This window comes from Chelon labrosus (genome assembly GCF_963514085.1).
Source record: "Chelon labrosus genome assembly, chromosome: 16".
NCBI classification, from domain to species: domain Eukaryota; kingdom Metazoa; phylum Chordata; class Actinopteri; order Mugiliformes; family Mugilidae; genus Chelon; species Chelon labrosus.
The window spans coordinates 19,322,625-19,394,713 of NC_140349.1; the positions used below are offsets into that span (position 1 = coordinate 19,322,625).

Below are 72,089 nucleotides of genomic sequence, written 5' to 3' on the forward strand. Positions count from 1 at the left end.
GAATCAACTATAAGATTCATTCCTGTCTCGATCTTGAGTATTTAAGTCAACTACTTTATGCTTTTCTAGTCAAGACTTTTACATTATGATTTTTTTTTTATTTTTTATTTTTTTTTTTTTTGTGGTACCATGTGTAGCTGATAAACATGGTGCAGCCTTTAGCAGCTATATTCTCAGGAGTTGAGACCAAGACAAAGCTAAAAGACAGACAACATGCTAGCCAAACACCAAATGACTGGTATCTGCAGGATGTGTAACAAATGCTGCTTCCTGCGTAGTGAAATTCTGGACATTTAATTCCACTATTCACAGCTGTGGTAAGTAGCTTCTCATCGGAAAAAATAAATTAAAAAAAATTTAAAAAATGTGCACTGAATATCAGCTTATCAAACATAAAGATTTTTTATAGACCAGCTAGCTAAGTAGCTAGACTCTAGCTACTTACCTAGCTGGTCTAGAGCATCACATCAGTATGCAAATATAAGAAAAACATAATAATAATAATGGTATTACAAGAGTCATTAGGCAATATTGTATTGGGCTTTGATGCTGCTTTAGTTAAAAAATGTAAATGACAATATAAAAATCAAGCGCTTTCTGCCACTTTATTAGAAAAAGTTCTTAGTGTCAATCGCTGCAGCTGCGTCAGTTTGTTTTCAGCAATTTGCCTTCAAAATAAAAGCAGGCAGTCTGTCATTCGCGGGAAATGTGTCAGAGCCTCGAGGAGTTACCAACAACATTCATAAACAGAATTACAATTACATAATTGGACTTAAAAATGAAACACGCGGAAAAGTAATAATGAGAAAACACGTTGGTTCGAGGGTTTTATTGCGAAGATCGCAGCAGGAAGTTGTAGTACACGCGGCGGAGTTGACTAGCCACCGGTGAGATGCTGGAGGCTTGAGCGCCTGGTTTCTGAGCCTCTCTACAAGTGGAGGCAGCCGCAGAGGAACACAGCACGGCGGCTCCTGCTCATCCCATTGATGGATTAACCTGGAACTCTCACTTTCATTGTCACTCAGGTACGCGGCTTTGCGCCAGTTTAGATGATGCATGGAAGTAAGTGCAATTGCCAGGCTGATGTGCACAAATGCTCAAAGCCCAATGTTTTAAATAATTTATATTGTAGTTCAATCTTTTTATTTTTTATTTTTTTCATCCCAAGCGCAAAAAAATGTATCTTCAATTACTGTTTTTGACTAATCATATAGTTGTACTTGCATAAATTACTCCAGATTACTGATTTGCAACATTGCACATATGTTTGCCTTATAAACTGCCTTCTAGAGACTGTTGGCAGGTAAATATAAAGTGTCTTAAAGTATATATGCCATCCAATCATGTCAGCATCCTTACATAACAGCAATAATTGTGTCTATCATCAGAAGCAGCAATGAAAGGTGGTAATATTAGCAGTTATTCTCCTAGTGATAGTATTAACAGTAATGTCAGTCTTTCTTGTAGTTGTATCAGAATTAGTAGCAGTGATTGGTAAAAGCAGATCTGTGGTAAGGACCAAAAGCTGCTGGGTTTTAAGCTTTGCCCTCAGTTGTAACAGGTAGCACAAGGCTGAGAATATTATACAATACTTTACCATCATCATGGAAAAAGAATGAAATTCAACAGTTGCATGTGTGAGCAGTTGTCCCAGTCCTGTCTCCCTCTTGTGCTGATGCAAAATCACTGCATCTTTGCTACTCCACTAAGTGTAGATCTCATCAGTGGCTTAGTTTATCAGGACCATCGTAATACTGCTCTAATCTTCTCTGCTTTTTCCCCAGGCTTGGATGTTGCACTCAACGATGACACTGTGGCAGCTCATTAAGGTTTTGATTCTTCTATTGGCGCTGTCAGCCCCAACCAGATGCCACAGTAGGAGGAGGAAGGGTCAGAGAGATGTCACCGCTAACGAGGCAAAACGTAAGTGTTGTAGCTTTTTTTTAACTTGTTCAAAGGTTAAAAAAAAGAAAATGTCAATATCAGTGACCTTAAGGAGAAAAGGCACTGCCATAGTATAGAAACATCACTGAGTTGTATATACCAATCAGGCATAACATTATGACCACCTTCCTGATATTGTTTAGGTCTCCCTTGTGTCTTCAAAACAGTTGTGACTCATCTGTTGTTAGTGGGGGCCTTTGGGTCCTCCAACAGATACTTGATCAGTTTGGGATCTAGTGAATTTGGAGGCCAGGTCAACATCTTGTGCTGACCTGGCCTCTTCTTCATGTTTTTTGAGTTGTTCTTTTTGTTTGTGTGTGTGATTGTGTCAGGCTGCATCCTCCTGGGGATGGCTGCTGCCATGAAGGAGTGTCATTGCTATGGGGTGGGGGTGCCTGGTCTGGTCTAGGTGGGTGGTACATGTCTAAGTAACATCCACATGAATGCCAGGTCCAAAGGTTTCCCAGCAGAACATTGTATTGTCACAAGATGGTCAATGTTATTTACGTCACCTGTCAGCGACGAAGCAAATGTAATGTTATGCCTGGGTGTATGTGCAAGAAATCTTATGTTGTGTCAATGTGCATCTGATATACAGCTGCCAGCTCCAGCGCTGGTCAGTATCCAACATAGATGCCTACTTCATGTACTACTGGGAAGTTTCCTTGTGTGTATTGTTCATGTACGTGCTATGTCTGATCTGATGATAGGGGCAGGATAGAATCTACAAGATAGTAGATATTCAGTTCCAATCCAGTGCTGGATGGTAGACCAGTACAGTTTTTTTATGATCAGTTATTGCAGAAACAATGGAGCCTAATGTTTTCTGCAACCAGATCCTCTGACAGAAGTTACTTATAAGACTTCTGTATATCCATCCACTTCTTGACACCTGTTAGTCTTGATGCTGTAAGCCTTGATGTTCTTCTCCCTGTCTAGCCCTGATCTGTCCTGTGGAGATCATGTTCATCGTGGACAGTTCAGAGAAGGCCAAAGATCTGCTATTTCAACAACAAAAAGAGTTCGTTCTGCGCTTCAGCACCAAGGTCACGCAGCTCCAACCTGACGGCTGGCGCCTGCGTCTCCGCCTGGCCGCTCTGCAGTACAGCAGCACTGTGTTAGTGGAGCACAACTTCAAAGACTGGCAGGACCTGGATGTCTTCCAGAGCCGGGTCGCCTCAATGGATTTCATTGGCCATGGCACCTTTACCGCCTATGCCATCACCAACGCCACCAAGGTGTTCGACCGCGAGACGTCCCCCAGCAGCCTGAGGGTGATGCTGCTGATGACAGATGGGACGGATCACCCACGCAGCCCCAGTGCTGTGACAGCTGCTGCTGAGGCCAAACAGCACAACATCAGGGTGTTCACCATCCTGCTGTCCGGACTGCCCAGGGAGGGTAGTACAAAGCTGCGATCCATCGCCAGTGCCCCCCCACAGCACCATGTCCTAAGCCTCAACGACAACCAGCTGGATAAGAGACTCTTCAGTGAACTGGTCAGTAATGTTAGTCTGCTGTATCACTGGCAAAAGAGAGCTTTCTTGTCACCTAAGAATTACTCTGAGGGTTTCAAGCTTTTGGTTCTGTGAAATAACTTGCAATAGAACTAATATTGAACAGAGATTTTTAAAGCTTTCATGCTAAACTCCACAGGCTACCTTTTAAATCACTTTTGTTTCTTTTCCTCTTTCAGAACACAATTGTTAAAACTGGGGTAAGTGCATTAATGATTTTTATGATTACTGTATGTTGTACTTTAGTGTTGTTTTTATTGGTGTTGGCAGGCACAGTAGAAAAACTGAGTTGGTCTAAAAAATAAATATTATATTACATTTTTCTTCCCCTCCCCCATGTCCTTATTTCAGTGCCCACAGCCAAAGACCTGTCTCTGCGAGCAGGGTGAGAAAGGTCGCGCTGGAAGCCCAGTAAGTCTGATGTAATATAGTTGTTAAGGGTGGTGTCCATACCATGGTATTTGCTAGTGGGTACCAATGTAATGATTCCATGAGTTTCCATACCAAATACAATCTCGAAAATGTATTTCACCACAATTAGTTCTGAACAGTAGCTATGATATGGATGCAAGACACTCAGGAACGAGGCTGCATGACAAAACAAAAGAGGACTTGATGTACTCAAGGCCTGAACAAAAAGCACTGCAGTGTCAAACTTGTGTCCAACACATGGCGTGATTCAACATAGAGGGAAACAGGAGAAATACTACAGGAGAAATACACGGAACAGGAGACACTGGAAGGAACACTTGAAAGGAAACAGCTGGGGAAGTGACAAAACCAAGGCAGAGACAGGATTATATACAGGTATTATATACAGGTAATGGGGTAACAGGATGCAGATGATCCTAATGAGGGAAGGAGCATGAAGACTAAATATAAAAGGCAGGATATGTTGACTAAATACAAATGAGAGTAAGTTCAATCTCAAACTAAATCAGGAAGCACAATAAAAACTAAACTGGATGACAAAAAATCTCTAAAACTATATTCTGACAGAACTTAAAAATTCCAAAACTTCATATCATGATATTGTTATTGATAATAAATATTAATAAATAAATAAAAATACCCCATTGGTTGCAATAGCCTATTGTCTGGACCAAACAGAAGTACAAAAGCGTATTTGTTTGCACATCATTTAGCAGTAAGACAGTCAACATGAAAAAGGTACAAGTAGGCCTGATGTAGACGCGCCTAAAAGATTTATTGCTAACTTCAGTAACACCAGAAACAGGACAAAACAACCCCAACTCAAGGTCAGTCTTCTAGAGTTTTCTTTAGCTTTATAATCATCTATCATCTTGGGTTGGGATTTTTCAGTTAATATAGTTCAAGGTGCTCTTACCCAGCGCTATTATCATCCTCTTGGATCCGAGAATATCTGTATTAAATGTCCCAGATGATCTGGCGAACAGTTGCTTTGCATTAAAGTTTTAGATGAATGGAGACACCAATTGACCGCTCTCACCACCTTTGCACTGAAAGGATTCATGAATTACTAAACTAGGTACATAATACAATTTCTGTACTAGCTTTCTGCCCAGCTGTGGTTGTGTCTGCTGGCTTCAGGTTGACAGCCATTTCCTCAGCCACACAGAGGCTAGTAAGCCTCACACAGTGACTTGTTATCCCTACATAGCCAGGCATTCTCTCAGCTTCAGCACCCGGCCTGGCGGCCTCCACCTGCAGGTGTGTCTGGCCTGTTTCCAAAGCACCACAGGGTAAGACTAGAGGATGTTTCTCACAATGCAAGTGTAGCAGGTGGCGAGAGGGCTGTTTTTACAGGCAGCACTACTGAAGGGAGGCCCTCTGAAAGAAGCAAAGGTCAAGGATAGAGGATTAGACATGAGCAAACACACAGGCCGTGATGATCTGAGAACCTGCTCCACTGAGGTCCAGGTTTGTGTTGGACAAGGGGTTACAGACAGGTCGCACTGAGAATGCCCTACGTCATTGCCCAGTCCAAACTGAAAAGGGGCCCAAATATTCTCATTCTGCACAATTTATCCCTTCACTTTCATCTAGGGGAAGCCAGGCGAGCCGGGGTCTGACGGAGTTCCAGGTCCAAAGGGATCTCGTGTATGTGTCTATTGTTTTCATAATCCAGCTTTGGTGACAAAAAGAATCCCCGACGTGTTGTTTGATATGCTGTTTTGTCTGGGCTCGGTCACTGTAGGGGGAACCTGGCATTAATGGACGTCCAGGACTGGAAGGCCTTGTGGTAATTATCAAATATTTTCCTCCGCCCTCTCTTGTCATGGCTAGACTGTTTTCATGCACCATTTTGATTCGAATACTCTATATATTCCATTTTGACATGCATAAATCATATTGAACTTTTTTATAACACCTTTTTTTACTGTATTTTTTAAGGTTTTTCTTTCAGATTGATCAACTCAGGTTTCAGCTTTTACACTTAAAAGAAATACTGTGTGTTCTGGACCCAAGAAGCGATTAGCGTAGCTTAGCATAATGACTGAAAATTGGGGAACACAGCCACTTAGGTTGACTCCTATCCAAAAAAATACGTATCTAAAGCTTACTAATTAGCAGAATGTAACTCTTCTGTTTGATCTGTGCACAGAGATATGTATGTCAGCATCTGTTGCTGAAAATTCTTGCACGTCTATAAACTGGCAATTGGTACAACAGTGAGGTATTCACGTTTGGTCAGACAATCATCCATCCAACCATCAGATGGTTAACTGGATTCCAGAAGCATGTAGCTTGGCTTAGCAAAACCGAAAGCAGAGGAAATCTTTGTTAGGCTGGCTCACTCGTTCAAAAATACTACTACTGCAGCTACTACAGCTACGGCTAATTAGCACATTTAGAACTCCTCTGTTTAAGCGGTACACAAAGAAATGTAAAAAGTGTTATGTGTTGGCAGCTACATGTATGTCTTATTTGCTCAGTGGTTCTGTGTCTGCAGCCGTAGCACAAGTTGCCCAGTACAACAGGTTAGCACATGCTTTGTTATGTTTTAAGTCTATATGCAGGTGTAATATTCCCGCTTACAGTCTTAATGATTAGTTTGGTTAAACACATCTGCAGTGTTGGGTTCAATGTACCGGAGCGATGTTGATATAGCAGTGTTCAGTGAAGAAGGAATAGTAATAACAAAAATAACAGATGTGTTCTTAAGACTTTGTCTCACCTGTCTCCCTATAAAAACAAATCTCTTGCAGGCAATGGGAAGTATACTGGTTAAACCGTCTTAACAGAATAAACAGATTAAACATAACTTGGATTACAGACTGAAACCTTAATGACATAGACTTTGTCTGTTCACTTTTTTTCTAATCCTCTATATATACCGTATGTATACTAAACGCCTAGAGCATCAAATAGTAATTGGAGCTGTATAGGCGTCTCCAAAGCAAGGGAGTTGTGCACATTCACACATGATTCTTGTTAATAAATCATCACCAATGTGGAGGACTGGATGTAACAACGTATAAGACTGTGGACTTTTCTTCTCACAGTGTATACACCGATCAATCATAGCATTATGACCACTGACAGGTGAGGGAAATAACATAGACCATCTTGTGACAATCCAGTGTAATGCTGGGAAACTTTTGGACCTGGCATTCATGTGGATGTTACTTAGACATGTACCACCCACCTAGACCAGACCAGGCTCCACCACCTCATAGCAATGACACTCCTTGATGGCAGCAGGATGCAGCGTGACACAGGCACACACACAAAAACGGTTTAGGAACAACTAAAAAAACATGAAGAACAGCACAAGGTGTTGACGTGGCCTCCAAATTCACATTCAGTGAAGGCCGCCACTAACAACACTGTGTTGCCAGACACCGCAGGACACCCTCAGAAGGCCCATGTCCATTCTCTGATGAGGTACAACTGTTTTGGAGGCACAAGGGAGACTTACACAATATTAGGAAGGTGGTCATAATGTTATGCCCGAGTTAAATCATGACTTCCATCACAGCTTTGTATTTGTTATTTAGAGATTATTCTGTTTCACAGGCTCACACCTAGATATTTGACTTCATTATTTCCATGGGCACTTCCCATAACTACACAGATGTCATTGTTTAGGAAGCCATATCAAGTCAGAACATGACTCGACTATCAGTCTACCTCATACACATACTGAGTCTATGTTTTGAATTCAACATTTAGTACAAGATTAGTCTGATTTGTCTTGTGCTCCCATCACATACTCTTTTCATATTGGCTGGTTGTAACATGATGTTTGCTGGAGAATCAACTGTCTAATGGGTAATGTACCTTTCTATAGGGACGACCTGGCTTCAAAGGGGAAAAGGTATGTTTTATTATGATGATGATGCCTCAGTAATTTGTGTATATGAAGTCACATGCATGCACACACATTGCCTGTTGACCTAGCTTTAGTACAGGAGAGCCACTGGGCTTCAGTGTCAGACAGTTTCACTTGGCTCAGTGCCCAGATCAGAAACACGTTAATGCCGGGCTTCCCCTACCTGCATGCTCACTGCTTGTATTTTCCAGGGAGAACTGGGTGAATGTGGAGCCGATGGTAAAAAGGGAGAACAAGTAAGCTTCTGTGATTACTTTTTTATTATTATTATTGATTCAGTTCCCATGTTGATGATTTACTGCTGCAAAGTTCCGCATATAAAAATGGTGATATTGTATTATTTCCTTTTCACAGGGTGTGGATGGACTTCCTGGACCTCGAGGCGCCAGAGGAGAGCAGGTGTGGTTTGTAACATTTTACCCCATTAAACCGTCCGCTGATTTGCATCCACGGCAACGGAGTATGAAAATTACCTTCAGGTCAGTAGTTCAAGTTGTTCAGAATTGACAGAGCTTGGCAGAGCTTTACATCTCCAGGACACCAAGAATGGAAAGAAAACCCAAACCCACTTTAATTTTCTTTTCTTTACTCCATACTGCTATCATACGATATGTTGGTTAAATATTTAGCTTTATTTTTTTTTTTAAAAAAAACATCCTTAAATTTAGTCAGTAAACCTCCATATCTGTAAGACCAAACTGAACCACCATGACCTCTATAGATCAGAGACACAAATATTCTCATTGGGTGCAATATAAATTAAGCAATTACGCATTAACATTAGTATCAATGCACTACTGCACTGTGGCCTCTTCAGTGAATTTGCCATACTCTGCATCATTTGAAAAATAGCATGGGGTAGCATGGACCAATACGTGGGACCTTCCATATTAGACCATCACGAGGCCGAACAAAATCAAAATTTCAGTGTTGTTTCAACATTTCTTCCATAAACCTATACTCACTGAATATATCTGCCAGCACGCGCTGGACTTGTTCCAGCTGGTAACTCAACCTAAAACCCCATCCTGGCTTGTAGACAGACGTATCTCCTCCCCTCCCAGTTGTTATGCCAGCGCCAACCGTGTCCTAACTCAAGCTCTGTACCTAACACATGTCAGATGTGTGATTACTACTCTTATTAAAAATGCAAATATGCTGAAAACCTCCCTTAATAAATGGCCGTCAATGTGCGTATCATTATCTGAGGTAGTAGAATGGAATCTCCGTGTTTTAGGCAGACAAAACAGACACGCTTGGTGTGTGTGGTCAGATTGAAAGATTCCTGTGTCCCCTCACATCCATTTTGAAACAATCAGTTCTGCAGCCAAAGCCACACACAGGAGTCCATCTCCTGCTCTGCACTTGTGGAATGTGAGCTGTAGATTAGGCCTTAACCCTCCCCTAGTGTAACCTTTTTAAAGCAGGGAATCCAAGCTTGCAATGTTTGGTTGTAGTCTTTGAGCAGACGTTGTCCCAGAGGATTAGGATTTGGGCACATATTATCTATTCCCTCTCTCCTTAAATGCCTTTTGCCCCCTTCAGCATCAGTAGAACAACAGCCGCCATTGCCAGAGTGCCATTTGGTTTCACGTCTTTCTGATCTGTCTCCAGTTCCCATGAAATGTACCTTCACACACCGCCTGAGGTTTATTCAGCACTTTAATAGTTTAGGTACAAAGAGTAGCAAATTATGAATTTATGCCTGTTTACACCAGCAGGAGTTTTCCTGTAATGTTACCTGCTGGAAGGGCAAAAGGTCAATAATGATGATCTTAGCTAATAATTAAAAGTTGCATAAATAGAGAATGAATAAAGTCAGCTCAGGCCTTTCTGTGTGGATGTTCTCCTTGGATTTCTCCAGGTTCTCCGGCTAGTTCCAAGACATTTCCAGTTAGTTCCAAGTTGGCCGTAAGTGTGCATGTGAGTGTGAATGGTTGTTTGGTTCTGCGAGGAATTTGCAATATGCGAAAATTACACTGAAGACATTAACTGCAATTTTCAATAAAAGTTTATGCAATTCCTAATTTATCCACTAGGGGTCACACTGTTTCGGTGAGAGTAGCGACATAACATAACGCTGAGACCCAAAACTGAACAGCAGGTGGCAGCAGTGTGCCATAATTGCACAAATTTTTCTTATTTTCTTCTGTTTTGTAAAACAATAGTTTAATAAATGTAAACATTTTCATAATATGCTTTCACTTCTTTGCACTGAAACAAAGGATAAACTTGTCATTATTTATAGGTTATTATGCTATTTTGTCACTGCTCCGGCCCCCATGAGATCAAATTGGGCTGTATGTGACCCTTGAACTAAAGTTTGACACCCCTGCCATAATAGATAATGGATGGTTGGAATGGATAACAGAACAAGTTCAATGTTTGTTGAACATGACATTAGGGTATATCATGCAAAATCATTGTATCAACCATCCTAATGTATTTTAAAGCTCAAGCACAAATATTAAAGCACTCATCACAATGAATATTCATAATGGATGACTGAGTTGGCGATACTGAATTGCAACAACAATAACAACAAAACTGATTAAAGCCCTTGTAATTCTGACACAGTGACAGTGACAGTTACGTAACACATAATACTTTGTCTAGGTTTGCTTGTTTCATTCTTGATGTAGAGTTTCATTTCTCCTTCAGTCCCAGGAAAGAATTTGTGTTGCAGATGTTAGGCAGATCCTTCTCAGATTCCAGCAGAGGGCAGACACAGCTCACTTGCCCGGACAGGCACTTTCATCCCCATGTTTTTTGCAAAAATCAGTTGCATGATAAATGTGATCCACATTAGCCTAAGGGTTGTTGTCCACGTGTTGAGCAGGACAACTGCTTTAGAATCAAAACATATATGCATATAAAAACATACAGTACAACCAAGATGAAGGTGTGCAATAAATAATGAGGATATTTCTGCTCCATCAGATTTGATCTTTTTTTATCGGTCGATTGTGGACACATGCGTTTGTGGAGTATTCTTTTAACACTATTTTTAACACTAACAACAATGGCATAATGCATTTTGTTGTGAATGGGCTCAGTAAGATCTGTATAGTTGTTCTACATGGTTATTCATTATCAGTGTGTCTTTTATAAGTGTTCAACTCCACATGACCCCCTTTGTCAGTGGGAAGCCAGCGAGGAATCACATCCTCCTCAGGTCAACATAGGGAGCTATTACTGACTTAAATGTCTCTCTGTTTTGTAAATCTCAAACGAAAGAGATACTCATTTAATCATTGTTGAGTTTTGATTGTGTATTTCAAAATCCTCCTAAATGCCTCTTATGCATCGAGCCAAACCTTGTTTACATATACTTGCCCTTTTTCGAATTTGTTCTTGTGTCAGGGAGCCAGAGGGGAACCTGGTGACCAAGGCCCAGAGGGGCCACCTGGACCCAAAGTAAGAAAACTCAAATCTCAGCTTGTTCACAAGTTAAAGCTATGGGCAAGTTTTTAAGCGTGCATCCCTTCCCCTAAAAGGGCGACCGAGGACCAAGGGGTGCGCCTGGACCTCAGGGAGATTATGGTACTGGGTACCCTGGTCCTAAGGTAACTTTCAGTATAGTACTGTATGAGGTTAAATCAGTTAAAACATATTCTTACTAGCATATCTGGGTGAATGCTCCTCTGTTTATCTCTGTCTGTAAAATCTTTCAGGGGGACAAGGGGAATCAAGGAAGACCAGGACCACCCGGGCAAATGGGTATTGGTGAACCAGGGATCCCTGTGAGTTGACAGCACTAAAGCCAGATTTGTGGTTCTGCGTCAGATCTGACAAGCACACACTTCACTCTCCTTCTGGCTCCTACACACCATCTACTCAGTGTCTTGTCATTATTTGTTGGGCGTTGTTCAACATTTATCAGATTCAACTGCAACACAAGCTTTTCATTATCACTTGTCACAGACAAAGCCAGGGCAGCTGACATGTCGTGACTAACCTTTTTGCTGCGTAATTACAGAACAATACTGACACGCCATAGCGCACACAGTATAAATGCATCCAGTTTTCCACGTCTGGCATCAGCAGGTGCCACTCTTTGCAGCAAAATCTCCTCTTTAGTTGACACGGACATTTGTCTTCCTGAATTTACCTGATCATTTCTAAAGCAATTTTCATAACTCCATAACTAGTTATGAAGTTTAAAATCAGAATTTGACTTTCTGGGCAACATGAATAATAAAATTAGTTTGTATTTTTGTTTTTGAATTGGATCAACTGCGATCTACCTATAGTATATGTCTTAATCCCACAAAAAGGTAGGTTAGAAATCTCTTTTGCAGTTCAACAGTTTATTTATTGTTTTTGTATGTTAGGGTCCACCAGGGCCTTCAGGACTTCAAGGGTCTCCAGGGTTTCCAGGAGAGGGTCTCCAAGGACCCAAGGTATGTTCCTGGACATGACTGTTTGCCAGAATGTATTATTATTATCATTAATAATAATAATAGGTTATGGCTCCACGGTTTGACCTCACTGTGTTTCTTGCAGGGTGACAGGGGATACGACGGTCCCAAAGGCAGTCGTGGACCACCAGGAATTGGGCTCAAAGGTGATAAGGTAGGTTTACATGGGCCTGGGATTGCTGTGAAGCTGTGCTGTAAAGATTTAACTGTCTAACCTCTCACTTGTCTGACCCTAAGGGAAACACAGGAGACCCTGGGCTTCCAGGTTTGGAGGGTTTGCCAGGGGCAGGAGTTCAAGGAGAAAAGGCAAGGCCGATGAAAATGTCAGGGATTTGCTTCTTCTGTTTGTAATTTATTTGTGTACACTTAAATTCAGATTTTTCTCACTGGCTGTAGGGTGACCTAGGGCTACCGGGTCCTTCTGGTCCCAGAGGACCTCCCGGACTAGGAATAGTTGGACCAAAGGTAAGTAGCAGAGTGCTACTGGAAAGTTGATGCTTTTGCATTAGAGATCAAACTGAATTTTTGACTGAAATCATTCAGTTTTCAAAGTTTATTAAAGTAAGATTCACAAAATAATTTCAAGTGACACAAAGTTAATTTTATGAGTTAGAGAAACACAAGTCAATTTTACAATAGATTTCACTTCACATAATCCTTTTTGCATTTATTTATTTAAATTAAACTAACTTGAAGTTAGATCAGCTCCAAACTGCCAGGCAGCGTATGGTGCTTGGTATAATTCTTTGGTGAAAGTGCTTACACTTTCACAAATAACATTATTCATATCAAATGCAAAAACATGGGGGTTACAAGCTGTAAGCATTATGGGAAACATTTTCGATATTGCTTTGTTTTACTGCACTGAGCAGGAACACTTCACATCCAACAGTGACATTAGAAAGTACTGCATATCAGTATACTAAAAGTACTGCAATCTCAAATAGTTTCTACCATGTGGATGAACACATGGTGTAGGTCACTGGCACTGTGATATGGTCATTTTTATATAGAAGACCCGCTGAGAAGCTTTTTGTGGATGAAATAATAAGGCTGGATTGGTGAATTCAGCAAATTAAATACTGACAAAGTCAGGGTATCATTCTGATGCTAAAACTGTGTAAAAATCCAATGCTAGCAACGGCCCTGTGATCAATGATTTCCCATATCGTTCATTAAAGATAACACAGGCACAGGCATAATGATGGTCGTACTGTTTGACACATCCACACAATACAAAATGACATCTCAAAACACTCCATGTCTTATGATTTAATGGCAGCTGTGGCTCAGTAATTAGAGCAGGTTGTCTGCTAACCAGACGGTTGGCGGTTGCCTTCAGTGCCTGGCACTGGTGTGTGAATTTGTGTAAATATTTGGGTATGTAGATGTGTCAAAGTGACTAAAGCAATTTTAGTATCAATATAATAGATAAGGGTTAATGCAAGTCTAAGGAATAAAAAGTTAACAACCTTGTTCATACAGTGAGACTGATCCACTGCCAAAAGGACCTGTTTAAGACTTAACACCTCAACATCCCATCTTCCAGACCCATCGAGACTTATGGGTAACTTAGATGCAAAATGTAAATCAGTGCGAAACGCATTACAAGTGCATCGGCCAGTGTAGGGAAATCCATAACTATGTTTCCCTCAAGCACAACAACAATCCTCTCTGGGCAGAAGAACATGGCATCTGTTGGGTTGACACTGATTAATAGGACCTGTTTGTCACTGATGTATGGTTCATCAGACTTCGCCACCTTAAGACAAGAAGAGATATTAGTCCCACAGAGCACATATGTAGTTTTAAGGGTTGATGTTTATTATTAACTCAACACAGATCTGCAAAAATGCAAATGAGAGTTTAAGCCCGAGTGTAAGAACACACTATATGTGCTACACAACATATTGCACAACGAAATGTTTTGAACTACGACCGCCGAAGACTGTCAGATTCTTACATTACGGAAGGAAGTAGGAAGTAGTTGTAACAGACTATACTGCTTTTCACTTTGGCAGCAAGGCGAAAACAAATACAATAGACAGAAGCTCTCATAAACCCTGTAGCTACAAGGTTTATAACAGGGTCAGGAAGCTATTTGTTTTGATCTTCAACAGTAACACTTTGGGAAATGCCATATGTGATAGCGCTGTTTTCCACAGAACCCACATTTTATAGATACCTCCACCTTCATAAATGTTAAAAGTTCACTGTATTCAAGTTACTATGAAAAAATGGATGCATCCGACAAGACAGATGTTAGAGCTAAGAGTCTAAATCTAAAAACACTAGTCAATTTTTGCATTTAGTGGGGAACGTAGCTCAAATCCCGTTTACTTTCCAGATGTTCAGTACAAAACAAAGCAAAAAATAATGTAACACAGCAGTAAAATATGGTGGTAAATAAACAGATAACTCACCAGGTTGGTACGGCCAAAGAGAAAATCAATACAACAGTGGTCAGTTAACACTTACTCAGTTACTTTAAGTATCTAATCTGTGTCCGGTATTTTCCTCACAACATTGAGCATTTTTAAGTCCACCTTTCAGTCATAGGCCATCTGAAGTGGACATAGGTCATCTGATGTGACTTTTTGTTTCCCAGGGTGACCAAGGTTTCCCTGGAGAACCTGGACCTCAAGGAGAAAGGGGCGTAGGTGAACCAGGAGCAAAGGTAAGACAGCACAACTCATCGTAATTAAAGTCATGTTCGGGAGATTGACCAACAGGGCCAGATGGGTTGCAGCGGAGGGATGGAGTTGACGTGTGAGCGTTTTTTCAGGGAGAGCCAGGACCTGATGGGGCTGCTGGAATACCTGGCATTCCTGGAGAAGATGGAAATGTCGGACCTGAGGTGAGTGTAGAGGTCTGAGGACGGGGCTAGACTTCAGTCGAAGTCAAAGGTCACATTTACAAAATATAATCTGGCAGTCTGGATGGAGTGTAGGTATAATGTCATTATAATAATAATAAATACAAAATTTCTGAAAAAGATCTGAAATCTCACTTGAGCCTAACTGCAAGCAACTGTGTTACTTAATGTAAATAGGCCTGAGGTGTTTTACATTTTGCTGTAAGTCCCTCCTTATGTTGGATTTCTTTTGGATTTGGATTCTATAGAGCCTCTTCGTTAGTTTCTGGTTGATGTTCAGGCTTCTATTTTGAAAGTGAACTGAAATAATTATGTCCACAGTATCTTCTGGCTCTCGGTTAGGGTCATACTGATGCATTCACACCAGCAGTGAGAGAGTGACAGGCTACAACACTTTTTTCAGTGGAAGCCGCTGATATGAAGCGACAAGCTGACGCCCGTCACTGTCATTCCACCCAACCTGAAAGTTGAGCTGGCTTCAAAAAATTTGTCTGATGCCAAGTCAAACGATCAACCATGCAAGTAATGCCTGTTCCCAACCCTACGCTTGTCATGTATGTACTAGGGGTTGTGCTACTTCGACTGTTGTGTGGTGAAAGTTAAGTCACTAATAAAAACACAGTAGAAAGTAATGCTTTGCAACAATGAAATCTATATTCTTGACCTGAATACATCTGCTGAGAACAGACAGCTCATGTGCTACATACTGTGTGATGCAGATATGTATGGCCTGTGTAAAAACAGGCAGCAACTCAGCACCATCAGTGGCATTTAATAGTACTCCACAGCATGTTGTAAGAAGGGATAGTGTAGCTGGGTTTAAATAAAACAAATAAAAATAAAAAAATGCAGTATTTCCTGAAGCCTTCTCCGTGTATAGCAGCCAAAGGTCTCATAACTTTGACAATAAAATTCACCAGCAAATTGTTGATGTGCAGCCTCCTTCTCTCTGTTACCGCAGGGCGTTTGATGAAGTTGTTAAATGACTGGCGCTGTGCTTGTACTGCAGTCGTACTTGTAATTCAGGACCGACTCACATAGAGATGCAAATCTTGGGACAAAAAAATACATGGAAGTCAGTGAGAGGAGAGGTGGGCGCACTTCTTACTCAGAGGCTGTTTACTGCAAAACTGTCAGAATCGCAGAGTCACACTGAGTGAAAGACAAAAATGCCTAGGTTTGAATCTACTTTTTATGTATGTACATGGGAAATTTCAGGCATGAAAGAAGGTTTTGGAACAATTCCAAAACCTCAATTAAAGCATAAACTGGAATTGCAGCTTTGACTGAAAGGCATCGAGACACGGTTTTCAGTAAAGTTTAATCTTGGGACTTGCCCCACAGTCATTCATTTCCCCATTTTTCCTGCACAGTTCAGCGTATCGCTTAGAAATGTCAAAGCACACTATTCCACATCAAGGCGCATGTTTTGACATTCTCAAAACTATGGCATGGCCTACGCGACAAAATTTACACTGGAGGAAAAACTATGACAACAAGTAATATGCAATAGCCACATTTACTGTCCTCCCTTCTTCTCCTTTTTTTTTTTCTTTTTTTTATGAGGAAATTTCCATCTTGCACTTTCTTTCCTCCTTACCCTATCCGCCCTCGGTTCCCTTTTCTCATGTCCTGTGCAGACGCACGGCTGGTGAAGTGTTTTGTGGATTGGTCCTGATCAGGGCAGTGTGTAAATACTGCATTTTTAATCACACACGCCAAAATGCACAGCTAGTGCGTCAAGAGGAAATATTTGCTGAATCTGACCAGAAAACGTTAATTGGGTTAGAATGGCTTACAGTATACGTATTATATCCTGCTGATGCATTTTCATTTATTGTTTAATTTAGGGAGAAATGGGATTGTCAGGTCCGCGGGGCCCAGAGGGAGCACCGGGCAAAGGAATACCTGGAGACAAGGTAATATTTAATCACCCGCAATGCAGCTGCTGAACAAGTATTCCACTCTTCTCGTTAAGAAGGTGTCCTTCTGACTAAAGCATGTGTGACAATGTCTCTTTGTTTTATGTACCTGTGCATGGTTTTTTTTTTCGTACGTCTGGTTTAGGTAAATATTGACCTTTGTGCACTGAAGGTGAACACCTTCAGTTACTGTACTTGGTATTTACATTTCACAGGAGCGATATTAATGAGCCTTTTTTATTATTACTCGAGTTACTGATGACACGTGCTGTCCATGTGTGTGTGCTCCTTCACAGGGAGACAGAGGGGACCGGGGCCCGAGGGGGCTTTCAGGATCTCCAGGCCCAGTCGGACCTGCTGGAGCTAAGGTATGTTAAATGCAGGTTATCCCTACGGGTTCACATGTTACAAAGACAGCAGATTAATTGCACGTAGCAGTGTCAACATTTAAAGTCCACAATAAAGATAAGCAACACTGAGGATAACAATTTAGCCATTTTGACCTCAGTCTGGATAACGCTGTAGGAGTTTTAGAAAAAAATAGTTTTATTGCTTAAAAAAGCGGTGAATTATTTATTGTCTGTGGTGTCCCATATAACATGCCAAACAAAGATTTTTGGTACCCGTACAGCATATGTATTGGAGAAAAATCACTCTTTTCAGGACAATTTGAATGCAGTGGAAATAGTCCTCATCTCCATGTCTGTTTTTTTCCACTTGCAAATGAAATGTAAAAATTGAAAAACCCACAGTGACATCAACTGTATCTTGTTTGTCTGTCTGTGTGTCATGGCTCTGTTATCCTGTTTAAAGTTGTCATGAATATCCGGAAATAGCTCCCAGAAACTGCTGCAATAATTGCACAAGAAGCACTCGCCTTAAAATAACAGATGACAAACACTGTTACAGATGACATACAAAATATAATGCAGCAGTCTTTTTTCCCCAGAGGCGGTAAGGGGAATATGTGACACTTTAACACGGTACCACTGATGCTTTAACTGGCTAAAAAAGTCTGCACTGCATTAGAAAGTTTGACAAAATGTTACTTTGAATAAAAGTTATGTGCACTTGATGCTCATTGTGATGGATTCAAAAAGCAGAAGCAACATTTCAATAGTCTGCCAACTGATTATCATGGCACACTGAACTTACTGGACAGAAATAATACCTAGCACGATGGGAAAATACATATTCTGACATGGTTTGAGTAATGGTTATCATTTTTAGCGATGACCATAGGTTACTTCTATAGCTTAACAACTACTTGATACCACCCCCTAGATTTGTAATAATTTGATGGAATGCAGCGTTTGTATCTGCCTGTGGAGAGAAACAATTAAATCCTACATAAAGCCAGTATCACTGAGAGGCAGAGCAGCGGAACAGTCTCAAACCATTATCCTTCCTGCTATAGCTCCTCCTTAACTCCTACTCCTTAGCTCGTGGGACACCACTGTGTGATAGTGCCTTCGAACACCAGTTTACACGCTCAGCTGCGGCGCATTACACACTGTAATAAGTGCTTTTAATACATGCAAGTGTCCAGTGGGTCCGGTTACAAGCTACCGTGCTCCTGACTGCAAGTTTGTTCTGCTCTTTTGCTCAGGGAGAGCCGGGAATCACTGGAATGATGGGCCTACCCGGAACTGCTGGCCGCGGGTTACCAGGACCCAAGGTGAAGATACTCAGTAAATCGTTCTTACAAAAACACTCATACTAAAAGTGGCAAGCTTAGCCGTTCTAATCTGCAATAATCAGTCATCTGTAAAAGGTAAATTCTACCAAAGGTCATTTTTCTTATTAGTTATAATCACAGTCTACCTCAACACTTCCTGTCAGACCTCGATGTTGTGTAATCACCATCGTTGTGTGTGTGTAAGCCCAGTGAAAGTAAATGAATGTCCCCACCCTCTGTGAGTAAAATGCGTGAAGCAGGGATTCCAGCGCTGGTTGTTTTCTGGCAGGCTCCCTTCAGGAGACCGACAAAAATAAGACTCAGGAGATACAGTAAAACAGGTTCTCCTTTACAAATTCCGTACCCAGCTCATCAACACACTCATCTACTTTATTTTCCGATTCAAATCTGAACCACAAATCCATGACTGTTGCCAAGGAAGGATGAAATCAGATTACTGTCAAAACAAAAACAAGACACATCCCATAGCAATGACACTCCTTGTTGGCAGCAGCCATCCCCAGCAGGATGCAGCCTGACACAGACACACACACAAAAACGCTTTAGGAACAACTCAAAAAACATGAAGAACAGCACAAGGTGTTGACTCTCTTTATGATGTGATGGAGTTGTGATGATGAGCTGCCTGAGTTTAACTCTGTATGCAATATTTTAAATTGTGCTCTGTTTTTATATATACTTAAATTCAAACATCAGTATATATGAGCTAAATCACAACCCTCAGAATGTATTCCAGCTCTCATGTAGCACACCTGTCCAAGAACAAACCTGACCAGACGTAGTGGTAGTGACTTGTGTAATTAACAGGGTGATCCCGGATTTGTGGGGCCGGCTGGACCTGTTGGAGAACCTGGAGTAGGAATCATCGGGCCAAAGGTAACGTAATCATGTAATTAGTTAACCGTCCAAAGTCATGGTATGTTCCCATGTAAACGTGACTTTTAGCAGTACTCTTCTAGTTAGTCAGTTTATTTATAATCTCCACTCTGTCAGCATTTGAGTGTGTTCCAGCTCTAGTGTCAGTATATTCAAGCAAAACAATCTAAGAGAAGATAAATCGGATTCTGATAGACCTCTTCCTTCCTTGTTAAGGGAAACAGAGGAAATGCAGGACCTGCAGGGCCTCCGGGGGTTAAGGGGGAGGGCATGCCCGGACCACAGGTAAGAGGAGCGCACAGTGAGTGAAAACTGAATGACTCTTGTATACATTACAAAAAAAAAAAAAAAAAAAATTGATGTGTTTGTAAATGAACATATTTTCACTGACCATTAGGGTCTGCCTGGCTTACCAGGAGTGCAAGGAGAGATGGGATCCGAAGGGAAAGGACTACCTGGACCCAAGGTGAGGGCTGTTTTATAAATTTGTTAAGTGCAGGAAAGTCCTGAGATAGATGTGTGCTGAGGCAAGTGGGACGTGACTTACCGAAGTCGGAAAAGACCGAAACTTGATGACGTGATGAAACAAAATGAAAAGGAAGTAGAAAATCATTTTCGTCTAAGTTTGTCTTGTTTGTTTTATGTGTCAGGGTGACAGAGGCTTGCCAGGTGCCCCAGGGCCATCAGGTCCTCCTGGAACAGGACTTTATGGACCAAAGGTCGGTCTGTGCACACACACATGTTGAGGCAATTAAAACGATTTCTGTTTGCTCTTTCTCAATCTTTACAAAGAATTCCGACTGCTTCTCACAATAATTAAATGCTCTGTTTGCTATATGAACAGCTACATTGTTGGCGTGTTAATATTAATATTTTTACGAAAGCACACATTGAGGTTGTTAAACTGTCATCTGTTTAAAAGTGAGCTGGTGAAATCAGAGGAACCGCTTGTGAACGAGCAAGGCAGGCAACTGCTTGGGGGCCCCGGGCATTAGAGAGTCCCTGACGGTTGACAGACTTTAATGACAGTCCATAACACCTGACGCCATTACATGTCCCATTACATGTCGTGCACATGACTCTTTAAAGTAGTTACATATGACAATGGCTACCAGTTTAAAGTGAAAAGAAGTTGTGCCTCTGAGAGCGAAAGAAAAATGAAGAGGAAAAGAGAAAACAGGGCAGTGGTGATACATAATAATAACTGAATGCCACTAATCTAGCTTTAACTATAGGAGAGAGACATTTGTATTAAGTACCTTCTACTGTCAACGGTTAACATTAGTTTACTCTGCTAGTGTGTCCAGCTCTGTTGTCCGTGACCAGGTTTTTGTTTCTTTTTCACCAGTTGTGTGATTATAATTATTTTGATAAAGCAACTGAATCCACACGCAGTCCTAAGATTCCCTGCCAGTCAGCTTTACATATATTTACCCTCGTGAAACCATGATGAGTGTGGGGTTAACAACCCCACTGGGACTCCCAACGCTTTATTAGAACTGAAGAAGCCTTTGGATGAGAGGTGAAATGTCTTCCTGAAACTCAAACAAGTCCATCCGGTTGTTTTAAACAGTTAGATACTTTAAACCTTGACAGCTGCTTTAATGTACTGTATTCCCAGGGCTCTACAGGGCAGCCTGGCCCACCTGGCATCCCAGGGCTTCCAGGAGAGGGTATCCCAGGTCCAAAGGTAAGGGAAAAAGAAAAACACCTGACAGTGTAGTTTTGACTGTGTGGCCATAATGAGAATTCAGCACCCAGCTACGATAGAGTTGACTCTTGATCCATTATCTTGTCCTACATGGTTATGTACTTGAGTACTTGAGTTGCTAGCCTGCACAGAATATGCTGAGTGCACCATTGTTACTCTCATCAATTCATCATTTCCCAGGGAGAGCTTGGATATCAGGGGCCAGCGGGCCCTCGCGGAGCACCAGGGGATGGCCTTCTAGGGGACAAGGTACAAACAATTCAGCTACTGCATGGGAATCATACCATTCCTGTCTCGTATTTCATTTGCAGCAAATTTGTCTTAAATAATGCTTTCACTCATGAACAGGGTGATCAAGGTACTCCTGGAGACAAAGGAAAGAGAGGTGACAAGGGACGCCATGGCGAACCTGGATCATCTGGACCAATGGTAACGTAGCATGTATGAAGTAAAGTGGAATCTACAAATCTAAATGGAAGTTTCTTAGCTGTTGATTTCTTAGCTGAATCCTAAACTGCATTGAACCCAGTCAGACATTTTTAGGCTGACACAATGAGCAGTTTGTCGTTATTCCTGCACTGGGAAAGTTTGAACATCTTGTGGAAGGCACATTACTACAACGCACAAATTACAACATACAAACTGAAATAGTAGACATAGTCCTGGGCAAATCGATCTCAAATAATCAGCTTTAAGTACGAGTGTTTACACCTGGAAGAACAGCCAGCTCTCCAGATCCATTCTCAGTTTCGCAAATAAACACCAAGATTGCTTGGGGAGCAGTAGAGGATTTAAACACCGGCGGCTTCTAATGGAGTTCTACCTTCCACTGTTTCAGAAACAAGAACAGCGTTTTTGTTTTTTTTTTGACTTTGGCACACACATTAAGTTATTATTTAGCGATCTTCGTCCTGACGTTAGTTCGACCTACACAAACTCAAATTCAATCCCTGGAAGCCTCCATGCACATCGTGATCTCCGGTAATAAAGGAAATACGTAACAAAACCACACACGGCTCCTTACACATCAACATGACCGCATCAATAATCAGTGTTGTGCCTGAACGTGTTCAATGAGTGGCGTTTGTGAACTGAACGCATCATTTTTCCAACTGTGAGCGTAGACGTGAGTTTCGCTCAGTCTGGAGGGAAATAACAACCCCGTTCAGGAAAAAACTAAGAAAAATAGTTTTACGACAGCTGGCAGCCGACGTGCGATTTCTAGCATGCAGCATGACTGTTGCAGTTGAAAGAGAAGCCGCCTATGGCACTGATCCACACGAACAGTTGAGTTATTTCCTAGTTTATACAGTCAATGGTTATTCAAAAAAAAATGACGGGTTGGGGATGAACGTGAACTGTTGATTTCAGAGTCTACGAGCTTAGTTCAAAATTAAAAAATAAGAACTCGTTCACTTTTATCTGTGCAAACTGAACTTTGAACTAGTTCCTGTTTAGTGTGAACTCGCACAACACTGTCAATAATAAACCACATGCTGGTACGTTATTTAATGATAGAATCACACACAGTGTGCTCATATTAAATGCATTGATTCGATTTATTTATTTATTATCTGTGTAGTTAACAGCTACAAAGACCTTACAAATGACATCACTTATGGTGCTTTTTCCTTTTCATGCAATCGTTTACAATAGCGGTTGTGTGGGTTTTTTTTTTTTTTTTGGTTTTTTTTGGTTTGTTTTTGCTGAATGAATGATTCAAAGCTCCACTGACACAAGAGCACCCCTGTTGAGTAGGAGGTCTTTAATGTGACCCAGGACACACTGTATGTTCACACCACCAAAGGAATGCGGACAAATGTGACACAGAACACCAAACGTGGTCGGACATTGGATCTCTGGGTGTGTTCACACCTGTACTTAAAGCTCGTGACTTGCGATCAGATTCCCCAGAACGGATGCCAATGCAAGGTGTGAATGGAGCCGTTAACGTCACAGGGCTAGTAGTGGAACCAAAACGCAGGACACACAGGACGGGTATTCAGAGTTCAGTTCAGTTACATATTTTACGGGCAGAGAACTGTTCGAGGCAACAGTATTATCTGTGTTTAGTGAGTGGAGGCATTATAGAGGCAGGCAGGGTTTGCAGGAGGGAGGCAGAGTCCAGAGTCAGTAACAGGAAAACAAAGAACTTATCTTTATGATCCGGGTTGTATTATGGCGTTAGAGCTCAGTATTTAAAGCAGGGGAGATCATAATCTGCCTGGTTAGAAGCTAGTTACAATGGACTGCTGTCTCAAAGCACCCAAGCAGCAAACAAATACCCTACCTCTGATCAACAGAAATTTTTGATGAAAAGTTGCGCAAGAAGACACAGATTTTGATAGTGGTGGCTACACAAAATTGTCATTTGACTCTTCTTACATACCTTTATAAACCACGTCTTCAACGATATTAACTCAAGGAATGACTCCTCTCACAGACATTTAAGTAGGAGAGCTGCTGATGTTACCAATTGATCGAGTTCAGCCAGAGACATATGAAGTGTCGGTGTCAAGTGATGGACAGTTCATGCAGTCAAGTCACAAGCGTGTTTGAATACTTTATTAGGTTGTCTATAATTACTGATGCACATTTTGAGAAAGACATTTCCAGGGAATGTCAGCTGATACAAAACACAAGGGCTTGTGATCTTATCATTCTACTACCTAATCTGCTAGTTTAATTTTACAGGGGAGACCTGGACAGAAAGGGGTACCAGGACTGACGGTAAGCAACGAGCAGACACGGATCACATTTAGCTGTATATTCCAAAAATGTATATATGTCTTTTCATACCTCTATTGTCTTCTTTTTCGGATACTCACAGAGAGAAGAGATCATCAGGATAATAAGGGAAATATGTGGTAAAGTTTTGTCATGTTTTGGAGCAGTTTAGTCCTCACTCATTTGTGATTGTTTTTCCCGATAAAAACCTGTAGAGTTGAGACAGGATTGCTGACACTGAGCTGTTTTGATGTGATGGGAAATTCTTCCGTTAGAATATGAGCTGTCCAGCAATGGTGCCTGATTTTTTATGTTTTTCTTTCCCCCTGTCTAATCCATCTCATACTTTCATTACCTAGGCTGTGGCCTCAAGTGCAGAGAGAGCCCTCTGGAGCTAGTGTTTGTGATAGACAGCTCAGAAAGTGTGGGGCCAGAAAACTTTGAGGCGGTGAAGGACTTTGTGAACTCCCTTATTGACCGACTGACGGTGAGCCAGGACGCCAGCCGGATTGGGGTGGTGCTCTACAGCCATGTGGACATGGTTGTGGTCAGTTTGCAGCAGCAGTCCAGCCAAGACGACGTCAAGACCGCCATCAGGCGGATGCCCTACCTGGGCCAGGGCACCTTTACGGGAAGTGCCATCCATCGGGCCAACCAGATTTTCCAAGCATCTCGTCCCGGTGTGAGAAAAGTGGCCGTGGTCGTAACGGATGGGCAGGCTGACCCACGTGATGTCATGCAGTTTGAAGAAACAGCCACAGAGGCCCATGCAGAGGGGATTGAGATGTTTGTTGTAGGAGTGATGAACAAGACCAGCCCTTTGTATGAGGCATTCGTGGCTGAGATGAATGTTATTGCCTCTGATCCTGATAAAGAGCACGTGTACCTCATAGATGACTTCAGGACTCTACCCAGTAAGCAAAACTCACTACTGGTGACGCTGACATGCTATCACATTAACTGATCAATGCAGCACTGGTTTCTACCATTCACCCATTCAAATGTAATAATTGAACTTATTCAAAACTGAAATGAAATTTGAACACAAGAGATAGCTGGAGGAGATTGTGCAATCAGTATCTCTTATGATCCATTAAGATACAACTCTTGGCTTCTTATATGAAGTTTCTTTGTTTAAATGTAGTTAGAGCTCTACCCACACTGGAACTAGCAGCTGTGACGCATGGAAATGTGCAAAACTTGCCACTGTTCCAACAGTGGCAAGTTAACACACAGGCTAGCAGCCAACTATGACTGACCACACAGTCACAGGTTAGAATGGCTTTGCATCTAAAGTCAATGGACAATAAATAGATGAGTTGAAAACCGACTTTAGATAAATGGACTCTAGCATTTATAGAAATGAATGGGGCGTAGAAAGAAGTAACAAAAAAGCCAGAGTTAAATCTAGCTGCTGATAATTTTACATCAGTTTGACGCTAATGAAGAAAAGCCTCCAAGTTAGTTCAGTCTGTCAGTAGTCCTATTGCATTTCTAGACTTTCTGCATTTCTTTAGCCTGGATGCTATATGACCAGCACAGACGAGCTACATTTTCACTAAGAGACAAATGTTAAACTTTACTCACGAGGCACTACTCAGTATGCCACATGGCCAACTATTTTTTTTACAATGTGGTGCCATCCGGTCACACAAGCTCTGCTGACAGTTTATTCAAGACAACAGACATTATCTGTTATCTGTTTGTAATTATTTTCTCTAAATCACATGCGTTGACTACAGCCCAGAGCAAAATTTCCAGTTACCTTACCTTTCTCATTGTTTTTGATACAGCTCTGGAAGGTCGCTTGCTGAGTCAGATTTGTGAGCAGGATGACATGGTGGCCTTTCTGCCAATCCTTCCGTCTGAGGAAAGCCAGCCCGAGGCTACAGAAGAAAGTCGGTCTACCGCATTCCCCGAGGAGGAAAACATACGAGTAATCCAGCTTTTTCATCTTATTTGGGGGCGGGCTTGGAACATGTCCCAACTGTCATTGTGCGAAAGGCTAAATAATAATACGTCAAAATGTATGTTAACGTCACAGTTAATGCGATGAATACTACAACAATCCTCTTAGACGCAAAGGAGATCTTTGAGTCTAAGAGTGTGTACTTTGGACACTTTGGTATGACATCCTATGACTCTCCTATGAAGCACCTTTTCTTAAGCTAGCAAGAAGTGGTGCACTTATAAAACAGGTTTTGGAGTGCAGCTGTGGTGCACTAGATAGGAAGTTTATGGGAGGTGTAAGTTGGTGTATAGTAATGCTTGCAAAATGCAACAATATTAGCAGCGGTGTACCTTTGTTGTCTTTTTAGCTATGCTGTGTGTTGGTCAAGGCAGACATATTCCACTGTGAAATGCACAGTTCACAGGGGAATATTTCTGTAATTCTCTCAGTTAGAGATGAGATAAAATAATGCTTTAATTCATCCCAGGGAGAAATGATTCAAAACAGAAATAGAATTTCTTTTACTTCATCTCGTTAGGACCATGAACATCCACAGCAAATTTTATTCAGTCAAGCGATTATCTTTTGAGATTGTCATCAGGGAGGAAATTCGGCATGATGATCATGTAATCATTCTCTAGAGACCATGAATATTACTATCAATCAGGCCAGTCAGAAAAAAACAATTGTTGCAAAAAGAGGCCGTAATATTCACCTGTTCATAGTGTAAAGGGCATGTAAAGTATAGAAAATATAGAGGGTCTGATCTGAGCTTATTGTCTACTTAACAGCTTGAACTCCCAGTGAAGACAGTAACAGACCAGCCCCCAGCGTTCCCTGAGTCAGAGCGGCTCGATGAGAACCAGGTTGATACTGAATTGCTGGTGGAGCCCTGGAATGAGCTGCCGGACATCACGTTTGGGCTTCCTGGTGGCACGGGGAGGCAGGGCCCTGGGGTAAGCTCCGTTGTGAGCCCTCAGAGTTCGACCAATTGGCTGTATGAGGCGGAGAGCACACGGGATCCTTTCATCCCTCCTCCACCACCCTTGACTGACTCTCCGGTGACAGGTAAAAAAGCAGGGCGCTACAGGCACACATGGATACTACACAGACATGCCACACCTTTGGCACATATCATTTCCAACATTCTCATCTCCAGGTGCATTGCTGTGTTTCACCACAGCCACCTGACATGAAGGGTGATAACCTTCCTGTAAAACCACATAAACAGCTGTGTTAAATTGCTTTGCTTTGGAAATCTGACCATCTAACTTTCTTGGAAAATTTCCCTTGTATTGTTTGCAGTGTTTGAACAATGATTCAAGCAGTAATACAGCATCATTAAACAAACTGCAGTAGCAAGTGGAACTCCACACAGCTCATTAATTAGCCAGGAATTCACCCGTCAGTTGAACTGAAGGTAAACATGTGTTGTTAGGCCCAGTAGTGTGCTGTACCTAAATACAGATTGGAGGTACACGAGTCTCTCTGTGTTACACGTCATTATATTTATACCATTATAACATAATGTGTGTTTCATGCGCAGTACGTATGGGACCGCTATACCTTTCAGACGTCATATGTAAACATGTCATCAGTCTGTTAAATACGCACTGTGACAGATATAAATGAGGTCCATATACTGAGCAGTTAAACTAGGTGTGTGTTGAAAAAGATAGAGCTCCGAATCCTCTCAAACGTCCGCTTATCGCATGTTAGATATTTGCTTTGGTTAGCAAATCTGGCCTCCTCCCTTTTCTCAATAATTTCCCCTTGTTGTTTGCACTGTCTGAACAAAGACCGGAACAGTTAGACAGCAACCGTATATGTATACCATACAACTTTTTTTTTTTCGTTTACATGAATGCAGAAGAACTAATCATACAAACTGCACCATGACTGGAACAGGGGAAGTGAAGCTCAGGGCAACGTGGCCAGATTAACCAGTTAGTGGGCCTCGAGGCAACCCAGTGGTGGAAAGTTAATTACACAAGTTCAAGTTGAATGTTCTTCCCTCGTTATATATATACTATACAGCAGTGGTTCCCAAACTTTCTCTGCTGGCCCCCCCTTTGGTACATAAGAAAATCTTCCAAAAAAATATATTTGATTTCAGACTCCATTGTAGTTTATTTCACACATTGTAATTAATACAAACCTCAACCTTTTCTGAACAAATAAAAGTAAACTTTACTGTGTAATTATGTTCAGTGTAACAGGTTTGCGTGGGAGCCCGTCAAAAACTTGTCCATCTCATCGCTAGCGGTGTCCTTTATTGATTCATTCATTCCATCTAGAGGGTGACACGGGAATCAGTTGTCGCCCCCATCCCATCCCGAGTCCACAAAAATACTCCCGTCATTTCCCGATCACGTGACTGGAAAAAAAACATCCTGTCCCGCAAAATCCCTAGAGAAAGACTCCCAAATCCCGATGTTGTTGTCTAAAGTTGGGCGCACTCACCGCATTGCACCGGCGCGCCCCACACTTTGGGAACCACTGCTATACAGTATTTCAAAGGCAAACACTAGATTTTCTGCACCTCTTTATGTGATTGCTATACTTACCACATTTTATACGTAAGTATGTCATCAGTCAGAAAAATGTGAGATCATATATAAAGCTCCACTCAGTAACAAAGAACCTACAATATGGTAAAGCAGCACTGGTCGGAGCCATTCTAGGAGCATTTTGTCCTTAAAAACACTTTCAATTTTATAGTGTATATCAGAGGTCTTCATCAGGAGGTACTGCAGGGGGGGTCGCATCCATTAATTTCAATGTCTTTACATACACATATACATAAGTAGGGGGTCCCCGCTCCATCTCTCCATCAGTTTGGGAGTCCTTGGCCTGGAAAACATTGAAGACTCCTGGTGTATATATTTTATTTTACCTTTACTTTCATATATGATGAGAATACGTTTTTCCTGCCACTAGCAACGTGTGGGGGGGAAGGGGGTTAGAGAAGCAGCTTTGGGACCATAAGGTCCACGTGGCCGCCCACTGGTCTGAGTGTACATGCCGCTGTGTGAACAAATGGTTTAAATGCTGAGAACAGTATGTCACATGTAGGAAAAAAAAAAAACGTAAAAGTATAAAGCATTTTGGATGCTGATCTACTTTGATGGTACATGGCTTAAAGGTATGTTATTGTCATTGCCACATAGCAGCTTGTTCTATTTGGAGCTCAAAATGTGGTCAAGTCAAATTAAGGTCCGCAGTTTTGTACTCGGTCCAAACGAGATCAGTGAAAAATCTTCGGTACCTGAATGCAACAAGCTTATATAAAACAATAAAAAATAAATAAAAATATGTTAGACTCAGCCAGAACAAGGGAAAGAGGGAAGTAGTAAAAAGTCCTGTTTTGCAGGTTGCTGTGAGCATGGTTTAATAATTAGCAGGTGAAAACACATGCAAGTTGTTTGAACTGTATCTCAGTGACTTTATTTCAGCAAGTCAGCATACATGACAAGCTACGTGTTTAAACAGTGGGATGCTGTTGATATGATCTTAGCATTTTATTAGCCCATGGCAATACAGCAGTTCACCCTTGCACCCTTCTTGTCTTTTCAGACGAGGGGTGCAGTCAGCCTCTTGACCCCGGCCCCTGTCGCAAGTATGTTGTCAGGTGGTACTACGACCCAGAGGCCAATGCCTGTGCCCAGTTTTGGTACGGAGGGTGCGACGGCAACGCAAACAACTTTGAGACCGAAGACATCTGCAGGAGTCGATGCGTCTACACGTAACAGGCCGCGCTTCGAAGAAAACAGCGTGTGCAAAGCTAACACTCTCCATCTGTGTCACCGAGGAACTGACAGGGCGGGTGGCACACGGTTTACTGTTACGCCAGAGCTCAGGCCAGCAGCTGCTGTCGTCACGCTCTGTGGACTACTGCAGGCGAAGCAGATGATGGAGAGCATACAGTATTTGGACCTCAGACTACATTCACACTGCATGGTGGCTTCTACCTGGTTCCCGACCTGCTAAACATTTACTAGCTGGACAACTAGACAAACACTTGTTTATCATGCCACCGCCCAGGTGTCAAGATGTCATTAAGGCTCAGTCAATCAACTGGAATCAATACCTGTAAAACACCAATATTGTAAAACTAGTTCAACATAGTCACAATCACAACACAACTAAAAAATAGAAGAACTGCAGAACATAAAAAGCGCAATATCCAGATATAAGTAAATAAAAAAATAAGTCCCGCCTAGACTATAAATATACATTGGAGTTAATAAATAAGCCGGATACCATCCAAAAGGATTATCTTATTTTATCTAAATACGATGTCAACTGAATTGTCGTAACCTCTCTGATCAAAGTCCTGTTTTTAAACCCTTCCTCTATCTAAGCAAAGTGGTTCTTTACAACTAAAACGGCTCTCAGTTGTCTTTCGCTTTATTGTAAAGTCAGTGTAGGATATCAGTGATCTGCTCGACAAGCTTTCAGGGTGTTCCTCTGACGTTAATGACTATCTGACTTAAAATTAAGCGTAGCTGGATGATCTGCTGATCTGGTTTCGTTGGTCAGATGTTAAATAAATGATTGTGTGTTTATCTGAGTTGTATCAGCGTCAGCGATCAGAATCTACAACCGCCAGTTACGAGACTAGAAAGTCCCCCAGGCAGTTCAGCCTGCATACGTAACATCCCCCAGAGAGTGGTACCTTTGCAGGCTGCATTCATATCCTGTTCCAGAACAAGTTACGTTCAAGATAATATGTGACAAGCTTTATGTGACACTTGAAATGACACAACAAAAAGGAGCTTGACTTTCAAAGCAAGACTTAATAGAGCTTTCATATGAACCATACAACAAACTACTAAGGACCAGCTGTATGCTCTAGGAACGTCTTTCCTTCTAAATTCTGACCTAATTCTCAAAATCTCAGATGTATTTAGTGTTGTCCTACATCTGGGTATTATTAAAAAGTACAATATATAGGATGGAAAATTGTAAACAAGACTGTTTCAGTCCAAAGGAGACCGTTCCTGGGACCTTATGGCAGCATGGTGTCTTGGTGTGATCTTATCTCACTACAAATCTCACCACAATTGTCCAAAACCTGTGCTACACGTATATCAACATGCATGTCAACAACGCCACACATTCTTATCAGTGAGTTGATGAAACTCAAAAGATCCATTTATTTATATGAATACTTTGGATCAAAGATTTGATGGTCTTTAAAGGAATAGTTTTTGGGAAATACTGTCTACTAACTGGCATTCTTGCTTGGCACTGAGATTCGATAATGCAGTTCTGAATGGTGTTTGAGGATGCGGCAAACACACAGTTCCTTTGTATCTGGAACAGGATTTCATGGTATATCACATGAATGTGTTGTTGTTTGTTCTAACTCCTCCCTTTAGTTCCCAGTAGTTTCTGATCTTTCCCAGCCATTTGCTTCAGTACTTTTGGTATGTTTCCACAGAGGAAGCAGCTAAACAACATACTATGAGACTGCATGAAAACCGCAAAGACAATAAACAGAATGGATGCACGTCCACTTGCAATGTGAATGTAGTCTGCTGTATGCGTTACTGCTCTTACACATGTAGTTTGTAGACACGACAGTGTTTAAAACATTTTCTTTTTCCATTTTAGTGTATTCAGTTGTGGATATGTCTTGTTATGTGTTTGTACATGTTTCTATGATATGTGTTCACCATAGTACTTGAGCCTTTCAGGGCATCTTAATCTGTAAACACTTCGTATTCTTAACCTCAATAGATGTTTCACACAATGTTGTATCCACTGCTGTGCCCACATGTTGAATTGTAGTCGTTTTAGTTCATCTTAATTAAATCTGTTAACCACTACTACAATAAATTTTGTATAAAAAGATGTAATCCAGGCCGACTGGGGCCTTTCTGTGTGGTTTGCATGTTCTCCCTGTGTCTGCGTGGGTTCTCTCCGGGTACTCCGGCTTCCTCCCACCGTCCAAAGATGTGCTTGTTAGGTTCATTGGTGATTTAAACCCTTCCTCTATCTAAGCAAAGTGGTTCTTTACAACTTTAAAATGGCTCTCAACTGCCTTTCGCTTTATTGCAAAGTCAGTATAGGAAATCAGTGATCTGCTCAACGAGCTGTCAGGGTGTTCCTCTGAAGTTAATGACTACCTGATTTAAAATTAAGCGTAGCTGGATGATCTGCTGATCTGGTTTCGTTGGTCAGATGTTAGGCAACCGTAGTGCCTTTCACTTTAACAGTATGTGGTAGGTTGCACCTTTTCTGATGGGTCTCTCACAGGGTAAGCAGATCTTTCGAAGCAGCCGAGTCTCAGTGTTTACTTCATTGCTGTGTTTTATTCCGTGATGGTAGGGTGAAGGTATTCTGTGACACCCATTTAAAATAGGGATGGCTCGATACAACTTTTTCATGTCCGAAACCGATACCGATACTGCAACTTGGAGTATCTGCCGATACCGATATCAATCCGATACCTTCTTTTCTCCTCTGTTAAGTTGTTAATAATACATATAGTTTGTATAGATGTACTTTGCTCAATATGGACATCTAAAAAAACCATGGCTAAACTGTGCAACAAATATTCTGCTCCCCTAAGGGAAGAAATAAAATAGCCCACAATGTGCTTCACGCCATAAGCTCTTTATTTAAACTTCAAATCAGTGCAAACTTGAATGTTTCTTCTTTCACATGTAACCTCTGGGGTTGAACTGTATGTAAAACACCCATATCAATCTACCTATCCTAAGTCATATTGATTGGTGCTACAGTGTTAAAAGCTCTATCCATCTTTGTTTTTATTTTTATCAAGAAAAATGGTGCACTTCACCTTTACAAAAATAGCGCTGTCTCTTTAAGAAAGACGTAGTCTTGAGTTGTTGAAGTTGTGCGTGGCTGTGGATGATTGCCGCTGAACTGAGGCTGTCACCCCTTGAGACACTCACGTTGCACAAGTTGCATTTGGCTGTTTTACCTTTCTCTTCCTTGCAAAGTAACTCCACACAGCTGACATGATAAGAGCGCTAGGCTAATTCACTGTCAGACTTTCTGTTTACACAGCTTGCAGCAGCTGCTCTCTGTTTACGCCACTTCGCGTTAAGTTAAGTTGAGCATTTGGGCTTAGGTATCGGATCGGACGGGCTACAGTTATTTTTTTCGATGTTCGATCCTGAAATTTTGACCAATATCAGACCGATACGGATCCTAAGTATCGGATCGAGCCATCCCTAATTTAAAATAAAGGATTGTGTGTTTATCCAAGTTGCATCAGTGTCAGTGGTCAGAATCTACTACCGCCAGTTACAAGACTGGAAGGTCACCCATGCAGTCCAGCCTGCATATGTAACATGCTCCAGAGCTTGGTACATATGCAGGCTGCATTCATAACCTATTCCAGAGCAGGTTACGTTCAAGATAATACACGTAGGTGAATAGAATTTGACAGATCTAAAAAAAAAAAAAAAGATTCAAAATATATATATCATACTTTAACAAAGAGAAATGCAATGTTTTAGGAAGGAAGGCTATTATAATATTTCTGGACATTCATACAAAGCTATATGTGACACTTGAAATGACATAACAACAAGGAGCTTGACTTTCAAAGCAAGACTTAATAGAGCTTTCATATGAACCATACAACAAACTACTAGGGACCAGATGAAGAGCTGGGCTCCCAATCAGTCCAAACACTTTTTCCTTGTGCCCATAAGCCCTCCGCCTTAGCAGAACATGAACAGAAGAGACCTGCCTCAGTTACTTTTGTGAGACATAAGACAGAGCTTCGACAGCAGGAGCCCTCAAGTCCATTACCTTCAGTTTCATCAGCTCCTGTACCATCAAACCCAGTAACTTCTTCATATATGCCCCAAAGCTCAGTCTTAACACCTTCAGAGTTTGGCCCTTATATGCCTTTAAGCTCAGCCCTGTCATCTAATGCCCCTTCTACCCACATGCATGAAAGTCACCCACCTTACATGCCTCCTCAAATGCCACCAATTCATATGCCACTAACCTCTTCTTCCCATGCATCCTCTCATCATATATATCCCACATTACCAGCCCAGGGGGCTAGCATAGCTTTAGCTGGCCATGGCCCTCACAGTCAGTTTCCACCAATTCAGGGGGCTGTGCTCCCATCACGTGCCATGCAACCTCCACCTATCCCTATACCTCAAGCTCCATCAACCAGTTCAAGGCCATCTGCATACCATCCAAGCAATGTGGCTCCATACCAGCATCATCATGTGCCTCGCCAGCTGGTACAGCAGCCTCAACCTCAGTACTCTGTATCCCAGTCAGCCTCTGTTTTATATGCCCCCCAGTTTACAGGAGTCCCCCTTAATCCAAGCTTCTCACTACCTGCGGCTCCTGTACAGATATCCATCACGAGTTGAGGGCCCCTCATTCCCTTATCTAATCCATAATGATCCTCATGAGTTTGTAATGTTAAAGATGGCTTTTACCAATCTGCTACCTGTAGAAGAACCTAAACTGATCATTTACATATCCCCTCTGCTCACCATATTGCACTTTCCTACGCCCATGACCCACAACCTTTCACCATGGCACTGGCAGCCCTAGAGCGACAGTATGGTCAACCACATCAACTGGCCCTAAAAGAGATCCAGACCTTATTAAATCTCCCAAAGGTAGCTTGTGGAGATGCTGAGGGGTTTTCAAAACTTTGCTGTTAGAGTGAGATCATTGGTGGGAATGTTACAATCCCTGAGATCAAGAGAAGGTGATGCAGAACTAGCCTGTGCTTCACATGTGAAGCGACTGTTGAGTGAACTCCCAGTAGAGCTAGTTTCCAACTTTGCGAAACACACCCGCTCAGCCTCTTCCAATGCTCACTACAACCTGGTGGACTTTTCTGCATGGCTGGAGGGAGAGTCAGAATGTCAAGCAGTTGTAGCACAAGCGAACAGCCTTCAAATCAGTGGTCCCCAAATTCAAAGGAAAGATGCAGGTCAAAGATTCAAATCCCCATCGGCTACCATTTTCCAGTGCTGAACGGAGGTCGCCACGAGGACGAGCTGCATCAGGACCACAACCCCAAATGAGGTATCCATGTGCATACTGTCCAGTCAACCTCCCATTACTTCACAAACTGTGAAAGCTTGAAAGTTCTGAGCACGGACGAAGTGACAAAATGGTTGAAGGAACAAAACAGATGCTAGAGATGTGGTAGGACTTTGGCCCCCTAAGCATTAAAGTGGGGTGACGGATAGAAAAAAAGATGGGGAATACTGTTCAAGTGCATGACCACCAGATGCATTCATGTAGAACTACTGAACAGCCTTGACTCTGACAGTTTTATGTCCCTTAGGCGTTTCATTGCACGTAGAGGACAGCCCTTTGAGCTCCTTTCTGACTGTAGCACTAACTTTAAAGGAGGAGACAGAGGACTGAGAGATGTATTTGCTGCCATGAATCCACACCTGAGAGAACAGATAAGTAGATCACAGATACAGTTCCACTTTAATCCTCCAAACACCCCTCACTTTGGCGGAATATGGAATATTAAAGCTGCTCTCAGCGTTTCAGTAGGAAGTCAAGGTGTTTTTGAGGAGGTCATACACACAGCCCTCGTGGAGATAGAAGGAATTCTGAATTCCAAGCCAATTGGATATGTATCCTCTGACATAGCAGATTCTGACCCTATCACTCCCAATATCCTTCTAACGGGGCGGCTTCCCTTCCACAAGCCGTGTATGCAGATACTAACACTTGGACGGCGACAATGGAGGCACAGTCAAGTACTAGCTGTTCAGTTTTGGTCCTGTTTCATTAAAAACTACCTTCCCAACCTACAAATACGAAGCAAGTGACATGCAGTCATTTTGTTTGAAGATTTATTCATTGTTTGTGTTTCATTATAATAGTTTCCTAAGTTTAATCCTTTACTGAGAGAAAGTGAGTGTGGATGCATTACTGATGTAAGTGTAAAGACAACCTAATTTCTTATTATATATTTGATACTTTCTAGATTTGTAATATTTCCTTTATTATTTTTTGTATAAACAAAATCATCCACCTTTACCATCCACCTTTACATTTATTACCAACAACTGTTAACTTCACCAAAATAAACTATTGGAACTTGGAACGCTGTCTGGATCCTGTGTTTAAATGTGCACCCAACATCTGATGTTCAGTGAATCAGCGACATCTCAGATACATATAGTGTACAGTTTTTTTCAACTGTCTGCTTAGCAGTTCTGAATGGTGTTTGAGGATATGGCAAACACACAGTTCCTGTGTATCTGGGACAGGATTTCATGGTATACCACAGGAATGCAGTGTTGTTTGTTCTAACCCCTCCCTTTAGTTCCCAGTAGTTTCTGATCTTTCCCCGCCATTTGCTTCAATACTTTCGGTATGTCGGAGGCACGTACACTTGCAATGTGAATGTAGTCTGCTGTATGCGTTACTGCTGTTACACATGTAGTTTGTAGATACGACAGTGTTTAAAACATTTCTGTTTCCATTTTAGTGTATTCAGTTGTGGATATGTCTTGTTATGTGTTTGTACATGTCTCTATGATATGTGTTCACCATAGCACTTGAGCCTTTCAGGGCATCTTAATCTGTAAACACTTTGTATTCTTAACCTCAATAGATGTTTCACACAATGTTGTATCTACTGCTGTGCCCACATGTTGAATTGTAGTCGTTTTAGTTCATCTTAATTAAATCTGTTAACCACTACTACAATAAATTTTGTATAAAAAGATGTAATCCAGGGCGACTGGGGCCTTTCTGTGTGGTTTGCGTGTTCTCCCTGTGTCTGCGTGGGTTCTCTCTTGGTAGTCTGGCTTCCTCCCACCGTCCAAAGACGTGCTGGTTAGGTTCATTGGTGATTCTAAACTGGCCGTAGGTGTGAGTGTGAGTGTGAATGATTGTCTGTCTCTCAGTGTCAGCCCTGCGATAGACTGGCGACCTGTCCAGGGTGTTCCCCGTCTCTCACCCAATGACAACTGGGATAGGCTCCAGCAGACCCCGTGACCCTTCACAGGACAAGCGGTTACAGATGAATGAACGACTAACAAGACACACTATTGACAGTAAATATATATTTATAACACTGTACAAGGCTCAGAAGGAATAGTAAGTAGATCAACTCTTTTTGTCAATAGGGTTAGGGTTCAAAATAATTCCTTAAAAGATTTCAAGATTCTCCATTTCAGCAACTCATTTCAAAAGTGCAACAGAGCTTTGACATCATACAGCAACCGCTCAGGTCTTAAAAATGTCTGTATTAATATCAAGTGACAGTTCAGTAACAGTACTACGACTAGCAAAAGACGCAGGGATGACAGGCAACCAAAGGTCCCACGTCACAGAAGTCACAGACAAAGGCGGATGCTGTGATGGTGTGAACCTGTTTGTTCTCGTTTTTCCAGTACACCTCAGAATGTTCCGGTATTGTGAAACAATAGTTGGCATTTTGTGAGATGCAGACCTATCTGCCAAATCAAAGGTTTGGTACATTCTGAGAAGAAAAACACACTGGTGAGATAGGTATCATTGAACGTCAAATGAACGTCAATGGAATGGTGGTGGTTAATCTCAGTTGATCCCTGCTAAAGAAAAAAGCCCTTTATAGTATTCAGACTATAAAGTGAAAGACACTTGGAAGGAGGTCAACATTTCACAATTGAGGTCTACTACAAAGAGAAGACAAAAGCTGTAAAGCATCTGTTGTGATTCACTGATTGATTACTTATCTTTTTACTGAACCTTTACTGAACCCTTTGTAACAGTAACAATAAAAAATAAAACCAGATTTTCCTGACCCCTTTTTTTTAAAAAAAAGAAGTAATAATTAAATAAAAAACTGCTTTAAACCAAGTCACCAAAAACACAGATAGCAAATTATTTTTCTATATGCTATCTTGTCATTTATATATTTATTTTATTTTCATTAACATATTTTTATTTGACAAAACCCTTTACCTTTGTTTTCAGAGTTAGACCACGGGAAAAGATCTCAAGGGGATAACAAAGGGATGAGCCTCCGGTAAAACATACATTTTGCCATTTTTTTATGTGGCCAATTTATACTCACTTGAAAGGACTGCAGCAAGACATTAGTCTATAAATTCTGTCTTTACATTCAAACCACTGCCGATACTCGTTATATTTTGACAAAAAACATTTTCATTTCATTTAATGATAATAGCTACACTGTTTCATCTAAACAGGCAGTGGGCTTCCAAGGCATGTGGTTAGTAAGCAGACACCACTGGGTGTGAGTGTGTGCATCTGTCGGCAGGTACAGCTACAAGTTAGAAAAACTAGAACAATCACATGGCAACGCATCCCACATTAGAGTTACTAGAGAATCTTTAAAATTTCCCCTAAAAATATGTAAGGCTAGCACCTTTAGTGGCCATCACTTCACCCTCACCTCACACCCCCAAACGTCATAAACACAGCTGACATTAGTCTTTGCCAAGAATACCAGTTAGAGGGTCTTTTATCATGAAAATTATAACATTATAAAATTATGTAAACAAAAGATAATATATATTATGTTCATAAGATCATCTTGGCTCTGAAATCTGCAGATGCTGTCAGCCTCTCCTCCAGTTAGTGCACAAGTTTTTTGGCATTTGTCACCGTTTCACGTGGATTTAGTTGTGCTGTTCAGTTCAGGTTTCTCATCGGGATTAAATCTGTATTTGTATCCGTATGGCCGCAGATGATACGTCAGGTAATGCAGCTCGTACAGCTGGATGGCGTGGATATAGTGAAAAGACACCACTAAATCTGAGCAGCAACTTGGACCCTGGGGAGAGACAAGGAGGAGCACAACAGAGGTTAGAAGAGGTATACTGATGGGGGAAGACGCCAGCGCCACCTGGTCCTACACACTGATGCAGCTCACACTCTCTTAGACTTCCAGTTTAAAGGAAGCAGAGCGTTTCTTGCATATACTTCAGTGACATTTTGCAGGTCAATGCACCTCTAAAATGTCTGTCTGTGGTATGCTGTGTCCTTAGAAATTCACAATAAGTGGTGATCAACTGGATGATTATTTCAAAGGAAATAGGGTGTAGTGCTGTTAAACGACACTGAATTAAACAAGGTGTTTCTGTTATTTAGCCTAGCCCAGTGACTAAAATGGAGTTACCAAGAATACAATTCAATAGTGCTACAAAAACAGACAACAGCTATCTCGGTTATTTTAAACGAATATGAATACCATAATCTTCATGGAGCTACGTCAATGAGTCTCTTAGTTCTGACCTTAAAGAATTCTGACTCAAGAGGAAAGCAAAAGCACTGTCAAGTTATACTTTGCAATTTAAGAAAAGGGTATATCAAAGAATTCGACAATGCCAAATAGTGTTTAATCTCAAATAAAGAAGTGAAAAAAAAAATATTTTAATAAAGACATGATCAGACCAACAAAGACTTCAGGAACAACTATTAAAACAAACTGCAAGCTGTCACTGATGGCAAAAGCCGATTTTTCAAAGCAGACTGTAATCCCTATAAAAATAAAAGGTGCGGTTTTTTCCAAGTAGTTCTCTTAAAGGAAGCATGAGTGCATCAGCGTCTGTGATTATAAGCTACTGGACTGAGCATTTTTTACAGGTCATTTATGCTCCAGAGCAGGTTATACAAGATAATACACTCGGGTGTAAAATAACCATTCCTAATGACTCAGATCTCCTCAGAAACTGGCATAAAGTTACCTGGAGATAACGTGATAATGGAAGGAGGAAGGATACTAGGTAGGTTTTCCCCTACCGAAATGCTGAAATGCTAACATCACATGCCGAGGTTATAGATGTTCTTAATGCTTAATCCCTGATTTATTGTTTCGGGCTGCAGCTGTACACACCAGTATACACAAGCCCAGGGAGACTGTCCCATGCCCATTGTCCCAGCGAAACCAATGAAAGGAAGGAACCAAAATTATTAGGAGAATTAAGGTTGTCATAGATGACTACTGAAATGATACACGTGTAAATGTGCAGGAGTTGATAAAGAAATTATCGTATAATAAACTAAATCCTGCAAAGTTCTGCAATGATATTGCACAAATAAATACATAATGCAAATTGGTATGATAAAACTACATCCTTGAAATAATGCAAAACTGTAATGTGTGCAATAACTATGGTTACAGTGTCATGAACACCTCTGCACAAATTTGTTAAAAAACTGACCGAACTCACAATGAGCGATTCACAATGCTTTCAATCTTGGCAACCCAACTATTTGGGTGAATTTTTTTTGAAAATTATGTAAAGAACCTGGCTTGCAAAAATAGCAAAAACAATACCTCTGGGTGTTGAGGTTAGCACACAACTCTTGTTTTTTTTTTTGATGTAATAATGAAACAAAGACAAATGGTGTTAGAACTTTTTGTTCAATCACAGGGGGGTTATTGTACATTTGAAATTATAAGCATGAACAAAACCTGCTCCTTGCGGATCTTTTTAAAGCTAGATATAATCACAGTTATCTGGCTATTTTCTCACTGTCGGGCAAGAGAAAGGTCAGGTAAGAGAAAGGTCCATGGTGGTTTAAAGATCTATCTATCTCTAGCTAAGAGTGTTTCTCCTCCAGGTTGATTCGTTTGGGCTCGTGTCAACACAGCAATCGCACTTTGTCCCAGAATAAACTAACCAAGCTGAGCCCTGTTAGAGAGGATTGTCTCAGCCTGCTTGCAATCGCTCCCTAGAGTGATTTGTTTGCATTGTGAACACACTTAGGAGGTCGACTTAGCGATTGACTGTTGGTGACTGTTGGTGAAGTTAGTGACCCAGGCACTGGTACTATGCTTACATACACTATATTGCCGAAAGTATTCACTCACCCATCCAAATAATTGAATTCAGGTGATCCAATCACTACCATGCCACTGTGATAAGATGCCACCTGTGCAAAAAGTGCAGCCGTGAAATTTCCTCACCACTAAATACAACTATTCCACAGTCAGCTGACAGTGGTACTATAACAAAGTGGAAGCGATTGGGAACGACAGCAACTCAGCCACAAAGTGGCCATCCATGTAAAATGACACAGTGGGGTCAGCAGATGCTGAGGCGCATAGTGCGCAGAGGTCGCCAACTTTCTGCAGAGTCAATCGCTACAGACCTCCAAACTTCATGTGGCCTTCAGATTAGCTCAAGATCAGTGTGTAGAGAGCTTCATGGAATAGGTTTCCATGGCCGAGCAGCTGCATCCAAGCCATACATCACCAAGTGCAATGCAAAGCGTCGGCTGCAGTGGTGTAAAGCACGCCGCCACTGGACTCTAAAGCAGTGGAGACTTGTTCTATGGAGTGACGAATCACGCTTCTCCATCCGGCAATCTGATGGACCAATCTGGGTTTGGCAGTTGCCAGGAGAACGGTACTTGATTCGTCTGACTGCATTGTGTCAAGTGTGAAGATTGGTGAGGGAGGATTATGGTGTAGGGTTGTTTTTCAGGAGCTGGGCTTGGCCCTTAAGTTCAAGTGAAAGGAACTCTGAATGCTTCCGCATGCAAGCGAAGACTGTGAGCCAGGCCTTCTCGTCTAACATCAGTGTCTAACCTCACAAAAGCGCTTCTGGAAGAGTGGTCAAAAATTCCCATAAACACACTCCTAAACCTTGTGGAGAGCCTTCCCAGAAGAGTTGAAGCTGTTATAGCTGCAAAGGGTAGGGTGATGTCATGGATTAAGAATGGGATGTCACTTAAGTTCATATGCGTGTAAAGGCAGATGAGCGAATACTTTTGGCAATACAGTGTAACTGAAGTATGTTACCTGGTGTGTCAACTGAGTCACTCAACTGACATTTTGGCTGCGTAGTGCTGCTCCTTGGGAGATGTCTTGCATCGGCAGTGCACGTTCTTATCAGATACAGTGCCACTTAAAGGTATTTGTGCCTACATTGTGTCTACATTTCCGCACAAAATGACTCAAAACATCAGTGAACAAATGAAACAGAAATATTATGCTTTGCTCATGATCTATTAAGGAAAATGTGCCAATATAACATATAGGTGAGGTGCATAAGTATGTGCTCTAGGATTAGTTCATTTGAAGGTCAGATTACAGTTCCTCTGTTCAGTGTTGCAACTGTTTCTAGTCAATGTAATGAGACTCAGGAGTCATTCAGTTCCCCATTTGGTTAAAAAAAAAAAAAAACCTAACCTACACAGCACATGTTTGTGTAGTGTATGATGGAACGGTAAAAGAAGCTCAGGTTACAAAACTATCCTCAAAGGGCTTGGGATCATCAAATCTACAGTCAGACAGATGAACGGTGAACAAACTGAGGAGATTTATAACTACTGTAACCCTCAACAGTTCATGTGAGGAAATCTCAAAACTGAAGTGGGTCTGTAGTGAGGAATGGACTAAAATTCCTCCATGACTGGTCAGAAGTTACTGGAAATGTTTATTGCTGTTACTGCTACACAAGAGGAACACCACAGATACTGAAAATAAGGGTTTGTTTACTGTTGCACCACACACATAAGTAATACTGGCTATTTTTCCTGAAAAATCAGTATAATATTCCTGTTTCATTTGATTTCAGTCCTTTCACAGATGCTTTGAGATGTAGAAAATAATGCAAATACTTTTAAGCAGCACTGTATACTGTACCTGAATGTTGTATTTCTACCCATAGTCTAGCCTGGATGCACAATCAACCTGAACTAATTTTTCTACAAAACACTGGCACATGCACCAGTCAATATTACATAACTCATTGCAAAATTATGACCAATTACAAAACTATGTGCAAGAGCATGGTGTTGAGGGCATGTCACAACTTTGCCTCGATTGCTTTGTTTCAGTTGCCCTGTGAACACGAACCAGACCAGTGTAGAATGCAATATTGGAACAATATGGTATCAACTACTCCCAGAACAAAACATCGGTGTGATAGATGCTAGCAGTGTACCATGACACTTTAAAAATCATGTCGACTAGTTACTGGTGACGATAACAACACTGATGCATTCAAGAAGACAGTTGAGGAGCCCAGTGAGTCACTGCAAGAAAATAAAAGTGGTTCATCAAGTGTGTAGAAATAGTTCACTAATGATGAAGCCCAGTCTCGCTGTATTCTGGTAGGTGACATTGTTGCTGTGGTTGTAGAGCGTGTTTTGTTTGTCCTTGATGTCGGTGAAAGCACAATGCAAGAGACAGAAGTTATGGTAGAGCTGAGAGTTTGCCGAGCGAGTTTGTTTATGCCGTTGGCGTTGGCATGGGCTCCACGGGCTCCGTGGCTGCCTTTATGTGAGATGCTACGATATGCAAAGCATTACTTTCCCCTGTGTTTTTATGAGCGACGTCGTCGGCGACTAGTCACCAGTCGACAAATCAGGAGTCGTTCAACCCCTAGCATGCACATGAATGTTTGATTATCTAGTGGACTTCCACACCTTTATTCTTCTTTCACACTGTGGTCTCTTTAGAATTTTTAGCTTCTCTACTTCACCCTTTCTTCAGTTAAGATATAATAAGCTTAATAAGATTCTATAAAACCTGATGTGTTATACAATTGACAATATTTTTAACTTGAGACAGCAGGACTGTTTGACAGTCCACCACTTTGAGTTTGACTGAAATAGAGTGCCTTTCTGTGTTCGAATCCACTGCTGGATAGCTAGCCACAAAATATTTAGACATTCACACTCCCAAGAGGTCCTGTGACTTCCTCCAGACTTTACATCTAGAACGGGTAACTCACTGACATTTTCTGAGACTAATTTTGAGTTTAGTGTTGCTTACCTCAACTGGAGTGTAGTAATCGTAAACCAGAAACCACGCCCGCGGCCTTGGTTGCTGTCTAATGAGGTAATGATCTGGTGGAAAAGGATGAAATGTTTGCCTCCCCTTCACGTCCCTGGTGTCAACTGGCTCCACCTTCATTGTCTCCATACATTTCCCCAAAGCCATGTCTTCTATGGTCGAAAAGTGGGTGCATGCTCCAGTTTCAAACCCTTTGATGAATCTTCTCAGTGCTTCCCTACTGAGGACATAACCTGCTCCTCCACTCATGTAGCCTTGGCTGACGAAAGGGGCAAATCTCCTACCAAAGTACAGCGGTTTTTCTGTATCATATTTGGACAAGGCGTAGCGTAGATTCTCCACGACCACAAACGTGTCATCATCTCCTTTCAGGAACCAGTCTGCTTCATGTAGGTGGTGCTTGTAGATGTACTGGAACGCTCGAATGGTCTTCCAGTACAAATTGTCCCTCCCCTCACTCACATTCAGCCCCACAGTGGGAAAGTCCGTCTTTTCCGAACTCATGTACAGAGTTATGGTGCAGCGCTTGGCCCATGTTTCCCTGATGTGCCTGGTTCGGGAGTCCATGTACTTTGGTCCTGTCATGATCCAGCATAAGATCCGGTTTGCCTGAGAGGAATTTGCAGCAGAGCTGTTTTCACTTGGTGGTTTTGGTTCTGCAAACACAAAATATTAGAAATGTGTTGTTTGGGTATAGCTTATCAGTGCAGAGATCCTGAAGCAACAAAAGGCCATTTTACTTGACTTTACATGAAACATTTAACCACAACAAACTACAAAAACTCAGTATAACTGTCTGTTGCTTGCTCATGTTGGTAGTTTTTTTGTTTGTTTTTTAATTTCTGAAGTTGGCAATCTCACTGATTTCTCAGTCAGTTAGGATATGGTACCTGGACCAGTGTTTACTTGCAAAAGAGGAAATACAATGCTTGGCCAAAAAAAAATAAAAAGATAACACTGCATGGGCAATTAACTTTCAGCTGGTGACAAGTTATTTCACCCCAACTGATGCAATGAGTAGCTTCTCATGGTTGTTTAAGAATCATTGGCATGCATCAAGTAGGCATGCATCAAGTAGAGAAAACATCTAAGGAAATTACAGAAACTACTAAAACTGGTCTGATGAGTCCAGATTTACCCTGTTCCAGAGTGATGGGGGCATCAGGGTAAGAAGAGAGGCAGATGAAGTGATGCAGCCATCATGCCTAGTGTCTACTGTACAAGCCTGTGGGGGCAGTGCTATGATCTGGGGTTGCTGCAGTTGACCAGGTCTAGGTTCAGCAACATTATGTGCCCAAAGAATGAGGTCAGCTGACTACCTGGATATACTGAATGACCAGGTTATTCCATCAATGGATTTTTTCCATTCCAAATCTGGTTGAGACTGACCAGAGCATAGAGAGGCCATATGGCTCAGTGAACTACAGGTGACAGTGATATTTTGAGCAATGCTGATTCCCATCCTTCCACTTTTTCTGGCAGCCACTCATCATCCCTTCCATTGGCACATGCTATATGTTTCACTTTCCTGTAGGCCTTTGCACTGCAGATGAAACATGACTGAAAATAATAGTCACAGCAATAGTATGAAATATAGTTATGTTACAGGCAATCCGAGTCCAATTTAGTAGACAGATTTATGTGATAACCATAAAACCAATTCAGTCACAAAAATTTAATTAAGAATAACTCAAAAAACATGAACTCTAATTAATTTAATTACTTAAAGTTGCCCCCTTGTTAAAACAAAACGAGAAATGTGAAAAAATGAAAATATAATAATTTTTCCCCAACCTCGCAAACGCTTTTCAAAGAACATTTTTTAACTGTCCTTGCTTTTGCTATGCCAACTTCACTCTAAGATATTTTTAGTAGCAGTAACACACACGGCGTCATAAGAAAAAAATCTTGGTGCCAGCTCGGTAAAGATTTCCGCGTCTGTGTACACAGACACTGTGCAGACATTGTGTGCACTGAGTTTGCGTTTGCTTTTGCACAATGAGCAATATCGCGCTGTGCAAACAACAGGTATTTCTGAGGACACACTCCATAGCCAGTAAAGGGAAAATGCAAAGAAACGGACTTTACCGACAGTGTTCCTTTGGCTCAAGGCATGCCTGTCTATGCGAGCGGAACCATTACGCACGGCTTATACAGAGAGATGATTTATACAGATGATTTTTTTTGAAACAAAGTCACATATTACCACACAAACGAAAATTTTAAATTTAAATAAATAAATAAAATCAGAATGAAACCGAAAATAAAAAGAAGGAAATAAATAAATAAATAAAAGTTTCACTGACTTAAGAAAACCACAGGTGGTTCAACTCGTTTTCAATTCGCACTGGGCACGTTTTACCTGGGAACATTCGGTAATTTGTAATAATTCCGGAGGTCGTCTGTGATCTTAATCCCGTGCCAATCGGACATGGACATTAATTATTTTGTAAATTACACCGCAAATTACCTAAACTACTTTTTTATAAAACAGAGTTCATATGACACTAACCCAGTGCGAATCGGCACCTCTGTGATTTGGGGGTGCGCTTTTACTATTTCAAGATTTTTGTTTGATTCGAGGTTTTCTTTTTTTCTGCCTTTTGTTACTTAAGAATGACGAAGGATGTGCTATATACCAAAGTTCGAACAGATGTTTGGGTGCAAAGTCGAGATGTCGCCGACTCACCCATCTACATGCATTAAATCATGCATGAATGTGCTCACCGGCAAAGGTGGGGCTGATTTAAATACTGACAGGTCGTTAAAAATGTCCTCTGACATTCTGAAGCAGAAAGTAGCAGAGGCATAACTATGGATAGTAAATTTAACACAGCCGTAAGGGGGGAGTTTCCAAATCACATGACGCCCCCAGGTAAAACTAGTCCCGTGCGAATAAGGCTATAGACTAGTCATTCTTCAGAAATTATGTATCAGTTGTGAAAGAAGAAAAAATAAAGTAATATATGCACACATTGCAAGACGCTGAATATCCAATCATTTGAGCAACAGTAACAAGGGATTTGTTAGAATAACAACTGTAAGAAGTGCCTACCTGCATGTACATTCTGTGAACCGAATTTGACTTCATGCTTGACATGTCTCGTGAATTGTTCCATGGAATAGTTCGGGTCCAGCACACAACGAAGGGAGACAAATCCAACCACCAGCCCGGTAACGAACATTAAATTAGATGTTAATCGCATCATTCTCGCCGCCTGTCAAACGGATCAATTAGTAGATAAATAAAATATAAAATAATGTTAGTAAAGTAATAAAGAAGATAAATAAAAGCGTTGATACTGGACTAACGCTTGCCAAATTGAAGAACGCTAAATAACTGTGTGACAGATTTGCCACAGAAATGATTGCACCTGTTCTATGAGGAACAGTCCAGAGCCAAGTTTATGACACACCGTTTTTTTTACTGGTAGGACTCTCATTAGGCCGATACATTCCCGTCAGGCGGAGCCAACACCTTCCTGGAAGAAACCACCCCATCGAGTAGCTACTCATTTCATAAAGTGTGGAACCACTGAACTTGTTCCACCTACTGCTGGTGGACTAACTTTTGTGGCATCCTGCGCCACTTTCACGTGGTGGGGGGTGGGATGTTACCGCTTGTAAGTTTATTAATAATAATAATAATAATAATAATAATAATAATAATAACAATTCTCTTCATCGACTACAGCTCAGCATTCGAAACTGGTCCCATCTTGGCCGTGGAAACCTTCTGAATTTCTCAGAATTGGCAACTACACCTCCTCTTAGCTGACCCTCACCAGAGGAGCACCACAGGGAGGTGTGCTCAGCCCCATCCTGTTCTCTTCCTTTACTCGTAACACCATCGCAACCATCTAGGACTTCATCACAGACAACGACGAGGCCGCCTACAGAGAGGAGGTAACAGCACTGACCTGAACAACCTCTCTCTGAATGTCAGCAAAACTAAAGAGGTGGTTGTGGACTCCAGGAGACAACAGGGAAGCGGACACACCCCTATCCAAGGAGGTGATGCTGAAGCTGAGAAGGTCAGCAGCTTTAAATTCTTCGGTGTGCACATCACAGAGGACTTGTCCTGGTTCCTTCACACCGACGCTGTGGTCAGGAGAGTTCGCCAGAGGCTTTATTTCCTGAGAAGACAAAGGAAGATTGGCATGAACACTATACTATCATCCTTCACAGCAAGAAGGTTCTGGGTTCGAATCCATGGGCCGACGGGGCCTTTCTGTGTGGAGTTTGCATGTTCTCTCTGTGTCTGCGTGGGTTCTCTCCGGGTACTCCGGCTTCCTCCCACTGTCCAAAGACACGCTCGTTAGGTTCATTGGTGATTCTAAATTGGCTGTAGGTGTGCATGTGAGTGTGAATGTATTAAACATGCCGCCTTTAATATGGCTATAAAAAAGGTTGTTGCGCCTCTCGCCCTATGACAGCTGGGAGAGGCTCCAGCAGACCGTGACCCTTCACAGGAACAAGCGGTTGAACAAGATGAATGAATGAATGAAAAGCTCGTTGCGTTTTTCTTTTTTTTATGGCATGGATTGGCTGTGCAGGAGAATCCATAGACCTCAGGCAGATGTTTCAGTGCTGGCTGTGCAGCAGACGTGGGTGGGTCAGTCACGCAAATTTGACCATTTTTACATCTTATTGTTTCACCCTCTTCTCCGGTGATGGTTAGAAGCATGGCCTGTATATAAATCCTGAGATATATGTTTGAAGTCACAGACTGGAGCAGCAGCTCCACCAGCTGTTTGTCCCGAGACTTATATTCATTACATGGGCCTATTCAAACATAAATCCATTTTTTGTTTTAAATTTATTTTGCTTACATAAAAAAATAAAACATAAAAAATAGAGCTATTCCCAGTATGACATGAAAATCATGTAGGTTGTTAACCCTTACATACCAGTCGTATTTAATGTCTTCATCAACACCATTACCACTCTTCCGACCTAAACTGATTCAAATGTGCTACTTTGTAGGTGATTTTATTACATTGCAGGTGCAGATCAGTGACAAGACGCCCTCTGACCCCCGGATGACCTCTGTTCCCTTTTGTGCACCATATATGATCACTACGTGACGTTTTACTATTTCACTGTTTCGAGATTCCTCCATGCCCCGTCAAAGATCAGCAGGTGTCTGTCTCTGCGGGAACCTGGACAAAAATCGTGGGAACTCAGACAGTTCGTCGTGACAATGTCGAGGTTTCACTTGAACTTTGTCACCACTGTCCCATGAAAAACAGTACACACAAAACATGGCCTGTACAGTTAGTTCACACGATTCCCGAAAACCACCATTTTCCGTGATTTGACCCACACACATAGATCTAAAATCCATCTTAGTAGATATGGGTCCAATTTGAACTGAAACAGCCTCAGTGTACAAAAAAAAAAAAAAAAATGTAAATCATCATTAATGTAAAATTAACCCAAAATACACAAAAATTTATTAATTTTTGTGTATTTTGGGTTAATTTTACATTAATGATGTTTACAGTATTTTTGCTGTCAAATGTTGAAACCAGTTAAATTTGACCCAAACACTATGTACGGGTTAAAGAGGAAAATTAAGACTTTTTTTAAGTAATTATCATTGACCGGTCAGGCGTAACATTATGACCACCTTCCTAATATTGTGTAGGTCTCCCTTGTTCCTCCAAAACAGTTCTGACTCATCAGAGAATGGGGGCCTTTGGGTCCTATGGGTTGAGGGGAGGGGCCTCTGTGGATCATCCCACAGATACTTGATCAGTTTGGGATCTAGTTAATTTAGAGGCCAGGTCAACACCTTGTGCTGTTTTTTGAGTTGTTCCTAAACCGTTTTTGTGTGTGTGTCTGTGTCAGGCTGCATCCTGCTGGGGATGGCTGCTGCCATCAAGGAGTGTCATTGCTATGGGGTGGGGCGGACTCGTCTGGTCTAGGTGGGTGGTACCACATGTAACATCCACATGAATGCCAGGTCCAAAATGTTTCCCAGCAGAACACTGCATTGTCACAAGATGGTCAGTGTTATCTATTTCTCCTGGTTTTAATGTTGTGGCTGATCAGTATATACATTGTTTATTTAACTCTTCATGTATTTTGCCAGCCCTGCGAAAGACTGGTGACCTGTCCAGGCTGTACTCCGCCTCTCGTCCGATGACAGCTGGGATAGGCTCCAGCACACCCCGCGACCCTTCACAGGACAAGCGGTTACAGAAGATGAATGAATGAATGTATTTTGCCGCACTACTTCTCCAGTCCAATAGGTGGCGGTAAGGTGCCTGTTAGATAGTTAATTAACCAGAAGAAGGGGTTCTTCCTGTATAAACAAGGACATGAGTTGAGTAACTACCCTTGTGAATGTTGATGCATGCGTCTATCCTACAGTGTATGTCACTGTTTTAAGGGGTTACAGTAGAGCCGCGATACGTTTTTAGCGTCCACTGGTAGAAACTGTTTGTCGGCGGCTTCATGGCGGCCCTTGCCCACGTCTCCAAAGTCCGCTCTCTTTACAAGAGGATCCTGGTCCTGCACCGGTTCCTGCCGATAGATTTGAGAGCCCTCGGTGACCAGTATGTGAAAGGCGAGTTCAGGAGACACAAAGGTGCAGCAGCCGATGAGGTCAAGAGATTCATGACAGAGTGGGAGGTAAGTCATTTCACTCGAATCGGACTTCATTCATTCAAAACACCGATGAGGGCTAAATCCAGTGATTTTGAATAAGTGTTGCCAAACAATCCAGCGACTTTCCTGGATGTTTCTGTGCTGCCCCACGTCCCAAAGCACTCCCAGGTGGTCAGTCTCACAGTAGCCCCTCGCAGCAGTCCCAGCTGCAGTCAGAGCAGAGAGGAGACCCACACCACTCCGCCATCCATCCCACCCTGGCTTGCAGAGCGGGATGTACATGTAAACGTTTCTTCACTGACGCACTAAAATAAATAATGAAATAATAATCCACTGAGATTGTTAATGTTGTCAAGTTAGCACAGTTTATACAAATATAAACTGTGCTAACTTAACATTAACAATGACTTTTTGTGTCACAATGACTGTGACTTGTAGGCTCCTAAGTGGAGCAGAAGATTAGAAACTAAAGCAAATTAAGAAAATATAATAATAATAAGTAACTCTGCCGGAGTGTCTTTGGGTCACTGTGCTGGTTACAAGCCCGGATTAACTATGTTACATTACATTAATTATGTAATGTGTGTCTAGGCAAAGCATTAGTCATTAGGTTTTTTTGAGAGGTGATGGCCTATTTCAACAGCAAAAAACAAAACAAAACAAGAATTAACAGAAGAGTGTTCATTTATAGTTCTAAACATACACTACCGGTCAAAAGTTTTAGAATACCCTTATTTTTCCAGTTATTTATTGCAATTCAAGTCGTGCAATTCCGATAAATAGCCTGAAATGGTACAAAGGTAAGTACGGAACAGCCAGAGATTAAAAAAAAAAAGGTTTGGTTACCCAAATCTGAAAAATAATGTACATTTCAGAATTATACAAAAAGCCCTCTTTCAGGGAACACGAAGTGGGTTAACAATTAAAAGCTGTTCTGCAGCAATGAAGGTTGAATCAGCCTTGAAAGCTGGTGCTACTAATTCCTAAAGATGTTCCAACTTTTCTTGGTTACTTACAACCCCCTCTGTCTACATAAAGGCAGTGTTGGAACACACTGTGGTACCAGACCCTCATGATCATCAGGTGAACAAAATTGTACTGGAGAAAGTAGTGTGTTGCTACAAAAATGGAGAGAAAAAGGCAATTAACAATGGAAGAGAGACAGACCATCATAACACTTAAAAATGTAGGTCTTTCCTACAGGGAAATTGCAAAGACAGTCAAGGTGTCAGTGAGTACAGTTTTCTTCACCATCAAAAGGCACACATTTATGGGAACTTCTGCAACAGACTTGGGAAGAACTTTCTGAAGAATATTTGATTTCTATTGTAGAAAGAATGCCACGAGTGTGTTCAGCTGTTATATCTGCCAAAGGCGGCTACTTTGATGAGTCAAAAGTTTAGAATACATTTTGGTCTATAAATTGATTCCATGATGTCTTTTTCAACTCAAATTGATTATTTGTTCTATGCTTTCATTTCAGAGTGCAATGAGACACTAAACTGAACAATTTTCAGTAAAAAACTGGAAAAAGTGTGGTGTTCTAAAACTTTTGACTGGTAGTGTGTGTGTGTGTATATATATATATATATATTTTTTTTTTTTACTCACTTTTTGTCTCTCCCACGACGTTATTCCTCTCTTGTACAGCGTCCATCACACTTACATCCAAATGGCCAATTATGCAAATTAGCCGATGGCGACTTTTAGGACAGCCAATAGCAACACTGCTCTGAATATTATTTTGCATGTGGAGAATCTGGAGATAAAGTGAAGGTGTGGTCAGTTGGATTTTGAAGGGATGCTCTGCAATGGGAGAGCTACACTCCCTCAGAACAAGCGAACACACGTTGTCTTCATCTATTTCATCATTGCTGTTGTTACGGCCTGTGGGTCGATTTCTTTAATTTGTGCGTGTGTTGCTGTGGTGCTGTTCTCTCTCTCTCTCTCTCTCTCTTGGTGGATGCCACTCCCCGGCTCTCAGTAGTTTCCAATCCCCTAATCAGCAGCCGGTGTTTAATGGAGGAGGAGAACAGCACTCTGGTCAGTTGGGACACACTCTGGTCGGTTGGGACACAGCGTGGCACGGTTGCGGTGGTGAGGTTGAGCCTGTTGTTGACCGCCTACCCTTCAAGTGGAAAGGTGTGTGTGTATGTGTGTGGTGCGCGCTAAATTGTTAGCATTGTGTTCTTGGTTTGTTGACCTGTCCTGGTTCCTGTGGCAGGCCAGCGTTTTCAGTTTGTTTAGACGTGTAGGTTCCTTTTGCAGGCCAGCGTCATTGGACTCACCCTGATTTTGCCATTCTCAAATAAACGCCTTATGTTTGTTTGCCCAGAACCTCTTTGTCTTCTCTTTCAGTGATCAATCCTGGGAACAGTTTTTTTTTTTTTCCTACTAGTTTTGTCGTTTCCAGCAGCTCTTTACTGGGAAATCCTCATCAGAAATCATTGGAAAATCTGCCTGACTTGATGTATTTTGGAAACTCTTCTTCAGAAAGTGTGTCACACTTATAAAATTAGAGGAAGGAAAAAACACAAACGCACAGTTGTCATAGAAAATGAACTATAGACAGTGCCCATTGAGACAGCTGCATAGTTAACTTAATGATCACTGAAGCCTCTCTTTTTGTCAACACCAAGGACAAAGCCATCTTGATTCAATCTGCTGTTTGGCTGCAGAAAAGCAGCTTAAAACACAAAGTGTGAGAAAATCCATTGTACAGTATGGTTAGTAAGCCCCCAATGGCGCCATTGCTTTAAACAGCTGATAAACAAAAACTGACGGACTTCCATAAAGTTCTGGGAGGATGACAGGAAATATTCCTTTAATATCCGTCCTGCACAATCCGATCACAAGAGGCCAACTTAAAGTACAAGTGTGAGCACGTCAAGGGCACATGGGGATGCATTTGAGTGATCCAGTCTCAGACCACATTTGGAGGTGGTCTACGTCGAGTATGCGTTTGTCCGCATTCCTTTGGTAGTGTGAACACACAATGCATCCCGGGTCACATTGAAGACCTCCTACTCAACAGGGGTGCTCTCGCGTAAGCAGAGTTTACCACCACTATTAAAAAGCACCATAAGTGATGTCTGTTGGTTGTTAATGTGAGCCATTTAAAACATTTTGTCCTTGTAGCTATTAAATTAAAAAAACATGAATTAACAATTTAACAAACACTCATTATCTCAAAAGTCCCCAGTGTGTTCATTTAGGCTACGCTTATTACCGAAGTTTTTATTTGTCACTGCTTCAAACAGCACAGTGGTGAAATTAAGGTGCATATGGAAGCTTCCAGGGTTCAGCTACAATCTCAGTTTTGAGCCCCAAAATTACATCGTATGCAGAGAACGAATGAAACTACTGAATAAACATAGGTTTAGTCCACTTTTTACAGCATTTAGTTGACATTTTGTGCTTGGTGTGCTACCATGTGCTTGGTTTTTCTTGTCATTGCTCAATTGAAAGTTGAGCACCACTGAGGTCTTCAGCTGTGTTCAACAATGCAACACTGCAATTAAAAAGTGTAAAATATATTACAAGCACGCCTTGACTAAACTTAGGATTTCTGGATCTGACAAATGTCCAAATAGCTAAATAGTCAGGTCCTACTCTGGTTTAAACTAATCTTTAAACTAAAGCTAAACTAATCTCAGAGCAACGTTTCCATTTTGTCAGTGTAATACATTTTTCTGTACGATTTGAGTGGAAGCTTATAAACTCCAGACACTGTGGCTTTATTTGTGTGAAATGCTATGAATCCTTCACATTAAACTGAGGTTATCTTAGTTCAGAAAACCAGTTTTCCACCAGTGTACTTTTTGCAACGTCAGTCGTGTGACCTTTGAGGGCATATGGATTGCTTGTGTTATGTCAGTCCATCACCACACGATGGCAGAGAAGTCTCAGTAAACAGTAACAGTAAGGGATCGATGGCAGTGGATATAAATATAGAATTTTGTACCGCTGAACGTGTGCTTCGTCGGAACAAAGGTAGAAAGATCAAGTTTTAACCTGAAATCCTCAGACCGTCAGGGAGAGTATGTTGGAAAGTGTATTGCTGAATAAATCTTCTTACACCTGCATTAGCACAGATGAAATTAAGTTGTAAAATAAACTAATACCAGATCATAATTTATCGCTGTGTTCTTAAATCAGTAAGTTCAGCAGTATGATTTTGTGCCAAATTTATTTCCCAGAAGCATCAAAACCAAACTACAGCTAAACCTATACCACGTGTTCCATCGGATTTAAACCACAGTGGCTGTAAAATTTAAAATGGTCATTATTATAAGCCACAAAAGACCCACCTGGATTCTTGTGCCGATGGGGATCAGCGTATCGGTGTACTCTAGTCCCCAAAATAATCTTAACTTTGAGAGTGTGCCAGGGCTCCCTTTTATGTCAATATGGGGGGAGAGCCAATGTTTTTCAGCACAATTACGCGCTGCCGGGAGATGGTAAATCACCCATCTGCAGGTAATTTCTTTAATGAAGTAGATGATGATTGCAGCTGGAATCCTGAGAGCTCTCTTTGTCATTGGGGTGGAGGCCGTCACTTTCATTATGCCTCACTATATCGGTATGCATTGTTTTCAACCCAGAGTCCATTTGAATCGATCCTAACCATGTGATGGGTAGCTTCCTGTTGTGTTTACACACAGCTTTGGCTCGAATTCAGCGGAACGCAGTTATACCAAAACCACTGGGAGCCATCCCTATCTGGATTGGGCTGCAAATGTACAGTGGAATGATGGTGTTTTCTGTGTCTAATTGCTGCATCATCTGGCCAAAAAATCTGTCTTTGGTGAAAAGTGGTTTAAATGGGGAAGCTGGAGCTGTTGTGGGCAGGTACACTGATAGAAGGAACTTAAATAGCTCTTTTAGACTTTGGTCTCATCCTAAGATGCAACCTTTCTGTTTCATGGTTGGATATTTAATGTGTCTCCAGAAACAATCTGATGTGGTACTGATTCCAGACATGCTAAAGACTTGCTAAAGTCTCGGCACCTCTTTCAGCATTGGAGGTGCCAAAAGTACAGAATACTTTTTGCCTTCCATGGGCAGTGAAGATTAAACAAGTATGTAGACATAGGCTTTGTTAACACCTGGTATTAACATGTGTCCTGGTTGGTTTGAGTTCAAATTAGAAGCTAGAAGTATGTGTATTCACGGTTGGAATTAAATTTTAATTTAAATTGCTTTGGCTACCACCGTTTCAAAACCACAAGCAGCTCTGTTTTTGTTTGCAGTGCATGTCCGCACAGCAACTTGATACAAATTGTGGGCTGCACTGCGTGCTGTCGAATGTTAGGGTATTACTTATTATTAAACTCTGCCGTGGCATCAGAGACCCACACAAAGCTTAGACCTTAGAACCATTCATAAGCTTAGTAATTTCACTGCTGCACTATTTGCAGCAGTGAAATGGAGAAATCTACAGTAATAAAGGCCCTGGTCACGATGAATAAAAGGAGGAAATGGTGTTTACACACTGATGATGACACTTTGTTCTTCTCATATTCACTCATTTCTGTTCATTCATTCATTCATCTTCTGTAACTGCTTGTCCTGTGGAGGGTCGCTGGGGGGATGGAGCCTATCCCAGCTGTCACTGGATGAGAGGTGGAATGCACAAGTTGTGACGCATGTTAATACCAGGTCTAAACCAGGGGTTGCGCGAGTTCAGATTTTTTATAGTCACTTATTACGTGATGATTGTCGTCACCGACTATTCGCTGATGACGTCACTAATAAAACACAGTAGGAAGTAATGCTTTGCAACAATGAAATCTACTCAGATCAGGCATAACATTATGACCACTGACAGGTGAAGTAAATAACACTGACCATCTTGTGACAATCCAATATTCTGCTGCGACACCTTTGGACCTGTCATTTGCCACCCCATAGCAATGACACTCCTTGATGGCAGCAGCCATCGCTGTGCAGCCTGACACAGACACACACACAAAAACGGTTTAGGAACAACAAAAAACATGAAGAACAGCACAAGGTGTTGACCTGGCCTCCAAATTCACTAGATCCCAAACAGATCAAGATCTGTGGGATGATACACAGAGGCCTCTCCCCTCAACCCATAGGACCCAAAGGCCCCCACTAACAACATTCTGTTTCCAGACACCACATTACACCCTCAGAAGACCCATGTCCATCCTCTGATGAGTCACAACTGTTTTGGAGGCACAAGGGAGACCAACACAATATTAGAAATGTCATAATGTTATGCCTGATCGGTGTATATTTTTTGACCTGAGTACATATGATGAGACCATACAGCTCATGTGCTGCATACGGTGCACTGCAGTATGTGAGTATAGCCTGCATAAAGAAAGCTCTGTGTACCTCAGCTAAAGGTCTAATAACTTTGTCGATAAAATTCAGATTAGATACAGTACGTACACTTCAGTAGTACTTTTGTTGTGTTTCAGGACTGACTTACATATTTTTCATGTCACGGTAGTATGGTTTTCGTCTTTAGTGAAGTATTTCCACGCACTTGATGAACGCTAGTGGTCACTGACTAGTCGATCAGGGCACAGCAGTGAAGTTGACAAACCGACCAGTCAACTAGTCTGTACAACCAACAGTCTAAACAAGACCATAGATGGCAGGATGGTCTCATCTACTGTATCTCTCTCCCTGCCTTTGCTTGGCATGTGCAAAGAGAAAGTGGAAAGAGACATAACAGTGGAGGACGGAAGATAGAAAATACAGACTAAAGAATTCACAAACTCTCAAAGTGAAAAGAGAAATTTGCTTTGTATTTTTTTCTGCCCTCAGAATTCAGCATCAGGGCTTGCTCATGGTCATTTACACTTGTTTATTTTCTTTTCAAAATAAAGTTATGGTTTTCAAATAATGTTTCTGAGTGTGACGTAAACCACTCTTCAGTTTTGTAAGTAAGCTGAAACATATACAATATTAATACAATAATAAATAATGGACAGAAGATATACAAATCACTGGTCGCATTTATAAGGTTTTAAGAGATACTCTGGTAACTGTAGTCTGGCTAGATGACCTAGGGTGCAAGTTCAGGCATAATACCTGCTCTCTAAAGTCACATTAACTGTATGGCCAAATGGTGGGGGTAAGACATTGTGGTCTACAGTTCTCAGACATTAGAGGTATGCCCATATAAGCATAAAAGTTATTGAAATGTTGTGTTTCCGAAAGAGAGATGAAAAGTAGTGAAAACATGACTATACAAACAAATGGACAAGCAGGTATTTCGTAAGAATGTACTCATCCAAATATGTCATACCTTGCATCCTTCACATTCTATTGGATAGAAGGCCAGAGTTGCAGTTTGAGTGATTCCCGTGGCAACAGCAGTTGTATTTTCCAGCTGTTGAGAACCCACCAAATTCTGTTATACTGCGAACAAAACCGCAAGCAAACTCCTTGTCCCAACCGTTTCCATGTGTCCAATCACTGATGGAGGAGAATTTCCACTCCACACTCAGCTTTTTCACAAAATTAGGAAGACTGGGAACAGACGAGGAGCGAGACTCCAAATGAGATTACAAGGCTTGAGTGTTCGGTGTGTAATCCATTTATTTCAGAGGCACCCAGGGGAGTTATCTGCTCCAAATAAATCGGCTCCAGTGGGCCAAACAGGCGCTCCCTACAGAGGGAACGAAAAATAAAGAAAAAGGAAAAGAAGGGGGAATTTAGAAAAGAAATAAAACCTCTTGATTTTCTTGATTGCCGAAAAAACCTGGGGAAAAGGTGGGAAATTTCGTAAAACGTTTTCTCAGTTTTGCTGTCAGGGATTGGCCATTAAGTCAAGGTACCGTAGCTGACTACCTTAAAGCAAATCTTCATTCTACAGATTTAAAAGTACATTGATATAACTGTTGCTGATCGGCTTAATCCACGCTCTGTAAACCAGTTTGGCAACGGTAAACACACAATATTTTATCGTACTTATTTCGCTCGAGAGTACTTTTGACACCCACAGACAGGCACGTCTCAGAGTAGGACTGCATTAAAAGTCAGTTTATTTTAACCTTGTCATTGTTGACAAAAGATTCAAACAGTTTTATTATCTGTCTCATTTTGAAACATTTTACTTTTGGTAAAAATAGCTTGTTAGCAAATATTTTACGCTTTACTTGTTATTAATGAAATGCTCAGAGCATACAGACCCCAGCCACAGCCATGAATAATTCTGGCCAGTCATTGACTTAATCATTTAACGGCGCCCGTAATGAGCCGCTCTCGGTGATATTTTGTCATTTGAACTAGCAAAAAGCAGTGCTTGCTTAAGATGAGTCGCTGTTCCCTGCATGTTTTGCTTTCGCTGGCAAGAGAGAGCAGAGGTAATCACATCTGTATTGATGACCGCATGACGCAGGAGACATTCCCAGAGCAAAAGCGAGCACTTACTCCTCATTGACCAGATTTTCTTTGATAAAACCACCAAAAATTAATGATTACACCCATAACATGGTTTCAGAAGTGGGTTACGGTCAAGTTATCCTGAGGCAATGAGAGTGAGACTCATTTTGACAAGTGAGTAGAAATGTAAAAAGTATAAATAACATTGTTGGAGTGTTCCTTTAAGCTCAAACCCTCCTGCCTCAGGGAAGATTTTTTCCCCTTGGCAAATATTCAAGATAATTACATTATGTACAGGATGGAGCCTCTTAGATAAATGGCTCGTTATTGCTTGCAGCGAGAGCCTTCCAAAAAGCCAAGATACTTTGTGAATGGGCAAACACCAGACAACGACAGTGTGCTCTTTATTCAAATGATTAACGGCTTTTCAGAAGTGGAACGCACGCTCACGGGATGATTCATATGCAGCGCCGGCAGCTTTGACTCATCACACATGGGCTGAGGTTAACAAGAGATTTCATTCTGCAGTAAGAAGAGATCCATGTGCACGATTTCATCCCGAGAGACATCAGTGTTGGTAATCAAAAAATATCACCTTGAATGTACGACCCAGTAAACATGAAAACTTTCTTCCATTTTCCTGTTCCACGACTGCTCGTAACAGACCGAGAGTTAGGAATGAAATGTTGGTTCCGGTGTCACTAATAGAAAATGTAAAATAAAAAGCGCGCCAAGTATGAGGATCAGATTTCCTTTGATAAGACCACCAAAGAGCAATGAAATTATCCAGGGGCAATGAGAGTGAGAACAGATGCACTTACTCACACAAGATCAGGCCCTCAACTTTTTCATTAACTGTTAATGCTAAATTGCAGAACTTTTGTCTCCCACTTCTGACACTAAGAGTAATTACGAAACACTGGACGTGCATATGATTTACACCTACGGGCTGCAGTCCATCAGCCCATCTCTTCGTTTTAGGCTCTTCTACTAAGGGAAATCACGCAAGTGGCTTTTGGCATTCAGAGGAAGGATTATGGTCTAAGAAGCGACTGGCTTCGACTAATATCTTTTGCGAAATCCATTTTTCTTGGCCATTATGTAGGTACCATTGCATTCTCAGTAAACGGCCAGGTTGGTAATCAACAAATTTGACAGTTCCATCATAAAAATACATAGCGACATGATGCATGATTAGCGATCTGTGTGTATGTATGTATGTATGTATGTATGTAGCCACGTGCAGCTACGTATTGCATTTCCTCATTAATCATTCATTCATTCATTCATCTTCTGTAACCGCTTGTCCTCCGGAGGGTCACCAGGGAGCTAGAGCCTATTCCAGCTGTCATTGGGCGAGAGACGGGGTATACCCTCAATAATCACAGGTCTCAATAATCACCAACGTTTTTATTTACATTTATTACTGGAGATTTTCTTTCACTTCTGCAAACAGTAGTGAGAGCATATGGAAGCTTACAGTTTGAGTTATATTCTCTGAACTTTGTGCAAGTCTCTAAAATGATAATAAAGCTGGTGTCAAGGCAGAGATACCAAATGTGCGCGAGACTTTACAGCTTGTTCCAAAATGTGTACCATCTCTGTATGTTGAGGGGAATCCAAGTTATCTGATCGTTGTTACTGATAGCTTGTGACATGTTTTTAATGCTTGGCTATCTGTAGGGTTAGCGTTTTCACAAGGCTATCTAGCTGTCATTGTGCTACAGGATAATACAAAGTTGGAATTACAGTGGACAGTATGTGCATGATCTGTGATAATGTGATGCATTATCTCAAGGACGCAATGAGCAAGATTCACAATTTGGAAAACCAAAGATTCTTTGTTTTCTTACATATTGTTTTAAAATGTTTTTTAAAGAAAATCTTTTAAGTCTTAAATCTGAAAATTGTGTTGAAATTGTTCATCTGGTACAGGTTATTATAGGACTTATAGTGGAAGTAGAGTTGATCCAAATTCAAAAGTTTGCATACATTTTTGTGTGACAGTCATGGGGGCTTTTCATTTTCAGTTTGGAAAGCTTGTAAGTCCTGTAATATTCTTGGGTTAGCTGTTTTGAACTTCATCTTTGAGACCTTAGTCAAGTGCCTCCTTATTGTGTATCTTTAAGAGCTACACCACTTCTTTGCAGAGAAACCTGTAATTGAGTTGAAGTTTGAGGGTTTTTCTTTGTACTTTTCAACCAACTTTCCCAGCAGTTGTGGCTGAAATTTTACTTCTAGGTCTACCACCTTGCTATCAAAATAGACTCTTAATATCCCACTTCTTTATCAGAGTTTGGACGGTAATGATTGTTGTCTTTTTAAATCCTGAATTAAAGAGTTCATCATCCTTTTTTGTAGGTTCTTTGACCATACTTTTCCTTTACCCATTACTGAGTATTCAGTAAAGTCAGAGCTTTGACTGTTTACAGAATTGAAATTATCTAGACGACAAATGTGGCAAATTACCCTTCGTAGCCATAAATATCACAATGTACAGACCAGGCGCTAAACACTGTTTCTATCCTGTCTGTGTTTAAAGTGATCTTTGTCTGTCTGCCTCCTTACAGAAGTATAAGGACACCCTGCAGACACAGGTACTGGAGTCAATGGAGGGGCGACTCAGCTCAATGAAGTTCGGGGCCGAGCTGTCAGAGAGCCAGCTTGGCAGCCTCCAGGACGAACAGATAGGTCAGCTGTACGAACTCATGCTGGAATCCACCAAACCCAACCGACAGTTTGACATCCAAGAGGACAGCAAGTGAAGTAGTGTGCTCGGACAGTGTAACTGTGCAAAAGGTGCTATGAGGAAATTCTGACAAATAATATATTTCCTCTGAATACCACTCTTCATCTGAAGTACTCAAAGGCCAAGCAGAGGCTTTTAAGGATATTTGATTGTGTTTAAAGTGCTGTGTAATATCTCTGTGTTCCTTTGCTTGTTTCTTTTACTGTGACAATAAAAAGAGGTTTCTCATCCTCCTCCACCGGTGCATTAAGGTGGCACTAATAAGGTTTCCTTTGTCAGCTTTTTTTTTTTTTAGCTCGAGTAGTATTGTGAGCTCACGATCATGAAGGAAAGACGACGAGATGTGTCCCCTTGATGAAGACGCGCAGAGAGCTCACATCAGCCGAGCCTCATTCAGCCGAGTCCAGAGTGAGTCCAGAGTGTTAGAGATGTTATAAAAGCCAACCTTTCGTTGCCGATGCACTGATTGCTTCCCACTGAGTTCAGGCATAATGTCATTTCTCTGGAAATAAATCCTGCACAGTACAGCTGCAGCAACGGCTAATAGAGCTTTTGTCCTCAATCTACTCCCTGCTTTGAACACTACCACCTACGGACGTCTCGATTTTTGTTCTGTAGACATTGTTTTTATTATTTATATATGTTTTATAATATATTTTAAATCCTTTTACATCTTTCTGTATTATTTTTTACATTGCAGAACAAAACTAAAAACTAAAATGACAAAAACTGCATTATGAAGTGAGCAAAAAAAGAAGGTGTAGATAAAGGATTGCCCACATACGTATGTTGAGCAATGGTTGGATGATGCTTCTTTATGCTGCGACCCCACTCATTTCAAACCATCTCAGTTGGGTAGAGCTCATCTGATCTAATGCAGCACTCCCATCACTCTGCCCTTACAGAGCCTGAAGGTGTGTTTTTGTCAGTTGTAATTTAGAGTAACCGAGATGCCCCCCCAACATCAAACCAGCTCAGATGTTTGACTATTCACTCACCTTTGCACCATCTGGAGCTAAAAATCCATTCCTGTGTCTTGGCCCATGCAGCCGTCTCCTAATTGTTCTCCCTCAATAGTGGTTTCTTTGCTGCTGTCTGATCTTAAATTACTAATTCACACTTGTTAAGGTGTGACTTGTCCTCTGGGAAGCACTGATGTGAGCTCTAATCCGAGGTGTTGTTAATTGGTGATTCCTGAGTCTGGTAAATCTAATGAAGTCATCCTCTTCGGCAAAGGGAACTCTTGGTTTTCCTTGCAGGAGTGTTGAGAAATGGCATCACTGCAAACCATGTGTGAATGTTAACTTAGGAATGCGTGATAAGGATCTTCTGTTCTGGACTAGTGCATTCTGTTTATCCCCAAGATAAACATTGCTGTGCAATGTCACGTTGAGCGACAGAAGAGTTGGCATTTCCTCCTGTGCCAGGAAAAATACACCAGAAAAATGCCGAATGCACCTTGAAGTAACATCTACACTGCTTCATACCTTACAAAGTTGGACAGTTAAGTCAAACAAAGCACCTGGTAGTTGGGTGGCACTGACACCGGATTACATTCCCACCACAAATGGACCACTCCAATGTTCCCTTTAGAGCAGGGGTGTCAAACTCTATTTAGTACAGGGGCCACCTACAGCCCAATTTGATCTCAAGCCAGCCGGACCAGTAACATAATACCCTAATAGCCATAGATTGTATATAGGTTATTATTTATAACCTATAAATAACGACAAAATCCCTTTGTTTTAGTGCAAAGATTAACATTATAAAAACACATTTAATATACTTTCCTTTAACAAAACATTTTATGAACAAACAAAATGAAATTTCTTAAAGTGGAATTTCAGCTCATTGCTGGCATTTGCTGAATTTGAGTGTTTTTGTCGTGTCCATAACTTAGGGGGGAAAAAAATTAGGAACAGCAGCTAAATGCTTTAGTGTGAAAGCATGAAATTCCACGTGACTGAAAATGATGACCTCATGCAACACGTTCTAACTTACCATCAAGGCAAACTGTCGCTCCTTTGAAAAATATAAACCATTTTTCTTATTTTTTTTGTGCTTTTTTGTTCATTACATAATTCCGTAAGTGCTATTACATAATTTGGTTCCCATGGTGTGTCTAAACTGAATCCTTGAACACCTAGAATTAATTTTCTGGATTAGACAAATGAAGGTTACTCGTGATCTTAAGAGGTTGCAGGGGCAGCAGGTGTTTTATGTCTTCCAGAGAGCCTACGTCAGGCTCTACTGTACATACTGTGCCGCGTTGAAAGCCTAGTGAAACTCTGGAACAAAGGAACAATAAAGCCTCAGTGAACCAGAGCACCTCTTCAGCCTCACTGTGGGAAAACAAATGCTGCAACTTTTATTATTATTTGTGATCCGCTATACTTCATGGTGTGATATTTTAACAGTCACACAATGCAATCTGTTCAGTGTTCTTAATGAAATCGCTGTGAAATAATAATATCAGCTGTGAAAGGCCTAGGATGTAATTAATTGAGGGATAATAAGCAAGGCGGTGCTTTCAGTAATTGTTTAACATGACCTCCATCACTTCCAAGTGGCAATTAATAAGCAGCACCATATGTCACCAAGTGCAGCGCGAGGGGGGTGGGGGGCTGGGTCAACAGGGAACAGAAGGAGAAAATAGCACCCTTGACCAGCACTTAATATGACTGTAATAAAAGACTGAAATTAATCAGATAAAGACTCAAAATATTGCACACATTTATACCTTATTTGACTCTCTATTGTGTACTGTTGGGAGGAAATGTGCAAAGATCATAATATTCTATATGAGGTATAAAAAAAAAATAAGCTTACGCTGTATACAGAATAACACATTTGGAACATTAGGAGTGAAATCAACTGTTCTAGTTGAAAAAAAAAGAAAAGAAAACATTGGTGACATGAGCAACATAAAAAGACCTGGGCCCGTATTCCTAAAGATTCTGAGAATCCTCTCAGAGAGCTCCTAACTTAGCCTAAAAATTCCTAGCTAGGAGTCTTAGCTTAGGAGTGAGTCCAGAAAATTCTTAGAGAACTCCGAGCAAGGAATGGACAGAAACTCTTATCTTAGAGAAGAGGTGTGGTTGACCCCTTTGCTAGGTATGAGTCATCATTTCAAAAGATGTGATTGGTTGATCCTAAAAGCTAGATAAAAATACACTTTTGGTGATAATGGGCCTAGAATGGGCCGTGAAATCAATAGACTTAATAATAGAATCTAATGTCTATGAAGACTGTGGAATTATAAATAATATTTTACATAAAAATAAATAAATAGTAAGCTATACTTTAAAAAATATCCTACAAAATGCATAAAAACTCCCACTTCAGTTCTATTTATTTCCTTACATTCATTTACCATGCTGGTCATTTTTCCCCTTCCTCCATTTGGTATTAACGAGGGTGAAATGGCTCAGCTTTCATCAGTTTCTGTGATTGCTAACCGGCCTAAGCAGTGTTGGTTGGCGTTCAAATCTTCCACAAACCAAACAGCAATGGAGAAGAAATGAAGTAGGAAACCCAACTGGACAGAGGAACAGTGTTTGCTTCTGGATCAACTGGTCAGTGAGAATAAAAGTGTTTAGAGACGTAGATTTAGCCCCAACCCATCACTGCTGCATTGTTGCATTTTTGCATTTTTCCTGTTGCTAAATACCTCAGTGTTGTGATGACTTTCATTTCCGGTGATATTGCAATTGTAACAAGCTTGATTATCATTCAGTGTTTGGAGGATATCTCTCCTGCCTCTTCTTTCAGACATTTTCTCCTCTGCTTAAGAAACTCCTAAGCCTCTTAAAAGTCCTCCTCCCTGCTTTTAACAGATCTCACCTTAGGAGCTCTCTTAAGAGCTAAGATTCTCTAGGAATACCTTTTATCTTTACTAGGATCTACTCTTAACTTTGAGGGGAAATTCTTAGAAAACATCATGATTCTAAGAATTTTCTTAGAATTTGGCCACGAGGAGCAACTCTTTGCACAAAGAATCTTTAGGAATACGGGCCCAGGACTTCTACAGAAGACAGTTGTGGTACATGATCACAGGATCCTTTCATGGAAAAGAAAAATCCTTCCACAATAACCCAACATTTCATTATCCAAGTCTGCCATAAAGAGAAGAATTTACGAGAGCAATAAAGAGGGTTCACCACAATGTGCAAAAGATTCATAAATCTCAAGAATAAAAAAGGCCAGATTAGTCTTTACCAAGGAACATATTAAAAAAAAAAAAAAAAAAGCCAGACTGGAACAGCACACCTTGATTAACTTGTACCAGGAAAGAAAGTACGAATCTGGTTTGGAGCAACTCAGGATCTGAAGCGTACGGTGCCGCCCTCTGTAAAACATGCTGGAGGCGGTGTGATGCACGACAATGCAGGGCTTCCATGACGCTGGGTCGCTAGAGTTAATTGATGATGTGACAGAAGACAGGAGCAGCCAAATGAACTCTGAAGTGTAAGACAATTGAAGCAAAGTTGATTGGGTGGTGATTACAGCTGGACAATGAGCCAATACTTGCTGTGAAGGCCGTATGTTTTGTGAAGAGGAATATTCTGCAGTGACTCAGTCAGTCTCGAGATCGCAACCTTATTGAGCATGCACTTCAGTTGCCGAAGATAGAACTTAAGGCAGAAAGACGTACGAATAAACAGCAACTGAAGGCATTTTAAGGGAGGAAAACAATTCTTCGGTGGTGTCCACATGTTCCAGACTTCAGGAAATCATTGTCCGCACAGGATCCTGGGCACAGAAGATTAGGTTCAATAGCCCAGCTACTTTTGAGCCACTGTGTACAAAAATCCCTTTCCTACAATGTAGATGTGACTACCCTCAAAATAAAACTGACAATCCACCCATGTTCATTATATAGATGTTTTGGTATACAGCTAAAATAAGAAACTGTGTTAGCGTCCTAATATTATATATGGACTTAACTGTAAGTAGCATGGAAGGGAGGGGTGTATTTGTAATTTGATTAAATATCAGTAATCTTTCTCCAGAATCACAGACTCCACCTTTCAGTCAGTGCAGTTGCTCTTTAAGAAACATCACCACGTTGTATGACTCATCCCGGAGTTTAACCAGTGCTTGAGAGAGCTCTGTCAGTGTGCACCTTCCATGAGTGATGCACGCAAGATTGAACACTCAAATAGGTCAATATAACACCCAGACAAAGGGTATCACCAGGGTATGCGTGCGCCTGACAGGAGAGCACAAAAGCTATGCTTCCACAGGGACAAGTAGGGCCTCTGTACTAGGGGGTGGTCAATTGCCATTACCACTCCTTTACCATAAAACAGGGCTGGGTCTGGAAGTGTGTGCAGCACAATAAGAAAAAAAAAAATCAATACACCTCAACAGCCTCATTAAGAGTCACACTGAAGTGGAATTCACTTAGAGGAGTGTAGATGATGACCGGAGTGGTGAACAAATAGTGATAGCACTGACACGTAGATGTGGAAGAAACCAGAGATGAGGTCAGAATTCAATAGTAAAGTGTCTGATGACTCAGTATGCACAGGTGTGTGGTGAGGTGTGTGAAGTTAAATGGCACTTTTAAGTAGTATCAGTGGCATTTAATGTTTTATAACACCTTTCAGGGGCCAATGGCTGCATCTGGTCCTCTTTGGAGAGGCATCTGATTCCAGATGGTAGAGATGACAACAGAGGTATGACCAGGTCAGTTCAAGCAAGTCGTTCCATTCCAGTCAATATCAAAGGTAATTTTATTTTTTATGATGCTAATTCTGGGCATCCATCAATGACAGACAACAGTTGTTTTAATGGTTTCTGGTTATGCCATGTACCATACTTTTGAATCCTTGGCCTCAGTGGAAGGTATCAGGTATTTTCAAGTCAGAAGACACAATTCTTTTCATCATTTTAATTTTGTCATTAGATGCATCGTTTGATAGAGACCACACCTCTTGACGATACAAGCAACTTGCATTTGGTTTTCTAGATGAGGGTCAATCAGTCAGTCAGGCCCATAGACTGTATAAATGTGGACAATGTGTCGCCACTTCCTTGCACTGGCCAAACTGACGCTATTTTCCCAGGGACGTGGGCAGTGCCATCCTGCGAGTTTGGAGCCAGAGTCTGCGCAGTACGGTCCGAGAGTGGAGCCACACAAAGCCGAGACATCGTTGACCCGACCTATATCCCCTGTTCCTAAACTGTTTTTGTGTGTGTCTGTGTCTGGCTGCATCCTGCTGGGGATGGCTGCTGCCATCAAGGAGTGTCATTGCTATGGGGTGGGGGTGCCTGGTCTGGTCTAGGTGGGTGCTACATGTCTAAGTAACATCCACATGAATGCCAGGTCCAAAAGTTTCCCAGCAGAACATTGAATTGTCACAAGATGGTCAGTGTTATTTACTTCTCCTGTCAGTGGCTTTAATGTTGCGCCCAATCGGTGTACATTTTTAATATGTAAATTAGTTCCACTTATGTCTGAAAACCCTGAGCAGGTAGGTTAATAGCGGTCAATAAAAATAATAATTTACTTTTAGTTTTAATTGCATTTCTTTGTGTTGTGTAGAATATTATATTGTATGAGATATGCAAATAGTGAAATTAAAATAATAAAAAAAATCCTATAGTCCTTTAATGCAGAGATATAGGGGCCAGCTAGAACCCAGCAGGGTAATCTAAAGACGGCCGGATACATGTCTGAGTCACAGATTAATCAATTATCAGTGGCAAACACTGTGTGTTCTTAGTGTGAAATTATAGTGTTGGAGAACAAACACAACTGAGGACAAAGAGAAATGATTGGATTATGTGTAGCAGCACTCAAAGCTACCGTGCTGCTGTCCTTTGTACAGTTAATTGTATTATTTTATTTTTCAGTAGTTTTTAGATTAATTGCTACGGACGTTTGCACAAGCTCCCCAGTCTGAATCCTGTAGATGTTTGACCTCTGACATCTTCTCAAGCACCAGGTGGTGTTCAGTGAAAAATCTCGCTGGTTTGCTTTCCTTGTTTTGAATCTTTAATTTCTCTGGTGATCCTCTTACTCTTCATCCAGCGCCATCATCAGATCAGAATTTAAATACTAAACAGTCAAGTTAACAAAACAGAAAACATGCCATGCAATAACAATAACTGTGCAATTAAACTAAAATATGAATGAGCCTTTTGGATTAAGACACTGTCACTGTCCTTAGGGGTGCAGGTGTCTGTTTTGGGGGGCTTAGCCACAATAAGCACAGGACTATAGCAGAACGATTTTAAATTCATCCATATAACAAAGCAGTTTGCTTCTTCTGAAGAAGCTACTTGGATGAGTGGTGAAATGTCTTCAAGAAAACTCTAGCTTTGTTTGTTGTTTTTTTTTGGATGTCCCATGAGCTGGATGACTGAATCTTTATTCCACTTTATTTTATCAACAGTGTACAGTATAAGACGGATTCAAATTTAGAAATAAGTAATGACACGATAACTTAAAGTTAGCATTATAAGAATAAACAACAGTACAGGGGCATGAAACTGTCAGTGACAATAGTAGTTGTATTACAGTATAAGAGGCGTCATAAGCAGCGTGGGGAATTATGCATTCAGGTAGGAATGGACAAGCCATGAACACTGGAGGGGTCGATGGGGCCAGGACCACAGGTGAAGTAGGATGCAGCTCTGCAGATCAGTAACGCGCTGCTCCAAGGTGTGGACACTTCCAAGAAGATTGGGGTGAGTGGAGACAGCTAATGACATGCTGTTCAGTGGTAGCACATCAATGTATGGATAGTCGGAGAGAAGAAATTAGAGGACAGGTGCTCAGTGCCAAGAATCTGAATTGTACAGGACCCCTAATTAGGGGTCGTCTGATAAATCATGCAAGAACTTTCAATGACTTCAGTCTCATGGCTTCAGTTATAACACAATACCCTGCATGGTCAACAGCATTTTGTAATTACAACACAAACACTTCACACACAGTTTTTTTGCGTGTGCACAGTACAAAAGTGAGGTGTCAGCAGAGAAGTTAACAGATAATGCCGTGGAATGACGTGACAGCCTCCTGCTCTCAGAGCAGGCTTGACTCTTAACATTAATTCAAAAAGCTGGCCATCAAATGGAGTGTTCCAGTTACCCTTAGCTACTGGCCCACTTTGCAGAAGCACGGACCAGTACTATTTGTGACGCACTCTTACGCTGAGAGAGTTTACAGGTCCATATGGTCAGCAGTGACTCACTCTGCCTGCCGCCTTTTCAGCAAAACAAAAATCATGTAGGTTCAACAGCTGTGTTGTGCCGATGTGTGTGCGTACGAGTGCATAAATGTGTATTTGTTCCAACGCCCCCTCAGCAACCCTACAACTCACAGCCCACAGTCTTCGGTAACACCACCTACAGTGCTGTTTGCCTTTATGTTGGAGTGTTTATTGTGTGGTGATATTCTCAGTGGCATCTGAGGTACCTTTGCCTCTCCTTTGTTGTGGTGGTGCTTCTGATGACTTCAAAGGGAGATGTTTGCATTAATATCCATGAAGGTGATGAGGGTTAGGCTTGGTGTGTCTTTAATTGTTGTTATTTCTGCAATGTTCTTGTTTGACCAATCACGCAAGTTTCTGATCAACAGCACCCGTAAAAATTTTCCTATTTAAACCACACCTCTCCTGAGCTGAAGAAGCTACTTGGATGAGTGGTGAAACATTTTCGAGAAGCTCTAAAGTCCATTTGCTTTTTGGAAGTGGTGTTCCAATGATCCCCTGCTGAAAGTTGGCCCGCACACCTTATCCTTATCTATCCTGCAGTCATTGTCTGCAGTGTATCTACCTCATCAACTTCTCGCGAGTTTGTTGTGTAAACCTCATATCACGGCCAACTGTTGGAAAGTTTTTTTAACATTCAGGGAGTCCCAGAGGTTTTGAGCCCTTGTTGGCTGCTCTGCCTTCACCCTGTGGTTCAACTCATCCCAAACCATCTCAGTTGGGTTTAGGTTGGATGATTGGTGAAGCTAGGTCATCTGATGCAGCTGACACACAATTTACCCAGACTGCCTTATCTATAATGTAGAAAATGATAAAAAATGAGAATTGGAACAATTATCCAATCCACATTCTCACAACCTCTTAGAAACTGTTTAGATGTGGACATCCTCAGATTTATACAGCTGTTGACGGCAGTGGTGTTTGGATTCATTGGACAAATACATTTGTGTGTAATCTCTTTCCTTACACAGTCGGGGACACCCTGTGCTGTGCATCATAAATTCTGCCCATAGCAGAAGCTTACTGTAGCAAATTTGTCAAACTGTGGATTCATAGCTAACTACAGCACAGACCTCCAGCGTTCCCTTTGCCTTTAAAACCTCTTATGTGATTGCTGCAGCGCGTTTAGGATCATTGTCATTTGTGGAAAAGCCCTCTTCTCCCGATCTCCTGGGAGTCATATTTTCTTTTAGTTACCAACACGCAGTCATAGTGGCACTCTTGTACCCTTCCCCCTTTTTATGAGATCTCACAGTCTGGTTTCTTAAGTGTGGTTTATGCCTCCGCAGGACTAGGCGGCGTAACCTACCCACGTAGCCTATGCACGTAGCGCACGATTTCCTGGTACACCGATTACACTGATGCACATGTCAGAGCTTGACTAACGGCTACCAAAATGGCGGAATCGGATGAAAGCACATTGCTAGGACTGATGGAAGGCAAAATTTATTCAAAAAAACTACCTGATGGAAGCCTTGAGAAAAGCAGGTTTTGTGCAAATTGTGCAACAAAAAAAAATGAGTTTTTTGCATACCACCGAAGCACTTCAACCCTACGGTGCCATCTAAATGCAAACCATGTTGCAGTGAGCACAGATACCGCCGGAGCTGTTAGCGCTAGTTTGGGCTGCTGTTAGTGCTACTTTAAGTCTGTTTTGTCCAGGGATATTGCCTTTCTTTCTTTACTGTTTTGAATTGAAACGCAATTGAACACATTTTCCCAGACTTTAAAAGAGCTTGAGTTTACAATATTGATGTCTGTGTCTATTATTTGATTCATTCGTCTACTAAAATCCATTTAAATTAAAAAATGTTCCTTTTTGGGACTAATATTGTTATGCAATTAAAAAGTGATTAATTAATTACAAAGCCTCTAATTAATTAGATTAATTTTTTTTTTTAATCGAGTCCCACCCCTAGTAAAAACACCAGCCAAATGCTTTTTTCTTTTCTGATGTGACACGTATTTACATTTCTGGGGAGATCCACGACAGGTTATGGCGTTAAGGTCAGCATAGAGTCTGGGCTGTCGCCATAATTGACGCAGAAGCATGGACCGCCTATTACTCCCTCAGGCAGTTCCATACTAAGGTGAGTCATTTTGCATTAGAAAGAATCCCAGGCAAAAGTAAACCATTTATGTGATTAGCCTAATTTAACTTTTGTAGCAGTGGCCACATGTAAACAGAGTGGTCTCATTCACATGCAGGAGTGTCCAATCTGTTATCAAAAATAAAAGTGGACATGCAAAATGTGAATCCTGAAATACAGTTTAGTTTGGAGTAAGTAAAATGAAAAATAAAAACAATGGCAGCTGTGACCACGGGCTTTATGGTGTTGGGTCGTTATGTGATTTCTCAGGTAATTTGGGACAAACACTAATTTGGACTAAAATACAAACCAATTTTTATTATGTGGTAA

At 41.3% G+C, this 72,089-nt stretch overlaps 3 protein-coding genes across 3 annotated transcripts; 2 read left to right on the top strand and 1 right to left on the bottom strand.

Moving 5' to 3' along the window:
* The first annotated feature begins 1,752 nt into the window (after nt 1–1,752).
* col28a1a (collagen, type XXVIII, alpha 1a) lies at nt 1,753–31,787 on the top strand. Its single transcript, XM_084563881.1, has 34 exons — nt 1,753–1,923; nt 2,884–3,443; nt 3,641–3,661; nt 3,813–3,872; nt 5,490–5,543; nt 5,641–5,685; nt 7,738–7,764; nt 7,971–8,015; nt 8,134–8,178; nt 11,143–11,196; nt 11,277–11,345; nt 11,454–11,522; nt 12,114–12,182; nt 12,286–12,354; nt 12,438–12,506; nt 12,597–12,665; nt 14,809–14,877; nt 14,986–15,057; nt 16,926–16,994; nt 17,294–17,365; nt 18,607–18,675; nt 19,504–19,572; nt 19,789–19,857; nt 19,970–20,038; nt 20,223–20,291; nt 21,194–21,262; nt 21,464–21,532; nt 21,632–21,712; nt 23,978–24,013; nt 24,114–24,150; nt 24,370–24,924; nt 25,804–25,946; nt 26,753–27,029; nt 29,538–31,787. The coding sequence occupies exons 1-34, from the start codon at nt 1,791–1,793 to the stop codon at nt 29,708–29,710; spliced, it is 3,525 nt and encodes a 1,174-aa protein (XP_084420007.1). The 5' UTR covers nt 1,753–1,790; the 3' UTR covers nt 29,711–31,787.
* Nucleotides 31,788–37,006: 5,219 nt separating this feature from the next.
* On the bottom strand, nt 37,007–47,091 carry c1galt1a (core 1 synthase, glycoprotein-N-acetylgalactosamine 3-beta-galactosyltransferase 1a). Its single transcript, XM_084563991.1, has 3 exons — nt 46,772–47,091; nt 43,696–44,372; nt 37,007–38,739 (listed from the first exon to the last, which is right to left on the bottom strand). Exons 1-3 carry the CDS (start codon nt 46,923–46,925, stop codon nt 38,575–38,577), a joined length of 996 nt encoding a protein of 331 aa, XP_084420117.1. The 5' UTR covers nt 46,926–47,091; the 3' UTR covers nt 37,007–38,574.
* A 2,185-nt stretch (nt 47,092–49,276) lies between these two features.
* sdhaf3 (succinate dehydrogenase complex assembly factor 3) lies at nt 49,277–62,022 on the top strand. The gene is made up of 2 exons (XM_084562775.1): nt 49,277–50,355; nt 61,269–62,022. The coding sequence occupies exons 1-2, from the start codon at nt 50,179–50,181 to the stop codon at nt 61,461–61,463; spliced, it is 372 nt and encodes a 123-aa protein (XP_084418901.1). The 5' UTR covers nt 49,277–50,178; the 3' UTR covers nt 61,464–62,022.
* Nucleotides 62,023–72,089: the final 10,067 nt, after the last annotated feature.

Coding starts and splice junctions, on each gene's coding strand:
- col28a1a (XM_084563881.1), top strand. CDS start 1,791: ATGTTGCACTCAACGATGACACTGTGGCAGCTCATTAAGGTTTTGATT. Junction 3,444..3,640: donor AGAGACTCTTCAGTGAACTG/GTCAGTAATGTT, acceptor TTCCTCTTTCAG/AACACAATTGTTAAAACTGG. Junction 12,507..12,596: donor CAGGAGTTCAAGGAGAAAAG/GCAAGGCCGATG, acceptor CACTGGCTGTAG/GGTGACCTAGGGCTACCGGG.
- c1galt1a (XM_084563991.1), bottom strand. CDS start 46,925: ATGATGCGATTAACATCTAATTTAATGTTCGTTACCGGGCTGGTGGTT. Junction 44,373..46,771: donor TTCACAGAATGTACATGCAG/GTAGGCACTTCT, acceptor TTGTGTTTGCAG/AACCAAAACCACCAAGTGAA. Junction 38,740..43,695: donor ATTACTACACTCCAGTTGAG/GTAAGCAACACT, acceptor GTCTCTCCCCAG/GGTCCAAGTTGCTGCTCAGA.
- sdhaf3 (XM_084562775.1), top strand. CDS start 50,179: ATGGCGGCCCTTGCCCACGTCTCCAAAGTCCGCTCTCTTTACAAGAGG. Junction 50,356..61,268: donor GATTCATGACAGAGTGGGAG/GTAAGTCATTTC, acceptor GCCTCCTTACAG/AAGTATAAGGACACCCTGCA.